General features: G+C 42.8%; 2 protein-coding genes and 1 long non-coding RNA gene across 3 annotated transcripts; 2 read left to right on the top strand and 1 right to left on the bottom strand.

Annotated features, from left to right (window-relative positions):
• The first annotated feature begins 9,809 nt into the window (after window positions 1-9,809).
• LOC311016709 (uncharacterized protein) lies at window positions 9,810-16,304 on the top strand. Its single transcript, XM_084014606.1, has 4 exons — window positions 9,810-9,946; window positions 13,438-13,585; window positions 15,166-15,635; window positions 15,832-16,304. Exons 1-4 carry the CDS (start codon window positions 9,825-9,827, stop codon window positions 15,902-15,904), a joined length of 813 nt encoding a protein of 270 aa, XP_083870732.1. The 5' UTR covers window positions 9,810-9,824; the 3' UTR covers window positions 15,905-16,304.
• Window positions 16,305-41,344: 25,040 nt separating this feature from the next.
• LOC311017221 lies at window positions 41,345-54,728 on the bottom strand. Its single transcript, XR_014597604.1, has 4 exons — window positions 54,316-54,728; window positions 45,827-45,971; window positions 42,112-42,197; window positions 41,345-41,476 (listed from the first exon to the last, which is right to left on the bottom strand). It is a non-coding gene; the product is annotated as an uncharacterized lncRNA (long non-coding RNA).
• LOC311017748 (uncharacterized protein) lies at window positions 50,286-53,113 on the top strand (the record flags this gene model as incomplete). Its single annotated transcript, XM_084016326.1, has 6 exons — window positions 50,286-50,748; window positions 50,845-51,058; window positions 51,357-51,741; window positions 51,831-52,123; window positions 52,200-52,417; window positions 52,914-53,113. The coding sequence occupies 6 exons, from the start codon at window positions 50,286-50,288 to the stop codon at window positions 53,111-53,113; spliced, it is 1,773 nt and encodes a 590-aa protein (XP_083872452.1).
• Window positions 54,729-72,089: the final 17,361 nt, after the last annotated feature.

A 72,089-nucleotide genomic window follows, 5' to 3' on the forward strand; every position in this document is an offset into this window, starting at 1 on the left:
CAAACCACACGTGAATCTCTCCAACCTCCGTCCTCTCCCTCAGTCCTCCCAACCAACCCAAAAACAACGACACCTGAAAATGGCTCTGCTCAACACACGTTCACTCAGCAATAAAACTCTCATTCTGAATGAATTCATCACTGACAATAAACTGGACTTCTTCTGCATCACTGAAACCTGGCAAAAACCCCTGGACTATTTTTCACTTAACCAGACCACACCCACAGGATTCACATACACGGACAAACCCCGCCTTGAAGGACGGGGTGGCAGTATTGCTGCCATCCACAGAAAAGACATCAAAATCACCACCATCTCCACCCCAGCCGCCCCATCCTTTGAACATCTTGCCCTCAAACTCCCTGGTCCTACTCCACTTGTCATTGCCATCATTTACCGCCCTCCCAAACCAAATCCCACCTTTCTCTCAGACTTCACGGTTCTTCTCACCCAGCTCTGCGCCATCTCACCCTCTGTCCTCCTCCTCGGAGATTTTAATCTTCACATCAACGACGCCAACTGCAAACCTGCCACTGAATTCCTGGAACTGTTACACTGCTTCAACTTCGCACAGCATATCAACTTCCCCACCCACTCCCATGGTCACATCCTCGATCTGGTCTGCTCCACTGGACTCACACTAAACCATCTCTCCAGCATCAACCTCCACATCTCCGACCATCTCGCAATCATCATCGACCTCAACATCCCCATCCCTATCCCAAAAGAGAAACGCAAAATCTCATTCAGAAATATCAAGTCCATCAACCCCTCAGCCCTCTCAGCCTCTCTCACCGGTGCATTATCCATCTCTCCTCCCCCCCTGTCTGATGATCCCAACAACCTTGTGGACTACTACAACAACACTCTTTCCTCCTGTCTCAATCTACTGGCTCCCACTAAAACCAAAACAGTCACCTTCACCCACTCAGCTCCCTGGTACACCCCTGAACTCCATCAAATGAAATCCTGCAAACGACAACTGGAAAGACTCTACAATAAAACCGGCCTAACAGTTCACCTCCACGCTTACACAGACTTTCTCCATATATACAAAACTGCTCTCAACACAGCCCGGTCCACTTACCACTCACACCTCATACACTCTGGCTCCAACAACCCCAAGACTCTTTTTTCCACAATCAACAAACTTCTCAACCCCCCCGATAACATCTCTACAGCTTTCACAGTGGAAACATGTAACTCCTTTCTGTCATTTTTCCAAAATAAAATCAACAACATCTACACCAACCTGACCACCTCCCCGGCTCCATCAACCCCACCACTGGATCCCACCCCTTCACTCTCTCAGTGCCTGTCACAGTTCTCCCTGCTGTCTCCCATGGACCTACCTCAACTCACCAACGGCTTGAAAACCGCCACCTGCACCCTAGATCCCATTCCATCAGCTCTCATCAAAACCTGTCTTCCATCCGTCACCCCACTCCTTGTCAAAATCATAAATTCCTCCCTCATCTCTGGTTCTGTCCCCACTCCACTCAAACTTGCTGCTGTCACCCCCATCCTCAAGAAACCAGGTCTCAGCCCCGACATCATGTCCAACTTCCGGCCCATCTCCAATCTTCCCTTTCTGTCAAAAATCCTGGAATGTGTCGTCGCTGCTCAACTCAAAACCCACCTCTCCTCTAATCACCTGTATGAACCATTTCAATCTGGATTCCGCCCACAACACAGCACCGAAACAGCCCTCCTAAAAGTCACCAACGACCTCCTCCTCTCCTCTGACTCCGGCCGCCTCACCATCCTCATCATGCTTGACCTCACTGCAGCCTTCGACACCATCAACCACTCCATTCTCCTGTCCCGTCTGGAAAACTACTACAACATCACTGGCACTGCACTCTCCTGGCTCCGCTCCTACCTCACCAACAGACAGCAATTCATCAGCATTAATAACTGCACTTCCTCCACTGTTCCCCTGTCCCAAGGCGTCCCCCAAGGTTCGGTGCTTGGTCCTCTTCTCTTCATCCTCTACATCCTCCCCCTTGGCAACATTATTCGAAAACATGGTCTCCACTTTCACTGCTACGCTGACGACGTCCAGATCTACATCTCCACCAAATCCATCACCACAGCCACCTGCTCCACTCTGACCACCTGCCTCACTGAATTAAAAACCTGGATGCAAAACAACTTCCTTCAACTCAACTGTGACAAAACAGACATGATGATCATCGGCCCCAAATCCCTCATCAAAAACACCCACAACTTCACTCTCTCCGTCGACAACTCCACTCTGTCCCCGTCCCTACACATGCGCAACCTTGGAGTCATTTTCGACAGCAACCTCACATTTCAACAACACATCAATCACACCACCAGGACTGCCTTTTTTCACCTCAAGAACATTGCCCGTCTCCGCCCATCACTCACCTTCTCTGCTGCCGAAACTTTGATTCATGCATTCATCACATCCAGAATAGACTACTGCAATAGCATCCTCTACGGTTCACCTGCCAAAATCCTCGACAAACTGCAATACATACAAAACTCTGCTGCCCGCCTCCTCACCCACACCCGCTCCCGTGACCACATCACCCGTGTTCTGCAAAATCTCCACTGGCTCCCTGTTCCCCAACGCATTGAATACAAAGTACTCCTCCTCACCCACAAAGCCCTCCACAACCAGGCCCCTTCCTACCTCACCGACCTGCTCCACCACCACTCTCCCCCCCGTAACCTTCGCTCCTCCGACACAAACCTCCTCTCCCCACCTGTCAGGACCAAACACCGTACCTGGGGCGACAGAGCCTTCTCAATTGCTGCCCCCTCCCTCTGGAACTCACTACCCCCACACATCCGAGCCTGCACGGACCAGACCACCTTCAAATCACTCATCAAAACCCACCTCTTCAGAATCGCCTTCAACCCCCAATAATCCACTACCTCATCTGTACTGCACCACTAAGTTGTTCTTAAATGTGCCTGCTCTTCAACCGTTTTATAACTTTATATTACTTGTTTTTAACCGTTTTACAACTTCACAGCACATCTTTTTAACTTATCTACTTAAGAATAACCTGCTTGTTTTAATGCACTCACTTGTAGCCTCCCTGTGTTTAATAGTACTTGTTTAAATTTATTGATTTTTAACTGTATATGTAAAGTGTCTTTGAGATCCCTTGAAAAGCGCTATACAAATAAAATGTATTATTATTATTATTATTATTCTATCGGGTTGAGGTCAGGACTGTGCAGGCCAGTCAAGTTCATCCACACCAAACTCTCTCATCCATGTCTTTATGGACCTTGCTTTGTGCACTGGTGCACAGTCATGTTGGAACAGGAAGGGGTCATCCCCAAACTGTTCCACAACGTTGGGAGCATGGAATTGTTCAACATCTCTTGGTATGCTGAAGCATTCAGAGTTCCTTCCACTGGAACACTGGAGATCCTGAAGAACACCCCCACACCATAATCCCCCTCCACCAAACTTTACACGTGGCACAATGTACCGTTGTCCTGGCAACCGCCAAACCTAGACTCCAGTCCATCAAAACCCATTCCATGAAGCTCTGTACACTGTTCTTGAGCTAATCTGAAGGCCACATGAAGTTTGGAGGTCTGTAGCGATTGACTCTGCAGAAAGTTGGCGACCTCTGTGCACTGTGCCTCAGCATCCGCTGACCTCTAGAGGTGTAACGATTCATTCGATTAATCGATTAATCGATTGTCAGTCCTATAGATTCTACTAAATCGATCTGCTACAATAAATAAATAGAATGAATCGTTTTGGCTTCACCAATAATCAATATAAATGCATTTAATCGGATTAATCGTGATTCTTACTTATGATTAATGTTTTAATACGTTTAAGACACTCTCTCACCTGCCAGCATGTAGTCTACTGAAAATGTTAAAAATAACCGAGCATATTTTAATTACATTTTTGTATTCAGCATAAAATTTTATGCAGGTTTACTTTTTTCTAGAATAAATATGTTATTTTTTCACCTTTCAGAAGAATACAAATAGTCTCACTCGCATTATCGCATGTTTATTTAATGGATAAAGAATTGTGGTTACAAGTTACTGAATCGAATCGTGGTTTACAGAATCAAATCGAATCGAATCATTACAAAAAAGAAAAATCGTCCTTGAATCGAATCGCCAGCTACTGTATCGTTAATCGAATCGAATCGCTGTGAAGCCAAAGATTCACACCCCTACTGACCTCACTTCCACATTGTTATAATCCCACTGACAGTTGACTGTGGAATATTTAGGAGCAAGGAAATTTCACAACTGGACTTGGTCCGAGCACAGAGCTTTGAGAAACTTCAATGCGAATGGTGGATTTTTTGTTAACGAGAGATCTATTGGATAAATAGGACTTCAACCAGATGAATGCAGTTCATTTCATGCCAATTCATTAAATCATCGATTTCATTATCAGTATAACTTACCACTGTTCTCGTTTTATTTTCTGTCATGGGCATTCGCTATTGTGTGTGTTAGGGTCTTGTGGGGTGTCCAAGGCACCTTTTTTTCCAGTTGTTGGATTGAGGGTTACATACCTACTTCATCTTTATGGGATACACTTGGCGTAGGTTTTCTTGATGTTGACCCTTCGTAATTTGTGGTGGTTTCATAGTGCATACTGTGTAGCTGGTGCTTAAGTTTCCATCCATCCATTTTCTACCGCTTATCCTGTATTTAGGGTCACGGGGGGGCTGGAGCCGATCCCAGCTGTCATTGGGCGAAGGCAGGGTACACCCTGGACAGGACGCCAGTCTATCACAGGGCCAACATATAGAGACAAACAAGCAGTCACGCTCACATTCACACCTACGGTCAATTTAGAGTCACCAATTAACCTATCCCCATCCTGCATGTCTTTGGACTGTGGGAGGAAGCCGGAGAACCCGGAGAGAACCCACGCTTACACGGGGAGAACATGCAAACTCCACACAGAAGGAACCCGGGCCGACCCGGGAATCGAACCCAGGACCCTCTTGCTGTGAGGCGAGAGTGCTACCCACTACACCACCGTGCAGCCCGTGCTTAAGTTTGATAAATATTTTATATATATATATATATATATATATATATATATATATATATATTTAGTTTCTGTCAAACATTTGTAACATGATTTAAATAAAAACACACAAAGGATGGAGGCGATTTTTTTAATGTTTTTGTTCTAATATATGCTACTTTGTAAGCGAACTGCTGTCTCATTCATATATATATATATATATATATATATATATATATATATATATATATATATATATATAGTGCATATTATAAAGAGGATAAGGATTTTTGGTTTAGTTTTGGAAAGTCAATTTCTTTTAGGCATGTCAGCGGGCAGTGTCTAAATTCAAATTTTAGCATTAGTAATTATTACCTTTATAATCCTAGATAATAGGCAATTGTTACAATTTTTGTTTTTGGCTTTCATCATCTTGGGTTTTTGTAGTTTTATGTCGAGATATTTCCGTTTCAATGCCAACTTTGCCTGGTCATGAAGGAGATTTTCACGGAACTAACGTTGCATATTAACTCTAACCTGGTGCATTGCTAAAAAAATATTAATGTTTACAATCTAAATTCACCCCAAAGCAGTTATATGACAGCTTCTTTGCCCGCTTTGAGTCCCAGGCACAGCACTCAGTCACACCAACCCAACCCCCCACGTGGGTCCTCACCTCTCCTCCACCCGCACCCTCAGCATCGGCTCACCCCAGGGCTGTGTGCTGAGCCCGCTTCTCTACTCGCTCTACACATCTGACTGCAGTCCCGCCTACCCGGACAACATCATTGTCAAATTTGCTGATGACACAACAGTGGTGGGGCTGATATCCAGGGGTAACGAGGTGGCCTACAGAGATGAGGTCCTGAAACTTGGTGAGTGGTGTGCATCAAACAACCTGGCACTAAACATCACCAAGACCAAGGAACTCATCCTGGACTTCCGGTGGCTCCTGCCCCCCTGTACATTAACGGCGAATGTGTAGAGCGAGTGGAGTCCTTCAAATTCCTTGGGGTCCACATCTCTGCAGACCTCTCCTGGTCAGCCAACACCTCAGCACTGGTCAAGAAGGCCCAGCAGTGGCTACACTTCCTGAGGGTGCTCAGGAAGGAACATCTTCACACCCGCCTGCTGGTGACCTTCTACCGGTCCACCATCGAGAGCCTGCTGTTGGCACCTCACCATTAGGACTACGCAATGCGGCCTACAAAAGCCTTCACATGCGGTCAGGACAAAGGAACAATGGAGATAAAAAACTACAACCGCCATTTTAGTTTCACCTCGCACCTAGGTGCGAAGTGCAACGTCACACAACTGGTGCCCTATTGGCTGACAACCACAGGTACCCAAGGGGGGTCCCCGGGAGCAGCCGTGAGCTATATAAACCGGCGCTGCCTTAAGGACTTCCTCTCTCTACCGTAACACGCGTTACAACAGGAGGTGAACGTTATGTCTGCAGCATTTTCCTTTGTCCTAGGCTGCAGTCTTTTCCCCAAGCTCGCTGGACAAGCAACAGAATGTTTTCCCTCTCTTTTTCTCTACTCGCTTTATTTTCTTTTTGTTTTTATCATTTTGGATCCTGAGGAGACCGCCGCGACCGCACGACTCTCCTGTTTACCCGCGGAAGGAAGAAAAACACTTTCTTCGTCCCAGCTGCCAGGGCCAAGTTAACGGATAACTTCTACGACCCGTTTTTGTCTGAAGTCAGCTGACTAAATTGCCGCGATTTTATTGTTGCCTGCAGAAGGGAGAAAACACTGTTTTTCTTCAACTAATTTGATCCGCGAGGAGGATAACTTCTACGCCCCGAACTCGCTTGGATTCAGCCGGCTCGTCTGCACCCTCCGTCGCCGAATGGGCGCTCACGAACCACCGTCCGTCGCCGGCGTCAAGAAACGCCATCACTGCACGGGACAAAAAACCTCACATCGACACACCTCACATCGACAAAAGTAAGAGGCTATTTGTCTGGGCAGAAGCAGAGATTCGATACTGTAGGACATGCTTGTAATTCTTGTTAACGTGTTTTAAGTTTTGTTCACGGACCGCCGAGTCCATGGCTTTCTGTATTTTTGTATTCGAAGGCTGATTGTGTACCCACGCCGCTGGGTTGATTTCTGTAAAGGTGTTTTGACTAACCTCAGCCATATTCGCGAGCTCAGTAAGCGTCTACTATCAGTTAAAAGACCGGGGTCCCGCTGAACGAACGGCAGTTCATTCACGAGCTCCCGTGTGATAGTAACACGCCTCCTGAGCCTTAGAATATTGTTTGTGTCCCGCTAACACACACACGCACACATACACCGCCCCACACGTATCCTCCGCCAGCTGTTTCTGTCTCCGGACGCTAAGGACATAGCTCCATCTGGTGGCTGTACCCGGCCACCTCTCGCTCTCTCTCTCTCTCGCGCGATTCTATCGGACGTCAGCGGCTCCGCCCCTGAACGCTGTGAGGAGTAGCTCCATCTGGTGGTCGCGCCCGGCCATATCTCTCTCTCTCTCTCTCTCTCTACACACACGCATGCACACACACGCACGCCCACACACGCACTCCACGTGTGTCTCTTTCTTTGTTTAGCTTAGCTTTGTGTGTTAGGTAGTTAGGTAATAAGGCTTTGTTAATTGCAGTGTTATTGATTGTGATCATTATTACTGATTTAATAAATCTTATTATATTATAACTAGCGGTCTCTTGTGCTTGTTGTGTATATGTCACTGGATAACAGCAGGTTGTGAAGGCTAGTGCTCGAATTTCACGCCTTTTTAATTGTTCGATTGTTTTATACTTCTATGCTAATGATCACGATGATTGGCATGTGAGTGTAAAACCTTTTTATATTGAGACTGAATACAGTTTTAGGGTAATCTTTTCCCTGATCCCAGGGTGGTGCCCCATATATTCATGATTATATCATAATAATCTATTAAATATAATTATTAATATCGATAATCATATTGACATTAATAATTAGCTGTTGATAACCAAATCTGCTCCTGCTACATCCCCAACACTGCTGACCTATGCTGTGTCAGTTTGGCACTCCAGCTGCAAAGAGGCTGACGGGAAAGGGCTGCAGAGGGTGGCCAACGCCGCACAGAGATCATTGGCTGCCCCCTGCCTTCCATATCCACCATCCACAACTCCCGCTGCCTCGCCAGGGCCAGAAACATTTTAAAAGACAATACTCACCCCGGCTTCCACCTCTTCAACCTATTGCCTTCTGGCAGGCGCTTCAGGTCCATACTATTCAGAACAAATAGACTAGCTAGAGATAGCTTTTTCCCCAAAGCTGTCACCATACTCAAATTTGCACTGACCATTGCACATCAGACATTATTATTAACTCTGCACTCAACTACTTCTGGACTCAAGCCTGTGCAATTGTGTCAAGTACACAATACAAGTGGGTTTTTACTTATGCTGATGTTTTATCTGTCTGTCTGTCTGTCTGTCTGTCTGTCTGTCTGTCTGTCTGTGTATTTTTATATTTTTATACTGTGACAAGTGCACTTTGAAGGAGCTGCTCTTTAAATCTAATTGTATTGAGTATAATGACAATAAAGGCTTTCTATTCTATTCTATTGTACAATCGGAGGGCAGAACAACCCCTCTTTCTGCTATTGGTTAGATGAACCCTCAATCCACCAAAGTGACCAATTAGAAGAAGTAGGTAGGTCTGGGTGAAAAGGGCTTCAAGAAGGCACACCCAGGCAGGGAAAAGTTTAGACTTCCTAAATCGAAGGCTCAGTAGGATTTCTCAGTAGAGCAGGTGATGAAGCTTTAGCAGGACTTTGACAGAAATTGGTAAAACCAGGTTTGGCCACACTGGTGCGGACGCAGGCTTGAATTATATTCCAACAAAGATTGCTCCACCAGTCTGACTGCCACTTCATCCTGACTTAGTTGCTCCTCTTCATCCTGGCTTAGTCACTCCTCTTCATCCTGGCTTAGTCGCTCTTTTTCATCCTGGCCTGACTTAGTCGCTCCTCTTCATCCTGGCCTAGTCGCTCGTCTTCATCCTGGCTTGACTTAGTGGCTCCTCTTCATTCTGGCCTAGTCGCTCCTCTTCATCCTGGCTTGACTTAGTCGCTCTACTTCATCCTGGCTTAGTCGCTCCTCTTCATCCTGATTTAGTCGCTCCTCTTCATCCTGGCTTAGTCACTCCTCTTCATCCTGATTTAGTCGCTCCCCTTCATCCTGACTTAGTCGCTCCTCTTCATTCTGACTTTGTCACTCCTCTTCTTTCTGGCTTGACGTATGGGCAACCTATAAAGCCAGGATACACTGAGGAGATTAGTTCAAGCCTAGCTTTCTCTGTTATTCTGGATTTCTAAACTGCTTTAGTTAAATAGCCCCAGGTCAGGTTCACAGAGTGGGTGACCATGGTAACTGACCTAAAGATTAAGTTCACTCTATTTCTGGAACAGAAAACTAGAAGGGTTAACACACTCAGAGTTTCAGCAAAACTTGCTTTCTGGATAACACCCCTGTGCTTTTGTGTACTAATATTTATATCCGTTCATAGTGGTCAAATGTTTATGTTTACCTTTGTCCGTGATGTTATCCTGTGTGTGTGTGTGTGTGTGTGTGTGTGTGTGTGTGTGTGTGTGTGTGTGTGTGTGTGTGTGTGTGTGTGCTCTCCTTGGCCATAAAGGCTTACGGTGATAAAGTTAAACAGCCCAACAGCCCGAGTGTAGAGTCTGTTGGTCCTCCCGTACAGCAGGTGGCGCTGTCCACCTTCAGGCTGCTCGCGTCCCGCTGTGGACCAGAGACGAACGAGAAGAACTTCCTGTTCCTCGTCTAGCGGCAAATGCGGGTGAAATGGCTGAAAACCCACCCAGGTCTAAGCTGAAACGAGTTAAAGCGCCTCAAAAAGATCAGCAGCAGGTCTTTTCCTGCGGGCTGAAGGGAGGCCAGGCACCGCTCTTCTCTTGGGGAGGAAGGTGGGTGTTCCCGGTCTTCACCGGTCCGTGTTCCCGGTCTTAGTTGTGTAAATGCACAGTCGCCCGTTTATAAGCTCTGTAACTTAAATGAAACGGAGAAGGAGCCTCCATGAAATCTCCTGAATGTTTTCTTGCGTATTATTAGCTGATCAACAGAACTGAAGTGAAATTGAAGTGAATTTCGACTGAGCCCATCTAAACACTTTGCTTTTACTTTAATATCAGATTTCTCTCTGATTGTATAGAGGTACAATGGTCCTCCTTCTCTCTTGATGTATTATCTCAGTAAACATTGTAAACATGAGGTTATGGTCTCAATCTCTAGTTTAAAGTCTTCTTCAATCCAGCATGATGTTCATTTAGTATAGTATGGTCCATTTAGAGTCCACCAGACCAGAAAGCAGGGGATGCTTTAGGGGGCGGGGCAACCTGCTGATTGACAGGTCGCTACCAATGCAGTTAGATAGATGTATTCATCTAGGGTCATTCCGTGTCATTTCATCAAATGCCTCCCACCTGACCATCTCAGAATGTCCTGAAAAAATTCAAGTACAAAGACACACTTGTTAATAGGACAAATCCAAAATATTAGGTCTCTACTTAAACATTCTACAAAATATGGTTTCTCTCAGATGATTAGTTTCACAGATATTAAGGCTCAAAAATGGAAGTAAACAGATCTTTGCCCAACTTCAGAGCCATATTCCAAAAAACTGACAAGTATCAGGTCCAAACTTACTTTTTTTGAAAGATGATATTCTTGATAAAATCATATTAAAAAACCGGGAGGGTCTTTTGCCTCAATTTGTCCCAGTGATTTTTTTTTAAATCCTGATATTGGTGGGGTTTTGTGGCCGGTTTTGGTACTGCATGTCCTAACAGCCTACTAGTAAACATCACAGGAGGGCAATTCAATTGTGTTTTTTACCATTTACCAAAGACTTACATGTGACTAAATGCTACTGATAAATTTAGCCTTACGAAAACATTAGAATGTAGCACAGTTGTAGTTACAGAGGCAATAAGTCCTTGAATGTAAGTTAAACATGGTGAAAGCAGCTTTTAATGTCTTAAACCATGAACAAACATAGCATAATATTGAAGACTGTACATTTTGTCATACTTTAAGTATATAAATTACACAACCAAATCAAATAATAATCTTAATTTGAGCATAAAGATTTTACATTACAGTAGAAAAGTCTCCAAAGTTTGATATTGAATAACAGTTTGTCTCTATGCTCACTATGAGGGATCACACATTTTTCATCTTTTAGATCCAATTCCTTCGTCACATTCATTAATTTGGCAGTCACTTTACAAATTGTCTAATGTACATCTCTGCTCTGTTGTGCTCATCTTTTTTGATGGCATACATGCACCCAGTTTCTGTAGAGGGAACGTCAATCCTTGCAATTCTAGCCTGCAGTGGGACATTGCACATGTCTTCTCTTCTTGGCCAGTAGAAACTCTTGGCAGGGCCATGTGGGTGCATGAACTGAACCAGTACATCTTCATCTGAAACATCTCTGATACTTCCTATCCACCATTTCTGATCATACACACAACTCACATATTGTCTCATAGTGAGCATAGAGACAAACCGTTATTCAATATCAAACTTTGGAGACTTTTGTACTTTAATGTAAAATCTTTATGCTCAAATTAAGATTATTATTTGATTTGGTTGTGTAATTTATATACTTAAAGTATGACAAAATGTACAGTCTTCAATATTATGCTATGTTTGTTCATGGTTTAAGACATTAAAAGCTGCTTTCACCATGTTTAACTCACATTCAAGGACTTATTGCCTCTGTAACTACAACTGTGCTACATTTTAATGTTTTTGTAAGGCTAAATTTATCAGTAGCATTTAGTCACATGTAAGTCTTTGGTAAATGGTAAAAAAAACACAATCGAATTGCCCTCCTGTGATGTTTACTAGTAGGCTGTTAGGACATGCAGTACCAAAAACGGCCACAAAACCCCACCAATATCAGGATTTTAAAAAATCACTGTGATAAATTGAGGCAAAACACCCTCCCAATTTTGGACCTGATACTTGTTGTCAGTTTTTTGGAAAATGACTCTGAAGTTGGGCAAAGATGTGTTTACTTCCATTTTTGAGCCTTAATATCTGTGAAACCAATAATCTAAGAGAGACCATACTTTGTAGAATGTTTAAGCTAACACCAGAGATAGAGGCAGAAAAATGGTAAATGGCCTCATTTATATAGCGCTTTTGTCCAAAGCGCTTTACAACAATGACTGACATTCACCCATTCATTCACACATTCACACACTGACGGCGGAGTCAACCACACAGGGCGACAACCAGCTCATCAGGAGCAATTAGGGTGAGGTGTCTTGCTCAGGGACACCAGGCACTCAGCTAGGAGGAGCCGGGGATCGAACTGGCAATCCTGCGGTTGCCAGCCAACCCTGCGGTTGCCAGCCAACCCGCTCTACCTCCTGAGCTAAACCCCCCTCAGAAGTCATAGAAGTCTTTTATCTGCAAAAATGGGGGCTCAGCCACTCTTCAAATGTACTACTTTATTTCAACAAGCCACATTTTAAGTACCTACCATACTAGGTTATCATTGAGCTACACCCCCGATATTCCATGTCTGGAGGCTATTAGTAACAGATATACACTGTAGAAATTTTGAAGGCCACAGGTGAGATAGTTTTCCAGATATTGCTGTTTAAAAATGGCTTTTCAGAGCATGATGCCAAAAACCGTCTAAACTACCCTTCATTCAATGATGTTTCATAAGAAAACTGTTTATAATATCCTAATATTTTGGATTTGTCCTATTAACAAGTGTGTCTTTGTACTTGAATTTTTTCAGGACATTTTGAGATGGTCAGGTGGGAAGATTTTCAGAAATTTGATGAAATGACATGGAATGACCCAATAATAAATACAATTAAATGTAAATTCAGCAGACTGTCAAACGAATTATTGAACATGAACAACATTCATAATCAACACAAATAAATCTTTAATATTCAAAAGGGTGTGAAATAGATCCAAACCCTTCTCCATAACTCAATACAAGTAATAACTTCTTTGATCATATAAACTCATGTGACTGGAAGCCTAGATTCCTTTTTTAATGTCAGTTCCAACCTTGAAAATGAAATATTAGTGAGCTGGCTGTCACATTGAAGATGAGATCATCCTTTAATACACATTCAAACAGTTGTATGAGAAAAATAAAGCAATTTTTTTTACTTTTCCTATTTAAACATTATGCAGTGTGAACCTACATTTCTCTCTCTCTCTTGCTTTGTGATTTACACAAGCAGACACGCTGCCACAGATCAAAGAGCAGTTTCCTCAAACATTTCACAGACAGATTAAAAATCCATGCATAATGATCTGAAAGATCTCTTTTCTACTAGACGTGCAGGTGAGCGTCTAGTAGAGAGGCGAGGCTTTCTTTGGAGCGGGAGAAGCCAGTGAGCTTGATATGTGTTTGCAGGTCAGCTGATCCAGCAGCAGGGTGGTGGAGCGACGAGCAACTGCCGGCTGTAGAGAGCCTGTGGGCGTCAACACTGAAGTCTTCTCTGCCCTACCTGGAGAACCAGCACTGGGACCTGGTTCCTGACCTCCCACAGCCAGCTCCAGTGGTATATTACACATATGTTGTAGTGAATATGATGAAACTCAGGACAAGACTCACATCAAGACACATTCCACAATGTTCCTGCTGTGTGCTTGCATAGACAGGCGAAATGTGTCATCATCATCATCATCATCAGGTGTAGACGAGGAGTTGTTCTGTGTCTGTGCACTGTTCTGCTTGTGTAATGAGTGATTAATCGTCCCTCTAAACTCGTCTACAAATGTTTATGGAAGGACCTTCTCACTGCTGGTGCCTCTACATGACCTACAGAAGTAAACCAGGCCATCAGTGACCAACACAATATTTATCAAAGGTTACTTTTAATGCTTTTCATTGGTGCCACCGGGAAATCCTGAGCTGCGTTTCAATAACGGTTTGAGTTGCCCTCGCTCACTTGCCCTAAGCACTTGCCCTCGGGGGAATCCCCGCCGCCATCTTAAGGGCTGTTCCATTTCCCTGAACAGCTGAAGTGAACTCCGTGAGATCGACCCTTGAGGGCTGAGTGATCGAGTGAACAACGATGGCCACTTCAGAGCTGTATATCACCCACAATGCATTGCTGTGGTGCACGAAAAATATGTCCATGCGGTGGCGATAATGAACCTCAAACACCATTGTCTGCTGTCTATTCACCACCAAGGAAGAAGAAGAAAGAAGGAAGAAGAAAATTAATTAAATTTAATTCATTTTCTTAAATTGTGCAATTAGACTGTCTGTTGCAGAGTTATGGCAGAGCCCACCGTTTACAAGTGTAAGTATATAAGCAGCCGTATTGCCATCAAGCGTAGAATACGTCTTCGTCTCAATGAAATGAGTCTCCGCATATTTAGTGTAATTTGGAATAGGCAGTATAGCGCTACTCCAACAACGTGTGGTTGATCCATGATTGTCTGGGCTGTTAGTGAACGAGGGCAGGTGTGTTCCATTTACCCCTTTCACTCTCCCTCCGCCCTCTTTCCCTCCGCCCTCCAAGGGGCCTCCGTGTGACGTCATAGCAAGGGCTGAGGGCAAGTGAGCGAGGGCGACTCAAACCGTTATTGAAACGCAGCTCTGCAGTTTCACCGAAACTTAACTTAACTGCCGCCTCCGGCCTACAGTCAGAGCTCCGTTACTGGCAGCAGGGGCTCCTCCTCTGGCCAGGAGCAGAGCTGCTCTTCGCTGCTCCTGGGGCCCCGGCTGGGGCCCGACACCACTCTGCCGGAGGCCTCCTGGAAGGAAGGGAGGCACGGGAGAACCAGGACACTGTGGGGCTGCAGTGAGAGTTTTTAAAGGAAAGCCAAAATACACACTGAATGAACGTTCCTCATAGTAACTTTAACTACTGTCTAATAGTGACTGTACAGAGGGCTAGCAGTGAGAGTAGAGTGACATTAGTGCTGCAGGTGGTGGTGCCGGCTGCCATAGAGCACATGGCAGTGATGTGGTGACAGGTTCGGATCCGTAACACCAGAATGAGTCGTACAATAAGCCTCCTATCTTGTTGACCGAACACAATAATCATGATTTCTGTGCAACTTCAACCATCTGTGCTAATTTGTTTAAAGGTGTCTCCCTGAGTCCGTCTGTTCTCCCATGTCACTTTAGAGACCCGCCGCACTACAGTCTGATGAACCACACTGGTTTGACCTCAGTGAAGAGGTCGCCCCTTTCCCTGAACCCTCTCCACATCCTCCGAGGACTTTGAGTCCAGATCCTCTCAGACTCTCAGAACAGACCAAACCTGGACCAGAGCAGCCTGCCGGACCGCTGCCGTCTCACAGCAGGCAACGACGTGACGGCAGCACGCCGTCCTTTCAAACCCGCGCCAACAGACCTCGGCCGTCCCTCCACGCCTGGGAGGGGCCGGCGTCATCAGCCGGACCCTCGGGTTTTAGGGAATACAAGGAGGAGAGCAAGAAGCAAGAAGAAGAGACGCTCAGCAGAGTGGTGACTGTTTCCCTGCAGGGGGAGGAGGAAGAGCAAGTGCAGAGGAATATGGGAGGAGACGGAGGAGCAGCAGGAGGAGGTGGAGGGCTGCAGAGCTGCCCCATGTGTCTGCTGGTGTTTCCTATTGGGTAAGAGATGCAGCACACGTTCTTTTCATTGTTAATAAAACAGAGCTCCTGTGGGGACTTAGACAAAACATCACACTCACACACACACAATATCTCTCTTTGCACCAAGTTACTTACCTGGCTTTAAGCAGCATGCTGCATGTGGAGTCTGGATTTGTGTGTTCAGTACAGAGAGCTGCTTGTCCCGCCTCTCCAGGTCCACCCAGCTGCAGTGTGACGGCCACCTGGCCCACTGTCTGTCGGAGGTCAACATCGACGTGACCTGGTGACCCATGTGGCCTGTGAGCAGCACGGCTCAGTTGAGACTCCAGAGAGACAGGAAGTGATGTGCTGAAGGCTGACGGCAGCAGCGCCCCCCCCCCGGCTGGACGTCACATGTAGCTGCCTCATCTGCGTTGCTTCTGTGAGCTGTTAATATGAGCGTTCACCAGGTGCATTGTGGGAGAAAACTTAAATTTTGTGTGTCTGTGTGTGTTGCATCTGCTTTACACTGTATTTATTCCTAATAAGTGTCTTAAATGAGATGTTCCAAATAATTACTTTTACAATTATTAAGCAGTTTACAACATAATTTAGCTGAGCAGGAAGTTCATACAGTATGCTCAAGGAATGTAATGACACTAATACAGGAGGTTATAAAAATGTAAATAAACAATCTCATTGTATCAATATGTCGTAGTATAATGTGCCATCAAACTGAGTCATAAAATATGTCTTGAGATAGTACACCATTTAAACCTCAGTATGTAACATGGCTCCGTTGTGGATTCATCCCGGATCCAGACCCGAGGACAACTGTGCATAGGATCCTTACTAAAAGTTTACGTACGCCAAAAAGCCAAAGTTTGCGTGCGCCAAAAAAAAATCTGATTTATAAAACTGTGCGCACGCAAGCTGTACGCAATGTTCCCTTTATAAATCACAGGATCACCTACAAGTGTGCGTACCTGAATCCCGCCCTGTACACGCCCACATTTTACTATGTTAATGAGCCGGCATGCAATCGTTTCCGTGTGGTGAATCACGGCGACAGGTCAGAAAAAAACCGAAGAAACGTTACTTTTCAGAACCGGAGAAAGAGACACTTGTTGGGGAGGTGGAGGCCCGGACAATAATTTAATTTAGTGGCCACAGCAGCGGGATCACGAATAAAAAGACGCAGTGCGAGTGGCAACACATTGCTGCTGCAGTCAACGGCGTCAGCTGGACGGAGCGGACGGTGATCTGAAGGTAAATGACATCTTTCCGCTCCTAACATGGATTTAATGTATTGCTAGAGTATTTGAGGAGGTTTGATTTTGATGTGACTTTGACGGGGATTGTGTCTGAAAAGGAGGGAGAAACAGACGCGACTGAGACCAGAGGTATAAGGGTGAACAGATTTTAAACTTTTATTGTATATAAAACAAAACGTTAAATCGTTTCTGTCCTTCCAGAGTCTGCAGCGTTGGGCGTAGAGGAGGGTGACGGTGAGGAGGGTGACGTGAGGAGGGTGATGTGAGGAGGGTGAAGGTGACGGGCCCTCGGCACAGCGTCCGGGTCCGGCACAAAGCAGCAGCGCACCCCGGACGCATGGCACATCAAGCGGTCGGGTGCTCACTGATGCCGTCCTGCAACTTCAGCGAGACACAATCACCGCCATCAACAACGTTGCAGATGAGCTACGGCAAACGCGCACTGTGATTAATAAAATAATACGTTTAAAATGAACATTGATTGTTGTCTTCCTTAGCTTACAAACGCAGCATGACATCCTCACGGATTCTTGCGCCCTGTTGTACCCCTCCAGTCGGGCAGGGGGCCGAGGCTCATCATGCTGGGGACTCTACCACCTTTGTCGGGTGGTGGAGTCTGCCTGAAGTTCGGTAAAGTTGCGCTCTCTACGCTCCACGACTGAGCGCGCACGAGCGTGGCACTCATTATAGCGCATTTCTCTGGTGGTTTAAAAACGAGGATAAGTGTAACAATTATACGATGGCTTAATGGCTATATGTATGTGCGTTGATGACATGCACATAAATAAGGACAATATTTAGTTATTCCCGCTGTGTTCTGCAGGGATCTAATGGAAGGTATTTATTGTATACTGCATTACATACGACGCTGAAGTTGGCTTCCGATTCGCCAGCCTCCGATTCGGCACTTAAGGGCAAATTAACCCATTGTGCAGTGCGACTGTTTGTCCACTGATTGACTGTTTTTTGTGACACTTCTTGATGTGAAAACTTTTTAGACATTTTAGGAAAGACATCAGCTTTGCCTGACACCTACTATTGTATCTGTGAAACTTTTATTTTGTTTGTGAAAATGCTAAAGGGGAGATTTTGCCGTTTTTGTTTTATACCAAGACCTCATTAGACCAGGTCCAGATCAAAAACCACTGTACCTAGACTTCTCAAATCTGGACTGGATTAATGTAGAGACCTTGAAGATTCATAAAAACACCGTTTCTGATTTGTAAAACCTTTATTCTATTTGTGAAAATGCAATAAAGGCACATTATACTGTTTTTCCAGCATGTAGACCACATTAGACCAGGTCCAGATCAAAAACCACTGTACCTAGACTTCTCAAATCTGGACTGGATTAATCTACAGACCTTGAAGATTCATAAAAACACCATTTCTGATTTGTGAAACCTTTATTCTATTTGTGAAAATGCAATAAAGGCACATTATACTGTTTTTCCAGCATGTAGACCAGATTAGACCAGGTCCAGATCAATAACCACTGTACCTAGACTTCTCAAATCTGGACTGGATTAATGTAGAGACCTTGAAGATTCATAAAAACACCGTTTCTGATTTGTGAAACCTTTATTCTATTTGTGAAAATGCAATAAAGGCACATTATACTGTTTTTCCAGCATGTAGACCACATTAGACCAGGTCCAGATCAAAAACCACTGTACCTAGACTTCTCAAATCTGGACTGGATTAATGTAGAGACCTTGAAGATTCATAAAAACACCGTTTCTGATCTGTGAAACCTTTATTCTATTTGTGAAAATGCAATAAAGGCACATTATACTGTTTTTCCAGCATGTAGACCACATTAGACCAGGTCCAGATCAAAAACCACTGTGCGTAGACTTCTCAAATCTGGACTGGATTAATCTACAGACCTTGAAGGTTCATAAAAACACAGTTTCTGATTTGTGAAACCTTTATTCTATTTGTGAAAATGCAATAAAGGCACATTATACTGTTTTTCCAGCATGTAGACCACATTAGACCAGGTCCAGATCAAAAACCACTGTGCGTAGACTTCTCAAATCTGGACTGGATTAATCTACAGACCTTGAAGATTCATAAAAACACAGTTTCTGATTTGTGAAACCTTTATTCTATTTGTGAAAATGCAATAAAGGCACATTATACTGTTTTTCCAGCATGTAGACCACATTAGACCAGGTCCAGATCAAAAACCACTGTACCTAGACTTCTCAAATCTGGACTGGATTAATGTCGAGACCTTGAAGATTCATAAAAACACCGTTTCTGATTTGTGAAACCTTTATTCTATTTGTGAAAATGCAATAAAGGCACATTATACTGTTTTTCCAGCATGTAGACCACATTAGACCAGGTCCAGATCAAAAACCACTGTACCTAGACTTCTCAAATCTGGACTGGATTAATCTACAGACCTTGAAGATTCATAAAAACACCGTTTCTGATTTGTAAAACCTTTATTCTATTTGTGAAAATGCAATAAAGGCACATTATACTGTTTTTCCAGCATGTAGACCACATTAGACCAGGTCCAGATCAAAAACCACTGTACCTACACTTCTCAAATCTGGACTGGATTAATCTACAGACCTTGAAGATTCATAAAAACACCATTTCTGATTTGTGAAACCTTTATTCTATTTGTGAAAATGCAATAAAGGCACATTATACTGTTTTTCCAGCATGTAGACCACATTAGACCAGGTCCAGATCAATAACCACTGTACCTAGACTTCTCAAATCTGGACTGGATTAATGTAGAGACCTTGAAGATTCATAAAAACACCGTTTCTGATTTGTGAAACCTTTATTCTATTTGTGAAAATGCAATAAAGGCACATTATACTGTTTTTCCAGCATGTAGACCACATTAGACCAGGTCCAGATCAAAAACCACTGTACCTAGACTTCTCAAATCTGGACTGGATTAATGTAGAGACCTTGAAGATTCATAAAAACACCGTTTCTGATTTGTGAAACCTTTATTCTATTTGTGAAAATGCAATAAAGGCACATTATACTGTTTTTCCAGCATGTAGACCACATTAGACCAGGTCCAGATCAAAAACCACTGTGCGTAGACTTCTCAAATCTGGACTGGATTAATCTACAGACCTTGAAGATTCATAAAAACACCGTTTCTGATTTGTGAAACCTTTATTCTATTTGTGAAAATGCAATAAAGGCACATTATACTGTTTTTCCAGCATGTAGTCCTCATTAGACCAGGTCCAGATCAAAAACCACTGTGCCTAGACCTCTCAAATCTGGACTGGATTAATGTAGAGACCTTGAAGATTCATAAAAACACCGTTTCTGATTTGTGAAACCTTTATTCTATTTGAGAAAATGCAATAAAGGCACATTATACTGTTTTTCCAGCATGTAGACCTCATTAGACCAGGTCCAGATCAAAAACCACTGTGCGTAGACTTCTCAAATCTGGACTGGATTAATCTACAGACCTTGAAGGTTCATAAAAACACAGTTTCTGATTTGTGAAACCTTTATTCTATTTGTGAAAATGCAATAAAGGCACATTATACTGTTTTTCCAGCATGTAGACCACATTAGACCAGGTCCAGATCAAAAACCACTGTGCGTAGACTTCTCAAATCTGGACTGGATTAATCTACAGACCTTGAAGATTCATAAAAACACAGTTTCTGATTTGTGAAACCTTTATTCTATTTGTGAAAATGCAATAAAGGCACATTATACTGTTTTTCCAGCATGTAGACCTCATTAGACCAGGTCCAGATCAAAAACCACTGTGCCTAGACCTCTCAAATCTGGACTGGATTAATGTAGAGACCTTGAAGATTCATAAAAACGCCGTTTCTGATTTGTGAAACCTTTATTCTATTTGTGAAAATGCAATAAAGGCACATTATACTGTTTTTCCAGCATGTAGACCACATTAGACCAGGTCCAGATCAAAAACCACTGTACCTAGACTTCTCAAATCTGGACTGGATTAATGTAGAGACCTTGAAGATTCATAAAAACACCGTTTCTGATTTGTGAAACCTTTATTCTATTTGTGAAAATGCAATAAAGGCACATTATACTGTTTTTCCAGGATGTAGACCACATTAGACCAGGTCCAGATCAAAAACCACTGTGCGTAGACTTCTCAAATCTGGACTGGATTAATCTACAGACCTTGACGATTCATAAAAACACAGTTTCTGATTTGTGAAACCTTTATTCTATTTGTGAAAATGCAATAAAGGCACATTATACTGTTTTTCCAGCATGTAGACCTCATTAGACCAGGTCCAGATCAAAAACCACTGTGCCTAGACTTCTCAAATCTGGACTGGATTAATCTACAGACCTTGAAGATTCATAAAAACACAGTTTCTGATTTGTGAAACCTTTATTCTATTTGTGAAAATGCAATAAAGGCACATTATACTGTTTTTCCAGCATGTAGACCTCATTAGACCAGGTCCAGATCAAAAACCACTGTGCCTAGACCTCTCAAATCTGGACTGGATTAATGTAGAGACCTTGAAGATTCATAAAAACGCCGTTTCTGATTTGTGAAACCTTTATTCTATTTGTGAAAATGCAATAAAGGCACATTATACTGTTTTTCCAGCATGTAGACCACATTAGACCAGGTCCAGATCAAAAACCACTGTACCTAGACTTCTCAAATCTGGACTGGATTAATGTAGAGACCTTGAAGATTCATAAAAACACCGTTTCTGATTTGTGAAACCTTTATTCTATTTGTGAAAATGCAATAAAGGCACATTATACTGTTTTTTCAGCATGTAGACCACATTAGACCAGGTCCAGATCAAAAACCACTGTGCGTAGACTTCTCAAATCTGGACTGGATTAATCTACAGACCTTGACGATTCATAAAAACACAGTTTCTGATTTGTGAAACCTTTATTCTATTTGTGAAAATGCAATAAAGGCACATTATACTGTTTTTCCAGCATGTAGACCTCATTAGACCAGGTCCAGATCAAAAACCACTGTGCCTAGACTTCTCAAATCTGGAATGGATTAATGTAGAGACCTTGAAGATTCATAAAAACACCGTTTCTGATTTGTGAAACCTTTATTCTATTTGTGAAAATGCAATAAAGGCACATTATACTGTTTTTCCAGCATGTAGACCACATTAGACCAGGTCCAGATCAAAAACCACTGTGCGTAGACTTCTCAAATCTGGACTGGATTAATCTACAGACCTTGACGATTCATAAAAACACAGTTTCTGATTTGTGAAACCTTTATTCTATTTGTGAAAATGCAATAAAGGCACATTATACTGTTTTTCCAGCATGTAGACCTCATTAGACCAGCTCCAGATCAAAAACCACTGTGCCTAGACTTCTCAAATCTGGAATGGATTAATGTAGAGACCTTGAAGATTCATAAAAACACAGTTTCTGATTTGTGAAACCTTTATTCTATTTGTGAAAATGCAATAAAGGCACATTATACTGTTTTTCCAGCATGTAGACCACTGAAAAGACTCCCTGGATCATCATTCTCATTCTCAGTTAATTCTCTTTCCCACTAAATATGGTGAATCTGCTAAAGTGGACCCAAAGTATACCTGCCACCTTACCACGCCTACCTTACCTGCTGGGTAAGGGGGCGGAGGCTATAAATTGTTTGTTCACCCCTCAGTTCGCCCTTTTTGCACTCCGTGCCAACACTCCTGTGCATCCACGCATCTTATGTGTGCGTCTTCATGTTAACGTGAGCGGTCAATTCATTTCATTTCTATTGTTTAATTTGTATGCCTTTTGAGCTTTGCTGACATCTGCTCCACTGCCCTAATTCCTTTGTTCCCAGACATGTGCCAAGAGCCATGTGAGATGATTGTTTGTTGTTTGACTGTTTAGTTATGGGTTGTATAGTCATACTTGTTTGTTGTGCATTATTTGATTGTCCACTCCGTTGAATTGTAATTGTATTGTTCTTTTCTTTATCTCCTTTTGATGCAGCACATACATAAATGCAAATGAACAGTGGAAATAAAGAACCACAGACAAAGACCTCAAAGGAAAAGCAAAGACAAATAAAGCTGCTGGTGTTGCATCAAACCTTGCCTTCTCCTTGCCTACTTCCAAAACCCACTCCTTACTATTGACGTCTTCTGACCGAGACTCTGCTTGCTCACCACACACTCGCGCTCACGAACCCCATCACCCTACAGTTCCTTCAACCACATTAGACCAGGTCCAGATCCAAAACCACTGTACCTAGACTTCTCAAATCTTTTTACACGGAGAAGTTGTTGAAAAGGCTGTCAAAAAGTCAGCAAGTTTTTATGGTCTCACCTCTGTTTTTGTAAGGTTGTGTCTAGGTGCCTCTTTGTTTCCATACTGCAGATCTCTCTCTTGCTCCTGCCGCTGCATCCACTGCTTTTGTTCTGTTTGATTTTTTTGTTTGACACACACACACGCATGCTTACATCACTGATAACGGACTTTTATATATATTTTCCTCTGTTAACACTCCTGGGTTGTGAATAAATGCTTAATAATTTCACTGTACAGTCTGGTTTCCCATCTTTGCCACAGTCTCAGAACGGGGTTGTGATAAATCTCATAATGAACACAGTGAGAACATACATTTACATTTAGGTCATTTAGCAGACGCTTTTGTCCAAAGCGACTTACAATAAGTACATTTGTCAAAAGAAGGAAGCAAAGAAACCACAACGTATCATTGCCATAAAGTAAGAACTAAAAATAGAACAAGTGTTAGGTCCTCATCTGAGTAAAGTAGTACTTCAAGAGCAACAGTGCTACGATCAGAGTGCTATAGGTAAGGTTTTTTTTTTTTTTTTTGGGGGGTGGGGTGTTAGTGGGTCATGCTATGTAGAGTGGAGGTGAAGTCTGAACAGGTGAGTCTTGAGCCTTTTTCAGAAGATGGCAGTGACTCTGCTGTCCTTTTTTTTTTTTAAAGATTATTTTTTATGGCTGGAGTGCCATGCAAGCCTTTTTTATTTTATGATGCAGAGAGAGACAGTGTGGAAAGGGGAGATAGAGGGGGAAGACATGCGCGAAAGAGATTGCCGGGCCGGGAGTCGAACCACTGGTCTCCGCGCCGAGGCTGAGCCTCCGTACAGCTGCCTTATCCACTGCGCCACCGACCGCCAGTGACTCTGCTGTCCTGACATTGGTCGGCAGTTCGTTCCACCACTGAGGACCAGAACAGAGAAGAGTCTGGACTTTGCTGAGCGACATGTTTGATTTCAGCGATGGTGGTACCAGCCGGCCAGCTGAAGTAGAGGAGCGAAGTGCTCGCTTCGGGGCATGAGGTTTGACCAGTGTTTGAAGGTAGACAGGTGCCGTTCCATTGATGGCCCTGAAGGCCAGTGTCATCGTCTTGAATTGGATGCGTGCTGCAACAGGGAGCCAGTGGAGGTCACGGAGGAGGGGGGTCACATGGGAGAATTTGGGTAGATTGAAGATAAGGCGTGCTGCAGCGTTCTGGATACGCTGCAATGGTTTAATCGCAGAGGCCGGGAGTCCGGCCAGGAGAGAGTTGCAGTAGTCAAGGCGGGAGATGACCAGTGCTTGGCAACATGGCATTTCAAAGCATTTCATTAAAAAAAATATTTTTAATATGAGTAAATGAACATAATTTGGTGTTTAAATTATAATGTTGACATTCTATATGGAAAAGGTTGGTTTTAATTTGTTGACTAGGCAATATTTTTATTCTGTCTATTCGATATATTATTCTATCTATAATAAACATGGTTAAGCACATTTAAAGAAAATGTCTCTTTTCATGTAGTGACTGCAGTTATTAGTATCACATATTTATTATTTAATATCACATATTCCAGTTATGCATTGCTGAAAATGCATCCCAGAGCAAGCCAGTTCTATTTAAAAAATAATTTCAAATATATGTTACTTAATAGCCATTGGCCGCACTCAGAGGGGCATGTAATTGGTTGGATTTTTGGATTTGCCTGGCACAGGTTGTCTAAAGAGCTACACCGGAGTGCCTCGATCCAATCAAGTAAGTTTGATGTAGCCTAAAGTTTTCCTGCAACTTTATAATGACATTATATTTGACATAACAGCAAGAAATATGCTCAGCTGTTCGATATTCCATTAAAATGGGAAACGTTCTAAACTAATGAAATCTGTTTGGTAGGCTATGCACAAACTCCCTAATTTTTCTATGCTAATGCTATTCGCATTAATGTAGCGTATAGCCATGAGACATGACTATAGACATGATGCTGGAGGAAGCCCTGTGAGTCCGGTGGGGTTGTTTAGAGAGCTCTCCATGGTGCTTATCCGGCCCCCGGCGGGCGCATTTCCTCCACGACGATGCGGGACCCATGCAGGACATTAGGTTACGTAATTTTAAACTTATCACAGCAAAACGTTCGTTGACGACGGAGTATTAGGGCCATGTTGAGAAAAAAAATCTGACTTCAAGAATAAAGTCATACATTTACGAGAATAAAGTCATAATATTCTAACATATTGTTTTAGAGGAGGAGAGTTTTAAAATGAGGGCCGTGGAGCATTTCGTGGAATTGTACTTCAGTATAGGTTTCACAAACAAGGAGATAGCCTACTTAATGTTTTGGCACATCAGCATCACATTGTCATAAGTATCAGGACGCCGGCAGTACACCTGCAGATGCTCCAACGCCTGATGGCATATGGATTCATATGATAAACTAAAGCCCTATGGCATTGCTATTAACGGCTGCACAGATTTAGTCGACACATAATGTGGATGGAGGCATACAGGCTACAACTAACAGACATCGCCTTTTCTCGTTTCGCTCTTCCATTTTAAGTAGAAATGCCTACTAATTACGACTTTTATTCCCGTAAATTTACGACTTTATTCTTGAAGTCTGTGAATTTTTTTTTCTCAATGTGGTCCTAATAGCCTACTCCGTCGTAGTTGACAGCGATCAGTCATCATCTATCCGTCGTGGAGGCGACCAATCATAGTTATTATGGAAAATAATAACTTGGAAATCAAGGAAATAATAATAAGGAAAAGTGGGGTATTTACGAGAATTTATCGTTTAGAGATAAAGTATTAGGGCTCTTAAGTGCAAAAAATGTCTGAATTTTCTACTTCAAGTATTTATCCTAAATAATTGTGTGTTTTTCATTTCTTAGGCTTTAAAATGGAGAAATTAAGAAGAGGTCAGAGACGTGGCTATCCAGATTTATGGACAGAGTCAGGAGGAGACGACAGGATAGTGAGAGAACTGTCAACTTTTGAAAATCTTAATCAAAAAATAAGTTGGAATAGGCCCATGTGGGAAACGTTGGCAGCTAAAATATTCAAGGAGAAGAATGTAAAAAAAAAAAGTGGCTGTACACTGTATGGCACCGTGACAGGAAGTCAATCAGAACAAGAGTTTTGTTGAGGCAGAAGCAAAAGATTGAGTGTACCTCTCAAAATGAAAAAAATGAAGATGAGGAAAAAAGAGATACAGGATCTGAGACTAAGGACAAACTTAGTGCTATTGTAGAAGACATTTCTCCGACATGTGGGCAAGAGCAAACTCCAGAAGTCTGTGAGGATGATACTTTGTGTGGAGACAGACTGGATTGTGGGAAGGAGGTTCAGCATGATACTGAGGATTTAGTTAGTAAAGATGAGGAGAAAACATTGGAAATTGAGAAAAAGTTAGAAAAAACACATGAAGACACAACAGTTAATGCTGAAGTCAGTGGAGACAAGCCAGTGGCTGAGTGCATTCAGACTGACAGCATTGTGTGTCCTGATGATACCTTTTGTACTTGTAAACAACCAAACAATCCCAACGAGCCATATGCCCAGTGCAACCACTGCCATGACTGGTTTCATCCTGTTTGTGTGGGATTCCAAAGTATTAAAGACATTGCTGCCATATCCCCATGGCACTGTCCTTCATGTACCACAGATACCCAAAAAATACAGTCTGGACATGAGGACCAGGTGAAGAGGAGGTTATCCTTTGGACAAGAAATTCCATCCTGCCCCCAGGAGTTTACAGTAAGCCTAACAAGGACTGAATGGGCTGCATTCAGCCAGCTAAAAGAAAAGGATACAGAGTCTTGAAGAAAGGCTGGACAGATCTTCTGAGCCGCAAAATAGGATGTATAAACACATTTTGCGTTCTTTCCTTTAAGTCTAACAAAATAAAATGCAGTAAAAGTCGAAAAAATAAAAGTGCATTTTGGAGGGGTAAGGCTGTATGCACATTTTCTGGTTGCACAACTTACTTCCTATCTTTGGAGGAAGATCCAAATGATACTGAAGATGATATACCTGTTAATGTTAAAACCCAGGGAAAAATTCATCACAGTTGCCACGAACAGCATAGCCAACACTGCCGCCAACCTGAGCGCCACACACTCAGAGGACAACTTGGCGAATGTTCTCCCATGTTAGTCCACACAAAACAACTGGCATCCACGGATGAAGAGAAAATTCTCGCAGGAAATCTTAATGATGTTAAGTCTGTCCCAGTCTTGCAAAAGATATCAAGTGAAAAAAATCTTGATAATCGTTCGGATAGTGATGCTTTCATGGAGTGTTTTAAAATTCAGCAAAAGCAGGATGTGGAAAAACCAAGCGCCAAGTTAAAACACAGTGTCATTCAATATGTTGCAATGTCTCCCTTTGTAGTTCACAGTTATTCAGAATCACAGTTGCATATTCTCCATGAACAACAGAAGAAGAATGATTGTCTGTTATATATGGATGCAACTGGCAGTGTAGTTGCAAAACCTCACCCCTCCAGCCAGTCAGTTCTATATTATGCTCTTTGCACACCATGCCAGTCCACAACCCAAACTGTGGTTCCAGTCGCAGAAATGCTGACATCAGACCAAACCACTGCAACAATTCTACACTGGTTGACTTGCCTGCGTCGGGATTACCACAAACTGTTCCTGAAAGACTTGAGGCCACAAAAAATCGAAACAGATTTCAGTTGGGCCATGATCCACGCAGTTGTTCAGGCATTCAACAATGTCAGCATTCAGCAGTACTTACGACTTTGTTTTCAGGTGTGCCAAGAGCAGCAGACAGTGCAAATGACTGTGATACACCTTTGTGCTGCTCACATGCTTAAGCTGATAAGCATGAAACTGAGCAAGGTGCAGTGCAAAAAAGAAACAAAAAATATTTTCCTGTATAGCTTTGCCCTTCTCCAAAATGCCACAGATTTTTGTGTGATCTTGTCAATTATAAAGTCCCTCGTGTTTGTGTTCTCATCAAGGACTGAGACAAAAACGTGTCAGGAACATCTGTCAACACTGCAGGAAGCCATTCAGACGCAGAAGACAGACAAGATAAACATCAAAAATGCAGATGATGATGAACCAAGTCTTTCTGAAGACCTGCATAAATCAATCAGAAAGTCATCACCTTTCTTTGCTCCCATCGAAGCGGTGGTAAAGGAAACAAATGATAAAGCAAGAAAGGAAGATGAAGCAGAGGGTGCAGCACAAAAAAATAATACCCATTTCTGTGAGTCTGTGTTGGGCATTCTTTTAGACTATGCAGGTGCAGTTCCCCTTTGGTCAGGTGTTATGCTAAAACATCTTGGCAAAACTAGAGACAATAATGCCATAGTAGAAAATTGGTTCCGCACAACAAAACATGTGGTTCTGACATCAAAGCTGCACAGAAGAGCAGGAGATTTTCTGCAGCTCCAGCAAGAGTTTGTTGTGGGAAGAATCAAAGGAATGTTACTGAAAAGGCAGGTACCACAGACGAAACAGCCTTTATCAGACAATGATGATGGAGAGGACATTGATGGTCCAGACTCTCTTCCCCTATCGCAAGAAGAGAAATGGAAAAAGCGAAGTACTCGAAAGAGAAAATCAAAGTATTTCAACTCTCCTCCTCCAACAAAAAAGTGTCTTGTGGCAAAATCTTCAATATCTGCCAGCCAAAAACATCCAAAGACAAAGAGTCACATCAAAGGTGCACCACCCCCACAACCACAAAAAACACAGGGATCCTGTCCATATTGGGGAGGACAAGGGTTAATTGAGAAGCAAACAGTGTCGATGACAAATACATGTACAGTGGACAACCTCCTGTACATGCTTCACATGGCTATCAAGAGGAGACCAGGGATTAGCACTGAGCTTAATGCAAGCCCCAATAATTGGATTTCCACCCTACTGCAAGTCCACAAACTTTTTGAAAAGAAGGAGTGGTGCCAGGGAAAATTATTGTGGCTAAACGCCATTGGCCGATTTAAAGGGACTTCATGGGATGCTTATGGGACAGAGGAAGACATGATTGCATGTCGTCTCGAGTATCTCATGACAACAGAAATCATGCAAAAGTGCAAGAATACAGCTTGTCCTGTTGTGAGAAGACAAGTCAACAGTATTGATATCTTGTAAGGATTATTTAATTCTGTAAAATGAAAATCAATACATGTTTTTCATTAATCAAATGACTGTACTTGCAAGAAATAGTATAATTTATTTTAAAACGACAAGCATTGTTCATATAAGTTAACAAAGATAGAGACTGGTCATATTTATGTTAATCTACATGTTTTACATGTGTTTATTTTCAGGTGTGAAGACTTTAGTACTCTCCAGAAAGATATTGACAGGTGGATGAATACGTCCCTTACAGCTCCATGCAAAAGGTGAGTATACAGTATGCAAACATACAGACCATTCTCTTGAATGCAGTTACACAGCTCTCCTGCCTAGTTTGTTGATTGAGTCTGACATTTTCATAGTTTTACAATATTTAATGTTTTCTAACTTTTATCTTAACAGAGGTCCTGCCCCATGCACTGACAGTGAGCAGACACTGCAGCGTGTCTTCGTGAATGGACAGCCATGTGTGTTACTGGTCTCAGTGATACACCAAGCCAAGCTCAGTGACAAGCTCCATCCTACAGCCTTGCCACACCTGGTGACAATTCTTGGTGGAAAGTAAGAAAACACTTAACACACTGTCTGTTAACACTGTGTCACACTTGTACATGTTTTTGTCACTGATTTTATTTGTTTACATTGCTATTCTAATACAGTTTGAATTAATTTTTGAGTGGTCATCACATTTTTCTGCTATACTGTCAACACCCACAAAGGTATGAGCCAGCTGGAGTGACATACCACCTGGGCACAAAGAATCACTTTGTGGCATTCCACAAACTGGGCGCTGACAATGGCATTTTTATGATGGCCTTGAGGAAATGCTCATATGGCAAGCCGTTTTAACATTTAATAGCTAGACTGAATATGTATTGCAGATATCTGTAATTCAATTCTTCCTAGTCATAAAGAACATTTCAGATATCCACAATGACATTCTTCCTATCCACAATTGTCATTTCAGATATCCACAATGGCATTCTTCCTAGGACAAATGACGTCACTTTTGCCATTCATGTGTATTGGGCTTTCAATTTCAGATATCCACAATTACATTCTGGATATCTAGAATGAACATTCTGGATATCTGCAATTGAATTCTTACTAGGAGAAACTCCCATTTCAGATATCTTCAATCCAATTGTTACTAGTCATAATTTTCATTTCAGATATCCAAAATGAAAAACTATTCCAGATATCCAGAATGTAATTTTGAATATCCAAAAATACATTATGACTAGTAGAAATGTCGTTATGGATATCCACAATTCATATTATGACTAGTAGAAATGTAATTTCAGATATCTACAATCAGAATTATGACTAGGAACAATACAATTGCAGATATCCACAAAATGTATTGTTGATATCTGTTGACAGGTAGACAGGACGCCATTAAAAAAAAAAATGTAATTATGACTAGTAACAATTGGATTGAAAATATCTGAAATGGGAGTTTTTCCTAGTAAGAATTCAATTGCAGATATCCAGAATGTTCATTCTAGATATCCAGAATGTAATTGTGGATATCTGAAATTGAAAGCCCAATACACATGAATGGCAAAAGTGACGTCATTTGTCCTAGGAAGAATGCCATTGTGGATATCTGAAATGACAATTGTGGATAGGAAGAATGTCATTGTGGATATCTGAAATGTTCTTTTTGACTAGGAAGAATTGAATTACAGATATCTGCAATACATATCCAGTTTAGCTATTAAATGATAAAACGGCCACTTATACTTTTTAAGGATTTTTAGATATCTTAAATTTAGTTTTGACTAGTACAATCAAAGTTGTAGATATCTTAAAACATCATTTTTACTAGTAAGAATGTATTGTGGATATCTTTAATTACCATTTCTCCTAGTCAAATTTACATTTTGACTAGGAGAAATGCTATTATGGATAAAATATAATTACAGATAGCAGTGTGGTTCGATTAAATGTTAAAACGGCTTGCCATATGCTCAACCCTGGCAAGGGTGATGTTGTCATCACTGACACATTAAGGAAAAAGAAACTTAAGGCTAAGAGTAAAGTTGGCCACATTGTCATGGTCAGGGTAAGTATGGACATTAATTATGACATAATACTGTCTTGACTTCTAAAACTAGTTTTCCTTTGTATATGACATTTCAACAGATAACAACAATAGTCATGTCTTTTGGTTCACAAACAAGAAATTGAAATTAATCACAGTAATAACTAAATGTGTTGATCAGACTTACTTATCTTGTCTTTCACATTCAGGTGACAATCATTTATGGAGAAAATTGGTGATAGTCCTCTTACATAATCTCATCATAAAAAATGATTTGTTTTCCTCTTGCTTTAGGACAAAGCAGCAGAAGCTGTTGAAGCTAGGCGGCAGGACAATGAACAGCTTGTTACATTCATTGTGGACCACAATGGAGCTGATGGAAAGCTGAGGGTAAGTCTAACATGTCATTACTTTTCCATATGGAGCAATTTTACTAAAAACAACTATGAAATTACAGAGCAACACCTAACCTGATCCATTTATAACGTATCACCCTGTGATAAAATGTGATATATTAAACACCCATTAACCAATTACTAACCTCATGGCGAATGTGCAATTAGTTCAGTGAGGAAACAACTGTAACTGCTTGTGGCTTGTTCACTTCTGCCAAGAACACCATTCTCCTTACATGGACTGCACTAGACCTCAACAAAATTGTGGAATTGTGGGGCTTTGCAAATATGTTTGGAATAACGCTGTATCAGATAAAGCGTATTATCATTATTACCAAAGTAAACACTTTATACCAGCACATTCAGATACCATAGTAGTTAAGTCAGTTAGTTTTACAGTCAAGCAAGTTTCATTGCATAGATTTAAAGGCACATATGTCCACTGTGGAAAGAAAGCCACTATTTGGCGTATTCTGTCCTCTTGCTGTCAATGGAACTGATGAAATAGGATGAGACATGGCTATGCCTAACAGCACCGCTGTGTGTGAGCAGATAAAAATGGAATGAACATTTTTAAATATTCATGTTTAATTACTTTCATACTTAATGCAAAATTAATATTTTTCAGGCCATTCTGTCCAGTGAGGAGGAGTGCCACTTTTCTTTTAAAGATAGGTGGGTCCCAATCATTTTCGATGATGATGTGCAGCTGGACAAGATCGTTAAGTACTTGTCAGACTTCCTTGACAGCTGTGACACCGTCTCTCCAGAAGTCTGCACCATGGTGTCTTCTGACAGGATCAAATACATACTTAATGTGATGCTGTCAGAGGTAGGTCGACAGCTGTTTGACTTCAATTTATGAAGTTCTATACATGAATGACAGTATTCCTATTACTTGTGCATAGTACAATTAAGAGAAGCATTGGTAGTAAAGATTTGACCGCAGAAGATGTGTGCTTTTCTGTTCTATGAAGATCAAATATTTCTAATGTCAATCTTTAACCTTCTGCTTAACCGTATAGTGCAGTACATTTTCAGATAAGTTACACAAAGTGAGTTATTATTATTGTAAACACATTTTTCTATAAGAAATAATATCTCTAAGTGTGCCTTAATAATAATTTAACAAAAGGAAAGATGAAATAGAAGGGGAATAGTAAAATGAGCAAACAGAAAAAGGACAAGTGAGAGAACCACTTAAATATGTGATGTGACAGTAAGATATAGGAAAACTTGAAATGTTGCCTTTAACAGAAAAGATGAATCAGAAACTCAGGAAAATGGAGGATTTAGGAACATAGGTTTAATTTGTTAGCAGTTATTGTACAAGACACCAACAAACTGAAAAACTAAAGGGTCGAGCAGGAAAGAGCTTTAAAAAAAAAGTAGGTAAGACTCATTGCAGGAAAGCAGTTCATGCAACATAGGGTGGCTACAGCCTTACAAAAATAAATGTATTCTGCATTCTATTTTTTCTTCTATCTTTATTTGTATTCTATGCAATGGATGTACTTATAGCACACCTCAATAATTAATAGTAAACAAATATAACACCTGAATTAGCTTCATTTTTGTAAAGTATGTCTGTAGGAGACACAATATACTGTGTGGCAAATGATAAGCAGGACAAACTTAATATTTTTAAACTCTGGACAATCGGGTAGGGTCAGGATCATGTCTGTAAGTAGGTAGTTGGTCAGGTGATGAGGAAAGGGAGGAACACAAAGACGACAACTGGTGGCCGGGAGAACAAGAACAGGGTCTGAAATGATGGCAGATGTTAGTAAAACCAACAAACTATTTTAATCAATCAGGTATTCATAATTGTGATAATTACTGTAATTGTATTGTTCAAATGATAAATAATAGCACTAATAGCAAAAGTGGTTCTAACACAGGCAACAATAAAGGCTATGGAAGAGGTCTGCAAACTGACAGTGACGGAAGCTGTGGCAAAAGTGGACCATGGCCAGATGGAGGAAAGGTAAGTGCAAATCATGACTTTTATAGGATGTTTCCCAATTGAACAATCGAGGAAGATGTGTTTAATGTTTCTCAAAAGATAATCATAATCTTTTTACCTTTTTACTGTTTTGTAGTGAGAAAGAAGACATTTTCATGTCCATTCGAAATGAGGTTGAGAGACGGGGGTTTGACATGAAAGAAAAGAAGTTCAAAAAATAGAAATGTCCCGTTTTTGTCCTTTATTTTCAATAAAGGTTTCACAAATCAGAAACTGTGTTTTTATGAATCTTCAAGGTCTCTACATTAATCCAGTCCAGATTTGAGAGGTCTAGGCACAGTGGTTTTTGATCTGGACCTGGTCTAATGAGGTCTACATGCTGGAAAAACAGTATAATGTGCCTTTATTGCATTTTCACAAATAGAATAAAGGTTTCACAAATCAGAAACGGTGTTTTTATGAATCTTCAAGGTCTCTACATTAATCCAGTCCAGATTTGAGAAGTCTAGGTACAGTGGTTTTTGATCTGGACCTGGTCTAATGTGGTCTACATGCTGGAAAAACAGTATAATGTGCCTTTATTGCATTTTCACAAATAGAATAAAGGTTTCACAAATCAGAAACTGTGTTTTTATGAATCTTCAAGGTCTCTACATTAATCCAGTCCAGATTTGAGAAGTCTAGGTACAGTGGTTTTTGATCTGGACCTGGTCTAATGTGGTCTACATGCTGGAAAAACAGTATAATGTGCCTTTATTGCATTTTCACAAATAGAATAAAGGTTTCACAAATCAGAAACTGTGTTTTTATGAATCTTCAAGGTCTCTACATTAATCCAGTCCAGATTTGAGAGGTCTAGGCACAGTGGTTTTTGATCTGGACCTGGTCTAATGAGGTCTACATGCTGGAAAAACAGTATAATGTGCCTTTATTGCATTTTCACAAATAGAATAAAGGTTTCACAAATCAGAAACGGTGTTTTTATGAATCTTCAGGGTCTCTACATTAATCCAGTCCAGATTTGAGAAGTCTAGGTACAGTGGTTTCTGATCTGGACCTGGTCTAATGTGGTCTACATGCTGGAAAAACAGTATAATGTGCCTTTATTGCATTTTCACAAATAGAATAAAGGTTTCACAAATCAGAAATGGTGTTTTTATGAATCTTCAAGGTCTGTAGATTAATCCAGTCCAGATTTGAGAAGTCTAGGCACAGTGGTTTTTGATCTGGACCTGGTCTAATGTGGTCTACATGCTGGAAAAACAGTATAATGTGCCTTTATTGCATTTTCACGAATAGAATAAAGGTTTCACAAATCAGAAACTGTGTTTTTATGAATCTTCAAGGTCTGTAGATTAATCCAGTCCAGATTTGAGAAGTCTAGGTACAGTGGTTTTTGATCTGGACCTGGTCTAATGTGGTCTACATGCTGGAAAAACAGTATAATGTGCCTTTATTGCATTTTCACAAATAGAATAAAGGTTTCACAAATCAGAAATGGTGTTTTTATGAATCTTCAAGGTCTGTAGATTAATCCAGTCCAGATTTGAGAAGTCTAGGCACAGTGGTTTTTGATCTGGACCTGGTCTAATGTGGTCTACATGCTGGAAAAACAGTATAATGTGCCTTTATTGCATTTTCACAAATAGAATAAAGGTTTCACAAATCAGAAACAGTGTTTTTATGAATCTTCAAGGTCTGTAGATTAATCCAGTCCAGATTTGAGAAGTCTAGGCATAGTGGTTTTTGATCTGGACCTGGTCTAATGTGGTCTACATGCTGGAAAAACAGTATAATGTGCCTTTATTGCATTTTCACAAATAGAATAAAGGTTTCACAAATCAGAAACGGTGTTTTTATGAATCTTCAAGGTCTCTACATTAATCCAGTCCAGATTTGAGAAGCCTAGGTACAGTGGTTTTTGATCTGGACCTGGTCTAATGTGGTCTACATGCTGGAAAAACAGTATTATGTGCCTTTATTGCATTTTCACAAATAGAATAAAGGTTTCACAAATCAGAAACTGTGTTTTTATGAATCTTCAAGGTCTCTACATTAATCCAGTCCAGATTTGAGAAGTCTAGGTACAGTGGTTTTTGATCTGGACCTGGTCTAATGTGGTCTACATGCTGGAAAAACAGTATAATGTGCCTTTATTGCATTTTCACAAATAGAATAAAGGTTTCACAAATCAGAAACGGTGTTTTTATGAATCTTCAAGGTCTGTAGATTAATCCAGTCCAGATTTGAGGAGTCTAGGCACAGTGGTTTTTGATCTGGACCTGGTCTAATGTGGTCTACATGCTGGAAAAACAGTATAATGTGCCTTTATTGCATTTTCACAAATAGAATAAAGGTTTCACAAATCAGAAACGGTGTTTTTATGAATCTTCAAGGTCTGTAGATTAATCCAGTCCAGATTTGAGAAGTCTAGGTACAGTGGTTTTTGATCTGGACCTGGTCTAATGAGGTCTTGGTATAAAACAAAAACGGCAAAATCTCCCCTTTAGCATTTTCACAAATAAAATAAAAGTTTCACAGATACAATAGTAGGTGTCAGGCAAAGCTGATGTCTTTCCTAAAATGTCTAAAAAGATTTCACATCAAGAAGTGTCACAAAAAACAGTCAATCAGTGGACAAACAGTCGCACTGCACAATGGGTTAATTTGCCCTTAACTTTCCCCTTAAGTGCCGAATCGGAGGCTGGCGAATCGGAAGCCAACTTCAGCGTCGTGCATTACATGCATTTGGGCCGTCTCCTCCTCCTGCGGTGACAGCGCTGATTCAATATTTCAAAATTATTTTGATTTAAGATACAAGTCAGATTTTAAAAGAAGGTGTTAATATGAAAAAAACTATCACTCATTAAAAGCGTCAAAAACATTGCTGGAGTTCATCATGATAACGCAGATCTAACGTATGCTATGGAGTGTAATTAAATGTGTGCGAGTCATCAAAAATATATAGTTCTTCTCACGTTTACTGCTGATTCCCTTCCAGTCTCCAGAATGTGCGTACCGGTACGCATGCCTCAGAGTTTGCTTACGGGTACGCACACTTTCCCGTCAAGTTTGTTTTTTATAGATCACAACATTTGCTTGGAAAGTGGCGTACGCACGTTTCCAGCCCCGTTTTGTGCGTACGCAAGCTTTATAAATGAGGGCCCAGGACAGGTGAGCAGCTGGACTCCCTGATGCTGAATGTTTGATGTCATGACGTCTGCCATGTTTTCTCAGCACAGAACGGTTCAGTTTGAATATCCTTGAAGTCAAACATGTGGGTATGTCATCATGGAGAATTTAATGATCAGTATGAATGATAGAAAAAGTTACAGTATATTATTTTTAGTAATAGTATATTGTTATATAAAGAGTCATTAAATATGTCCTGCTATAACAATACCACAAAAAAGAACAATGCAGAAAATAAGTCATAAAAGTCAAACAAATGTTATTGTATGGAAATCTATTGAATGTAATACAATTTGTGTGTGTGTATATATATATATATATATATACACACACACACACACACACACACACACTACTCCCAAAAAGTTATATAATTATTAGGGCCGGGACTCGATTAAAAACATTAATTAATTAGAGGCTTTGTAATTAATTCATGGAAATTAATCGCATTTTAATCGCATATAAATATTTGACCTGAGAACAATAAGAAGTTTTTTTTTTCACATGGATTTTTAGTATACCATTGAATAATGACTTTATACATAAGCTTAAGCAACAAAATATTGTTTATTTTTGTTCAACCAAGTCCAACAGACCAGTGCAATTTTTGCCATTAAGTGTAGCCAATGGCGGTCCTAGGTTTCATGACACCCTGGGCGAACCTCAACTTCAGTGCCGCCCCGCCCCCCTCTGACTCTCTAAGCTCATTGGCCACTTCCCTCTGACAACATCCTGTTAGCATGGCGAGGTGCTCTTGATCACTTGTTAGGTGTCGTCTTGGTCTCATGATGTCAACATGTGAACAGCATGATGAAGACGATGTTTTGAATACCAACTCTAATTGAACCAGGACATTGATTGGTCGATTCAAGGATCAGACAGCTGTGACAGGGCGGTCGGCACAGACCGGAAGTGAACCCAAATGCAAGACGCAAACAAAGTTATAAAAATAAAGGTATTTATTTTATAAACAGAAAACAGAAAAACTCAGGCACTAGGCTAACTACAAACAAAAGATCACTGGCAAAAATCCGGGCAGAAGGGAAGAAGATACTAACAAAACAAGGAAGTATAAACACGAACACAAAATCACTCTGGCAGAAGGCACAGAGGAGAGCTGGCGAGAGAACGAATAAACCTAATCTAAATCTACTAACAAGCAAGAAGAACTAAACCTAATCTAACAAGAAAAGTATGAACCAAAATACAAAGTAGCAAAACAAAGCATCAGCTCAACACTTACAGGCAAGACACATGAAAGACAAGATCGCTGGTGAGTCATGACGGAACAAGACAAACTGGCAAAGGACAGGGGAAAGACACAGACACTAAATACACTGGGTAATGGGGAACAGGTGGAAACAATCAGGGCGGAGCAGACAATCACAAGACGCGGGAAACACAGGGGGCAGGAAGTAAACACACCTGAAACGAGAGGGAGACAGGGTTACTACAAAATAAGACACCGGAAATGACAAGACAAAAACGTAACTTGACAGACAGATATCATGACAAGCTGTTGTGAATTTTACCGTTCAGCTCTGTGTTAGAGAACAGCAAGTTGTGCAAAAACCACTGAAACATTGAACAGTTGGACATTCAAAAGTTTAGAGAAGGTCAAATTAAGTTAATCTGTAAAGGTTAAAGTGCATTTTAGGTTCATCCTGAAATTTCACCTGAAAGCCGAATATCCATAACTTTTTGTGAGTAGTGTGTATATGTGCAAGCACCTAGGCATGCAGACTGTTTCTACAAACATCAGTGAAAGAATGGGTCGCTCTCAGGAGCTCAGGGAATTCCAGCGTGGTACTGTGATAGGATGCCACCTTTGCAACAAGTCGTGAAATGTCCTCACTCCTAAATATTCCTCAGTCACCTGTCAGTGGGATTATAACAAAGTGGAAGTGAGGTCAGTGGGTCAGCGGATGCTGAGGCACAGTGCACAGACGTCACCAACTTTCTGCAGAGTCAATCACTACAGACCTCCAAACTTCATGTGGCCTTCAGATTAGCTCAAGAACAGTGTAGAGAGCTTCATGGAATTGGTTTCCATGGCGATCAGCTGCATCCAAGCCATACATCAGCAAGTGCAATGCAAAGCGTCAGATGCAGTGGTGTAAAGCACACCGCCACTGGACTCTAGAGCAGTGGAGACATTCACTGGAGTGACGAATCACGCTTCTCCATCTGGCAATCTGATGGACGAGTCTGGGTTTGGCGGTTGCCAGGACAACGGTACTTGTCTGACTGCATTGTGCCACATTTAAATCCGTGAAGAGCACAGGGTGCCACAGTGCACATTGATTTGCCGTCCTTGATAAGTTGCACTAAGTGGGCAACTTCTGTGGGTTGGAGAAACTGTCTTATGTTACCTCTAGTGGTGCAAACACTGCCAAAATTCCAAAAAGAAAAATATCTGCCAGAAAGGCCGCGAACAGAGAAATGGTCTGTGGTCACCACCTGCAGAACCATTCCTTTATAGGGATGTCTCGCTAATTGCCACTCGTTCACCTGTGGTCTGTTCCATTTGCACAACAGCAGGTGAAATTGATTCCCAATCAGTGCTGCTTCCCAATTGGACAGGCTGATATCTCAGAAATATGATTGACTTGCAGTTATATTATGTTGTTTTAGTGTTCCCTTTATTTTTTGAACAGTGTATATATACATACATACATACACAATCAGTGTTTGAAAAACTGTTAGGGGTCCTGGTGGAGGACTGGGTCTTACCCAGGACTTTCACCCAGGAGGCCACAGCTTGACATTCTGAGCAGCAGAGCAGCCCAGAGCTTACCGGACACCCAGCAACCTCACCGGGCCCAGTATTTGGGCCCGTGCCGGCAAGTCTCGCCTTCTACCACCTTCTAAACAGTCTGCTAAATGTGCCTCTTCAACGCCGTGGACTCCAACTGGAGTCCTCGTGTGTTGTGTTCGAAATGCCATACTAACGTACTGCCTACTACGTACTCAACGTGTATGTACTGCATCTGCATACTGCCTACTAAATGAACGTTTGAGTATGCTGTTACCCTCAGACTGTTCACACCGAAGTATACACATCTCATACTACATTTTTTTGTTTTTTTTTAACTTTATTGACATCTCGTCCTCATCTTCTCTCACGTAACCGAATCGATTACGTTAGCGGTTCTCTAGCTCCCGTTTAATGGAAATTACTTATCAAAATATAAAGCATGATTATTATTACAGTTAATTAAATATTTCTAAATATTTTTTAAGTCAAATTACAACTGTCAAATGTTTTCTACAGTTTATTATATATGCGCGCTCTCATGCTTTCCCTCTTTCTTCCTCTTACCTGAGTAGCTGCTTTCACTCGCCATCGATCGCGACTATTAAGCAGCTTTTATCGATCATTAATCGTCCATTAGAGGTGTAACGATTCATTCGATTAATCGATGAATCGATTGTCAGTCCTATAGATTCTACTAAATCGATCTGCTAAAATAAATAAATAGAATGAATCATTTTGGCTTCACCAATAATCGATATAAATGCATTTAATCGGATGAATCGTGAATCTTACTTATGATTAATACGTTTAAGACACTCTCTCCCCTGCCAGCATGTAGTCTATTGAATAATGTTCAAAATAACTGAGCAATGTTTAATTACATTTTGTATTCAGCATAAAATATTATGCAGGACTACTTTTTTCTAGAATAAATATGTTATTTTTCACCTTTCAGAAAAATACAGATAGTCTCACTTGCATTGTTGCATGTTTATTTCATGGATATAGAATTTTGGTTACAAGTTACTGAATTTAATCGTGGTTTACAGAATCGAATCGAACCGTTACAACAAAAAAATCGTCCTTGAATCGAATCGCCAACTACTGTATCGTTAATCGAATCGCTGTGAAGCCAAAGATTCACACCCCTATCGTTCATAGATCGTATTATACCTCTGACCACGGAACACCAGCACCTTCACCACGGAGACGACGCAGGCAATCGGCCCGTCGGAGGAGCTACATTATTCACATGTACATGGAATTTGGATTTCCCTCTGAAGTAAGTGATATGACTTATCTTGTTTAAATACGTTCCTTTGTTATTTGATTATCAATAGATGTGCATATGCATGCATAAACAAATGTAGGCTACATGTAGGCTAATATAAGTGGTTTTAATAATATCATGTATGAGTTTGGTGTGATTAAAAATAAACAAAGTACAAGCAAGTGGGATATTAGTGAATAATTTATTAGACAAATAATCCATGTTATATATACAGGTTGCAATACGTGTATGATAAGAAGAAATAAGTAGTTTAACAACAAATTTATATGAAACCATTCAGAATAAATGTAATATCTGATGTTTTCTGTTACAGGTTGGTGCCAGACGGCCGTACTGCAGGTCAATCCTCCTATTCCCCCGATGGGCCTCTACTTCGGGAAGGGGATTTAAGGAAGGACTTCTGTCTTTCAAGGCGTTCCACGGAGAACCTCGTCCACTGCTTACTAACAGAACAGATGGGTTCCATGTCCATAGTTCCACGGTGGTGATGGGGATGACAGCGACGAAGCCAACGAGCCACTCCAGCAGTCCTGGGACATCCTCAGAGGCTCGTAGCTGCAGTGTCTGCTCCAATTGTCCAGATCCCTGTGTTGCAGGAATATGATTATTGTTGAGGTTTTATTTGTGTTTATCAGTAGTACAGTTTATAAGTAATACCACACAGTAGAAGTTCTTACAGGCAAATGTTTCCTGTTTAATGTTTTACGATTATTAGGTTGTGTACAAATCTAAATAATAAATATCTGAATATATATATATATATATGATTGTTGACTCATGTTTTAGGCCTTCAGGTCTATTTCCCTCCTGCTCTGGAGAAGAGACCCTGCTGCAGTGGTTGGCATCATGGCTGAGGAGATGGGGTGTAGTGGGGTAATAGCAGGTCTTTGCTCCATCACCTCATCCATGACAACAAACACTTCCAGTGTGCAGCAGTGACCTCTCCTCCCTCAGTGCTGACACCGTCAGTTCATACAAACAACACTTCTCATAATCATTGTTTAGATCAACTATTCACCACTAGACATATATTATAATATGTACTGTAATACTGTTCCACATGGGACCAACTTAATGGACTCTGATGTTTGAACACATTGTAGATATTACCCAGCACTGACTTTACCAGATTATTAATAAGAAAGACAACTTCATCTGGTTTATTTTATGCTTCACATCAAGCATGTAGAGTTCAATACTTTAAACTGCTTCCAACTCACCTTGTATTTCTGCTTCATGTTCTCCCACTTCTTCTTTGTCCATCCGGGTCCACCTTCCCTCCATCTAATGTTCTTCAATAAACATCCTATATGAAGAACAGCACGTAGAAAAGTGTTACAGTTCATTGATGATTTTTTGCTGTTCAACAGAAACGTTTCAGGTAGACATCTCAGGAGAGCAGGCCATCTCCCATCTATATACGCAGGTGTTCAACCTGATGGTACAGACACACCAACTCCGGCAACAGACGTCAAGTCAACGGATCCCATTCATTGTCTATGTAGAGCAGGAGCTCCGCATGATGGATACGGCACGTCGAATTGGCGGCCCTGTCGCCGTACGTGAATTTGCATAAAGTTCGATGGATTGAACTTTATGCAAATGCCGTCCGTCCAACGCAATGCCGCCGGCTCCAGAAACTTCGTTCAAACTATCAAACTAGGCAGTGTTGATCAAATATGAATCCAGATTCTGTTACTGCACTACACATTTCCCGCCTCAAATGTTTTCAGAAACATGATTTAGCTTGTAGTTTAACTGTAAAATGAGATCGTTTGTGGCCCGGCCGCCATGTTGGAAACGGCAGAGCAAAACTCAAGTCCCGCCCACTTCACAGGACGTCTATCCAATTGATCCAACTTGAACACAGAACTGCCCACTCGCGGGTGCGTTCGACGGTCCGTTGCGTCGCTGCCGGAGTTCTGTACCATGACACGAATGGCGCGTCTAGGTGCGTGTCCACAGGCAGCGGTGTTTCCCCGCGTCCCATTCATTGTCTATGTGAAAAGCTGTGCAATGCATTCTGGGCGAACCATCCCTTGCAACGCCCCCCCCACCTCGTTGCCAAAAAAAAAAAAAAAAAAAAAAACTTACCCCCAAACCCTGACACCAACACAACAATATATTATATTATTTGTATTATTTTAATATATATCATCTTAAATACAAAAAGGTAACAAGAACAGAGAAAAAACAAGATAAATAAATACAGTATATAAACACCAATGTAAATTGCACAAGGATTCCACAGGATCTAATAACCATGCTTGAAAAATCCCTGAAGAAAGCTAAAAAAAACAACAACAAATAAAACTACTCTGTGGAGCATTAAAAAAAGATTAGTGCAGTAAACGATATTGTATTTTACATACGAGTTTTGTTTTGCATCATCCTAATACCATCTCTGAATAGTTCCAGTTATGATAACACACCAGTTTTGTTCATAGAGAAACAGCAGATAATTAACATAATCTGAATTCAGTGCTCAGACTGTAGCAGGTTTTTCACCCTGTTTACAACTGGCATTAACATTACCAACAGGTGTGAAGTGCAATCTAAAACTTGACTTTTCTAGCCTTCTTTGCTGCAAAATTATCAATTACATCATCATACGAAATCTGTTGTGCAACTGTATGATTGATATTGTTTTCCACAGTCAGGAGGACGTCTGTGTGAATATGCACTTGTGTTGCAAACACAAACTAGACTAGGTTGCCTATGGGTGAAATAAGTTGCATGAGATGATGCCTCAATTCTAATAGTTAGCAAAACTAAAAACCAAATTCAGCGACAAAGTTGTCTTCTGTGGCTAATAGCAACATATTAGCAAGAGGCTAATAAATAGCCTATAGCCTGTCCCTCACGTCACACTAGAAATCTGCATACCTTTATCTTTTGCCCGTTTCTCCTCTTCTTCTTTTCTTCTTTTTCTGAACTGGGCACCTGATGGCTTCTTTGGTCTTTTACCTTTATCCATGATGAAGATGAAGACTCGACATCATTAACTTTTGCATGACCTTTTGCCAACACCGTCCGTTCGCCTGTCAATCAACCGGAGTCACGTGACATCACGTAAATAAATTCACGGAGATTGACACAGATTTATTTATTTTTTTTTTTACATTTTTCACATAACCCAATTAATTACATGTAGGTATATGGGTCTATGTTAATTTTAGGAATGAAATACAATTTTATTTGGGAGCAGTTTGTGTTGTGTGGTGGCCTAGGATCAGTCTATCCCCCGCCCCCCTCCCTCTTGCCGACCTCTGCAGTCGCAAGTTGATCCCCCGCCGCCCCCCTCCCTCTTGCCTCTTCTGACACACACACATAACCTGTATGACTCTGACTCTCAGCAGCAAGTTGACGTGAGGGCGCCCAAGCGCCCACTCCACCAACTTTGACATGGAAATGAGCGGCGGTAGTATAGAGATACGGCGACAGTTTTTTTATTTATTTTTTATTTTTGTATTTTTTTTGTATTTTTTGTATTTTTTTTTTTGGAGGGCACTCGCTCGTGCGCCCTCACATAGATTGCGCCCTGGGCGGTCGCCCACATTGCCCATAGCAAAAACCGGCCCTGCGTCGCGGCGAATGTCGAGAGACGGCGCGCGAGTTGGCCGCTCCTCATTTGCCTAAAGTTGAAGTCGAATCTACTTTATGCTAATCAGAGGCGCCGGGCTCGACTCGCCGCCTCGGGAACGCTCGCGAACGCTCGCAAAAATTTGTTGTTTAAAGGAGAGCACCTTATTTCTCGCTTAAAATGTTTTCAGAAACACCTTCCGGTGAACTATTTTCGTAAAATAAGAGAAAGTTTCCAAACGAGCGCCATGTTGGTCTGCGAACTCTGGAGCAGACAGGACAGCTGTGAAAGCGATCGTCCAATCAGGTGCAGCCATGAACTGTACGTGTTCCCAGTATTGCACCAAGCGTGCAATACTGGGAAGCGGCGCGTCCACCCGCGTTTAAAATCGCCCCTGTGGACACGTACCTTCACGCGAATGAAGCGAATGGCGCGTCTGACGCGAATGAAGCGAATGGCGCGTCTGAAGCGACGCAAATAAAGTTGAAAATAGAACTTTTCAGGCGGCATCGCGCCGCGACATCCAATCAGCGACGAGTTCAAGCCGACGACGTCACTTCCCTCACGTACCCGTTGTTTACACTCAGACCAACATGGAGGAGAATATAATTGTTGCTGTGTGTGGGCACCCGTTGCTCTACGACACCACAGCGGTGTTCTACCGGGACAAAATAAAAAAAGAGGAGGCGTGGGTGAAGGTCGGTGAGGAGGTGGGACCCGGTAACTTCATGAACCCAGACACGACGGTGGGTGGTTTTCCGGCGTTTCTGGGACTTTTACAGCAGGTGCAGTGCAGCAACGGTGGAGATATCAGCCATGGTCGACGTGGAAAGAGAGCGGGAGAAAGGGGCGCCCACAGTTCAAAAATGAGCGTCATGCGCGAATGACGCGAATAGTCCAAAATGATCAAGCGGCGCGATACACGCGTCTATCGCGTCCGGTGAACGCGCGATTATATCATTGAGTAGCTAAATATGCACCAGTAGTAGTTAAGCCCTGCATATGAGAATTGTCACATTTAACACCACATGTTTTAAGTGAAGCCTCTCAGAGCAGCATCCCTCCTGCCGGTGAATGTCTCCTCATCGTTCCCTCCACTGAATGAGGCGCTCGGTGTCTGCATCCGTCCCTTTAACAGACAACGGTGCACGGCGTTATTAATCACCGTTAGTAAATATATAACCACGGTTTAACATTAACTTTATTCTTAGTTAACGTCGGTAAAAATGGCACACACTCCGATTCGTAACGTTAACGTACAATTCCAACAACAATAAAGTAACGTTCATTATCAATACGATTTAAAAGTCAGCTGGAAACTATATATAAAAATCGTGTTACAGTATACTTACATGTGTACGCGGTTTGTGTCGGGCTGTCGCCAAAATCACCGTAATCGTCCGCCATTATCCAAAACTTTTCAGAAGTCAGACGAGCCGCAATGCATTTTGGGGAAGTTGAGTAGATTTAGCAAGGTCCGCTGTATACTCAGAAATTCTTGCCAATGCAGTATACATCCGGGCATTTCTCGCGTACACAAATCCACATACTAGTGATGGTGAGATGAAGCCTCATGAGGCATCGAACCACTTGAGCCAATTGGTTCGAGAAAGGGTTAATTTCTCGAAGCTTCATGTGCACACGAAACCACCTACTGGCCAAGTGTATAATCACAGGCAGCTGTATCTGAACCACATAATGTGTGATGCATTGAATTTTTGTGTCTGTTATGTCTGTTGGGAATGACTATGAATTACAAAAAATGGATCACCAAATAATTACTTAAAGATCATTCAAGCCGTTTTATTATTCTATACAGACAGTGTGGTAACAGGGAGAAGACATTGGGGGAAACCAGGCCGGGAGTCGAACCCGGGATCGCCGCGCCGAGGACGTTGAGCCTCTGTACATGAGGCGGCTGGCGCTACCTAAATCCGATCCGTCTGCTTTCTAGATTTTGGATCGTCCAAACAAATCATCGGATTTCCAATATCTTTTGACCAATCACACGTTCCACTGTCCATTTCTCTCCCTGCGCTAAGCCAATCACGGACAGGAAGCGGGGGGGAATCATCGGATTTCCTCAATCTTTCCTCCTCATTTCACCAATCACTTCGCTGCTTTCTCCGTACGAATGACCAATCACGGAGAGGACAGCGCCGTTCCGAAATCGGAATCGGTAACGCAAACACGTTATTACGCATTACTGAAAACGACTCTGCAGTGCACGGTAAGGATTTGAATGACACATTTAACACATTTAACATATTTAACACATTCAATCGTGGAAATTATCCACCTTATAAATTCGGACAGGTCATGCTTTGGAAAGGGTTAGGGTTAGGTAGCGGTATTAACGTTAGTAAGCACGTAGTACGCTCTTCTAACTGTTTGCAATTTACATTACAACAAATGCTTTAGATTTAAGAAACAATACATCGCGGACATGATCGATATTATAAATTCTTTAGTTCGTTAGCTACTGAATATTCGTATTGTTTAATCCAAAAGTCTGACCGTGCGAATTGTCTGAAGTTGTCCGGACATGATACTTTTCCTTGTCATTTCACAGACTTTGGTTAATTTACTAGCATGTAAGCATCGGTTTAACTTTACTAACTTGGGTTAACTTAATGCATGTTAGCCTCAGTAGTACCTAGTAGTATGAATACGGTGAACGACCATTTTAATTCACCTACGGTAAACGACCCTTTTAAATTACATGTGGATATACTAGGGATTATTTTGTATCATGTGATTCATGAAGTGTAAAGCTAGGTAAAGGTTAACAGTCCCATACCAAATATGATGAGTCTTAGTTTGTACACACACACACACACACACACACACACACACACACACACACACACACACACACACACACATGTATAGCATATGTCTTTGACAATGTGTGGTAACTTGGCCATTCTTCCCCTTGTCTTCAGATGTCTACTACTAAGAAGCATAGAGCCATGGGGTCTGAGGAGTGGGTGAGCCGCCTGAAGGCATTTGCCTCTTCTGGCACTTGGCCCTCCAGTGCAGGGAACAGGCCATCTCCGAGACAGGCCAAGTGGCACAACCTGTACCAGAAGGTAAACTTTGCCCCAACAGTAAACCAAAACTCCAAAGTGAACCGATTGTGTCTGTAAGTAAATCGTGCATTTCAATTAATTACAGATTGAGAAGTGTCCCATGATGCTGCGTGGGCAGACCTCAATTTTAAGGGTAGCGCAGGCATGTACCTGTGGCTTTCACCCCCAGCAGGTAATATTGAGAGCCTGGTGAAATAAATGGATTTTGTAGGCTTACAATTTGTGATGTGGACAAAATCCATTATTGATTAGTATTAATGCTTGTTTAATTGTTTTATTGTTTCTGTCAGTCTGTGAGAAGTCCTGCAGCTAGCTCAGCCTCCACCTCAGCTACCTCAGCCTCCACCTCAGCTGCGCCTGCACGGAGCCCTGTGAGGCCTGCATTGACGCTGGCATCGGTGAATATTTCCATCACATTAAATACCATTCACCTGGTTAGCCATGATCAACTCATCTCAGATCTGTGTGTTTACATAACTTTCATGCGTATCACTGTATGGTATTGGTGTGTATAATGTCATTTTTAACACCATTTTATTAAGACTATTCTTGTTTGATTTTCAGTTTGAGAAAGCGCGGTTCGGTGGGACTTTGTCTGCTGCAGCCAAGCCGAATGTCAATGTGACCAGGAGGCCTGTTGAGGTAATGGATGTACCTATAGCTGTGCCTGATGCCTAAAAACACAGCCATACAGCCAAACACTATCCTTGTTTTGTAATTGTACTTCATCAGCTCCGTTTCCCCCTCTCTCCCAGCGTCCCTCCAGCCCTGCCACTGTCCCGGCTGGGAGAAGCACTCCATCCGCTACCCCACCTCGAGTGACTCCCCCTTCCAGTCCCAGATTCTTCAGGCCTGTCTCCCCTTTCTCTCTGCCTCCGTCCAGCCCTGTCATGTCGGCTGTGAGGACCAGCTCTTCCCCTCTGGTTAGTGCAACTGTAATAACCTCTATACAGGTCTTACATACTGTAGCGTGTAGCAGATAGATGATTTATGATCTTTTTCATTTTCTTTATGTAGGTTGTATCAGATACGAGTCCTGCTCCTCCAGGTCTCCTCCCTGCTCCTCCAGGTCTCCTCCCTGCTCCTCCAGGGCCCCTCCCTGCTCCTCCAGGTCCCCTCCCTGCTCCTCCTCTTGCTGCTCCAGATCAGTTCTGGCTGCCGGTGGAAATGAGGAAGACCATTCCCCAGCAGGACCAGCGCTGGATTGCGTCCACGCTGTGGAGGAACCAGCGGCTGCTCGGACGTCCAGCTCTGGTATGAGCCACCGGTTCCTGCCCTCATCTACAACCAGGTCCCGTCACCAGATCGCTTTTTCCTGCACCGGCTCCTGGTGTGGATGCCCTACCACCTGTGGAAGGTGAGGCTGTCCTGCCCCAAGTGCAAGGGGCAGCTCACCGGGGCCGGCATCCACAAGAGGGCACGGAAGGTCCTGGACGTGGACAGGTACTACCTGATGGTGACGGAGACCCTCAGGTGCAACGCTTCCGGTTGCGTTACGAACTACCTGTCCACGAGCCAGACCGTCCTGGACCAGCTGAGCTTGGCTCTCCGCGGGGAGTTCCGCCTCATCCTGACCCGCAAGTGAGTTCAGATCATGAAAGCAAATATCTTTTTTCAGTAATCAGTAATCCAGGAAATAGCAATATTTGATCACACTAAACCCCATAGAATATCAATATTAGATCAAAAATATTGATAACATTTTGCCAATAGAAAACTCTTTGTCCAACAAAACCTAATAATTTGATACCCTTATACCTGTCCACAAAGGTATGCGTGTGACATCCGAGTCATCCGGTTGCTACGGGAGAGGACCCTCGGCAACAGCTCCACACGCCTGGCCAAACAGCTGCTAGAGAACCACAGCGAGGAGTGGCTGCAGCGGTTGGCCCGCTACATGGAGCTGGCCAATGACTTTGCCAGCAGGCCCAGTCTCTTCCCTGTGGTCTGTCAGAGGCCCCCCGAGCCTATCGCAGTCCCGACCAACAGGTGGCTCCTGACCGTTTACGGGAAGGACTTGATGAGCCGTATGGGCCACATCAAGGCCAGCATCACCTCCACGTTTGGCTCCATTTTGAAAATGGATTCTACAAAGAAGGTAAAAAGGACATCAACAACAATGCTTCAACAATATATGAAATGTGTTGTTTTCTCATAACACCATATCCCAGCTTGTGAGCCATTTCAATTATAGTCACAAATGTGTCAATGTTTATTTAATGTGCATTTTTGCGTGTGTAAATGCCTATTTTATATGTTTATTCCTAGATGTACTTTCGTGTACCGTATATATTTTGCTTCCGTTTTGTTCTTATTCTAATTTCTATTATTGTTTTGAAAGCACTCTGAATAAGTTGATTCTGTTTAATTCCAGATTACCAAAAAGCTGGCTGGAGCCGCCAAAGGGACGGCACTCTGGATGTCCTCCGTCAGCAATGAGAAGGGGCAGGTCCTGATCAGCGTCCTGACAGCCCAGGAGGGACCTGGACTGGACCGGATGGTTTCAGGCCTCATCAGGCGCTACAGCGAGGCAGGCGTGGCTCCCCCTATACTGCTCTACGTGGACTGTGGCTGCTGCAAGGAGACGGGAGGGGAGAGCAAACTGAAGGCCAGGTTCGGCGGCTAGCCAGACCTCGTCATCCGGCTGGACATCTGGCATTTCCTTCGGCGGCTTGCGGCCGGATGCACGACTGACGCCCACGCCCTGTAACCCATCTTCATGGCCAAGGTCTCCGTCTGCCTCTTTGAGTGGGACCCTGAAGATGTGGCCCTTCTGCGCCACGCCAAGAGGGAGGAGCTTCGGAGGGAGGGTGTGCCCGGCATCTCTGAGGCTATGGTGGACAGCCGATTAAACAAGGCTCACTTGGCGCTGTACTGCAGGCGAAGGACCCGCGGAGAGGAGGCCACCATCCGCCAGGTGGAGGCCCTGCTGCAGGAGCTGATGGGGGACAAAGGGAGGGACCTGCTGGGTGTTCCCCTCCTGGACCGGGTCAGGATGGAGCACATCTGGCGGGTTCAGAAGAGGCACGTCAAGTGCATCCAGGACCTGCCAGGTGTGCCTCTTTACACGAAGACCGGCACCACCACCACCAAGGAGGGCGTCGTCCTGACCAAGTACAGGTGTGCGCGAGGCTCAACATCCCTGGAGTCCTTCCACTGCCACCTGAACCGCTTTATTCCAGGTGAGTTTTACTGGCATCACCAGCGTCTAACACACTGACGACCATTTACTATTATTGTTAATACATGTTTTATAATACAATATTCTCTACTTTCAGGGACCCAGGCCAATGACCTGAACTTCCAGCTCTACCTGCTGGACGGGCTGAATCGGTGGAACCAGGACCGGGCTGCTGCTGCTGTGGCTGAGAAGATGTCCGCTCTCCTCAGCTACTCGGGGGACCTCGTACATTGTGTGAACACATTTGGCACCAATGTGTTTGGACAGATGTTTGTCCCCTCCTTCCGCCCCCCCACCAAGTACACTGGTAAGTTGCACTGAATACTGAATGCTTCACACTGGGACATGAAATGACGACCAGGCTTGTATACGTTTGAAATAAAATGTTTTTAATTCTGCAAAACAGATTAGATTCACATATTTGCATATTCTGTCGTCCAATCTGTCATCATAAATATGTTAAAAAGTCATAACAAGAAGGTGCTATAATCAAATAATTAATGGGGGCTTCACACTTTCTATCTATATTCAGACCAACATTAATATGGGTTCCACGCATGTTGATGTACTTATTCTGCTAATTCCAATATTGTTTTCATTCCCAGGTAGGTTGATAGGCATTGACTACCTGTACACGCAGACGGGGAAGTGCATTCAGGACATGGATCCTAAGGGGGAGGAGACGGAGCAGCTGCTGGAGGACCATGCCGACGAGGCAGAGGATGAGGGCTTCACGGACGACACCGAGGCTAGTCTGGAGGCCTTCTCCACCCTCATTTCTTTGCCACCTGCTCAGCCCTCCACCAGTGGTTCCTGGTCCGCTGCTCCACCTCCTCCTCCTTCTCCACCACCACCTCCACCTGCTCAGCCCTCCACCAGTGGTTCCTGGTCCGCTGCTCCACCTCCTCCTCCTTCTCCACCACCACCACCACCACCTGCGTCAGCTGCTGTCACCGCTCCGGGTGCCACCCCACAGGTTCCTGTTGAGCAGTTGGTAAGTACCTTTGAGAAATAGCGAAACATAACATTTTTATTTGTTTCCTATTTGTCCAGCATCAATGTTATAATGGTTTTATTTTTCAGGCAGTGGATGAAAACAACATCCCAGGCCTGGACAGGGTGGACCGCCTAGCCGAGTACCTGGTGGGGCTGAGGAGCCAGACCAGCTTGGCCCTCAGCAACCGGGACGTAGGCATCATCGTCGGCCTGTGGGAGGACCTGCTGCCCTACGACCAGCAGAAGGCAGTGTACCATGCACGGCACCAGGACAGGCTGCTGACTGGGCGCTTCAGGTCGCCAAAGAAGAAGGGGGAGTTCACGTCAGGCGTGGACAGTTTGCGGAGATGCACTATTACAGCGAGTGCATCTCCTGCACAGTGGCCCTCATGCTGCTGCCTGGTAGACGCCATCTGCGTCAGGCTCTGCACCCTCCACCCTTCCCCTACCAAGAAGGTGGAGTCTGATGCTAAGAGACTACCGGAAGATCAGGCAGCTCATCCTGGCCAACGGGGCCGTGATGTCCACCACCAGCCTGCAGCTGGTTGAGGTGAACCAGACCACCCTCATCCAGTGGCACAACAGGAGGGTGGCCAGGCAGGGTGTCTCGATGTTGTGCCAGGGTGTGGACCTGCCTGCCCCTGTGCCTGTGGCCACTGTAGTCTTACCTCCGGGTATGGACCGCCCCGCTGAGGCTCCTCAAACCCCGGGCCTGGCGAACTATTTATACCACCTCCCGGTGAGCACAGCGGGGCGGGCCAAAATGAACAAGAGGGCCACTGCCACCGCAGCACCAGCAGCAGCACCACCAGCAGCAGCACCAGCACCAGCAGCAGCAGCAGCACCAGCACCAGCAGCAGCACCCGCAGCAGCAGCAGCACCACCAGCAGCAGCACCCGCAGCAGCAGCAGCAGCAGCACCCGCACCGAGGCCCAGTTTTAAGACAGCACAGAGGCGGCTGTTTCCCCGTCCTCCCGCCCCTGCCAATGTCTTCAGCAGCACCGCTGCTCCATTTGTTTTTGCCAACCCTGCCCCCCCCCCCCCGGGCCCCTGCTTTCTCCGGCACTCCTGCCCTCACCCAATCCCTCCCTAGCACACCATTCCTCCCGGTCAACCCCCTGTTGCCCTACCCTCACGCCCAGCCCCTCATTATGTTTGCCGTCCCTTCAGCAGTGCCTCCCCAAGCCCCACAAAAGAAAAGGCCTTACAAAAGAACTGTGGAGGCCAATAAATGTAGGAGGTGTGGGGAGCCCCGGACTGCAGCGACTGGCCACAGCCAGTACAAGGGGACGATCTTCTGCCCCTCCTTCGAGTCCCTGACCAAGGAGCAGTGGTTGGCGGAGAGGAGGAACAGAGATCAACCATGTTAATATATTATATATGTTATAACTTATTTGTTCAAATAAACATGTTTATATACATACAAATGTTTTAAGATTTATTTGCTGGTCATCTTATTCGAATCATTAGCCTGATTCACTCCACAAGAGGAAGCAACATACTACTATTGCAGTATAATATGCACACAAAATGATTAATAGTTGAAAAACTTGTAGGTTGAAGATGGAGGCTAAATTGAGCCTACAGGTCACAATACAAATAATAACTAAACAATTAGCTTGCTAAAGAATGCACAGGTGTGCTGTGAATAGCTGTATGGCTATAACAATAGTGGAATAGAAAGTAACATAGTAATAAGGACAATCCCATTAAAATAAGTGCATATGTGTGTAAATAGAGGACAAGGGTAATTATATTTGCGCAAGAGATCTTGAATATATCCATGAAAAAAAAAGGTTATGTTTGTCACCGGTGAGACTTGAACCGCCAACCTTCTGTTCCATTCCAAGTCTGAACAATTGCACAAAAAACTCCACAGCCTCCGGTTTTTATTTGTTTTTTAACAATGGAATAGGTGGAAAATGTAATGGAGGCCTACATTTCTCTCTTTCCCTTCCCTTTCCCCTTTTTCTCCCCTTTTCTCCCTTTTTCCTCTCTTTTTCCTCTCTTTTTCCTTCCTTTTCTTCTTCCCCCCCTCTCCCCCCTTTCCTTCCTTCTTCCCCCCCCCTAAAAGACTAATGTTCCCCAGCTTCTGCCCTAACCACTGCGCCACCGGCCGCTCCGTGATGAATTAATTTCTGTACATAAATGATCACATATGTGTATGATTCATTGTTTGAATTTATTCTGCGTGTGTAAATTTTCCCCAAATGGTTATATCATCACTCTCCTAAATCTCTCTCTCTCTCAACCCTAAACTCTCCAAACTATCTCCAAACTATATAAACGCTATCCAAACTCTACTATCCAAACTCTCAACTGGCCGCAACTCTGCTTCAAAACCCACATTTTGAATGGAGCCTGAGGGGTCTATAGCTGTAAAACCTCGCGGCAAACTCTGAACCACTTCCCGAAGCAGTCACGTGGTACAGCCGGGCAGCGAGGCTTCAGACGTCATCATTTTTGGCCCCTCCCCTAAATGAAGCAAGCCTCGATACGCGCTTCGCGGAAACGCCCCCTCCATTACTCGACACACGCTTCGAAGCCTCGGCCCATCTCGTAACATCACTACCACATACTATTGTATGTGAACGCACTACGTACTCAAATTTACGTGACAATTTAGTACGAGTAGGACGTTAGTATGGCATTTCGAACACAGCACTGCCTCTCTTTCTGAAGCTACACTAACGACCTAGCTAGCTGCTAGCAAACCTACTATACGCAAACACCTTTTCTGCCGGAGCTGTTTTGCTCCTTTCCACAGCCACCATCTGCTCCAAACATGGCACCCTGCACCTCACCACCCACCACCAGCCCCTGCGATGATTGCTGAAAAGCAGAGAAACACATCACTCACCTCAAGGATAACATCAGACGACTCTCAGACGAACTCTGGAAAAAAGACTCTCTCCTCACCGACTGACACCGCAGCCAAACAGTCCAAAATCATCTCCTCCATGAACCCCGCCATCGCCGACACCATCCTCTGGGACCCATCTTCATCACCCTGTTACCGGCCCTCCTCGTGCTCAACCCCCAGCTCGCAGCCCCCCTGGTCTTGTGGTGGTGGGCAAAGTTAGGACCGGGCCTCCGACCCTCAACCTCACCAACCGCTTTGCCTCGCTACCACCTGATGTCCCCGTTCACCCTGCCGACGTCACCTGGGCCGCTTTTGTTCCAGCGATTGCTGCTACTCCTTTTTATTTTTTATTTAACCTTTATTTAACCAGATAAAAACCCATTGAGATCAGGATCTCTTTCACAAGGGTGACCTGGCCAAGAAGGCAGCAACACACGTCATAGCAGCATTACATGATAAAGTGACAGTTTACAAACACTAAGTTAAAAGAGAACAACGATTTACAATGTGCAAATTGATTTACAGATAAAGTGCAGAATCTTAACCATGGAGTACAAATCAGAAACACAGGCACTGACCAATTGTCTCGCGTATTTTGACTTTTAGCATTGAGCCAAAGGCTTCAAGTGAAATGAGATCCGTCATTATCAATTCATTTTGGAGAAAGTTCCATGCGGTGGGAGCAGCAAAACTAAACGCTCTTTTCCTGAGCTCAGTGCGGACATGATGCACGACAATTTATAGATATCACAGGAACGCAAGGCATAGTGGCTTCTAGTTCTTTGAAGGTATGAACATAAGTAAGAAGGCACCAAACCAAGAAGAGCTTTATAAATAAGCTTCAGCCAGTGTATATGCCTGCGCACCTTCAAAGATGGCCAATCAGAGTTAGTGTACAGGTCACAATGATGAGTTAAGCGTCTACAACCAGTCAAAAATCTCAACGCACAGTGATACACGGTGTCCAGTGACTGTAAACATTTGGCCGAGGCGCCCATATACAATACATCTCCATAATCCAACAGAGGAAGAAAGGTTGATGAAACAACAAGTTTCCTTGCTCTGAGAGAAAAACAGGTTAAGTTAAAATCAATGGGACATTTGTTGTTTCTCCACTTAAATGAGAAAACAACATGAGCTTTGTTTTATCAGTGTTTATGACCAACCTTAGTTCCCTCAAACGAGACTGGACAACATTGAAAGATGACTGCAGAAACTCAAAAGCTTGTGTAACAGATGCTGAGCAACAACAGATGATAGTGTCATCAGCATAAAAGTGATACATGGCATTTGACAAATTTTCACACAAGTTATTGATATAAATGGAAAATAAAATAGGTCCAAGTATCGAACCTTGGGGCACCCCTTTGGAAACTTCTAAAAAGGAAGAGGTGGAGCCGGCCATTTGCACGCATTGTGTTCTGTTTGACAGATAGTAGCCAAACCAGGACGCTGCTTGCTTTGATAAGCCAACTTGATGGACTTTCTAGACCTTTGGGATTTCATTGCTGATCAGACTCAAGTTAAAAATATATGCAAGAGGCTCAGCAATAAAGTCAGCAGCCAGAGAAGAACAGCTCAAGTTTATCAGGACCTGCTGATATCCTGGAGTTCAATTTCTGTAATGCTCTCCGCACCTCAGTGGTTGACACTGGCATAAATTGAAAAGGATGAACAGTAAGCTGACTGTCAACCTCAGATGCCTTTGACACAATATCCTAATTTGTGTTAGATTTTACCAAATCAGGGTGCAAGGAGTCAAATAAAAAGCCAGCTGAATTAAAATGTTCATTAAAATAATTTAGCATGGCTGATTTGTCAGTCAGGATGCAAGACTGTTTGACTAAGTGGGATGGCACATCACTTGGTATCACATGGCCAGAAGAAGATTTTATGACTTTCCAAAATGTCTTTGGGTCACTATGGTTTTTTGTGGTTTCAGAGATGAAATAATCTGATTTGGCCCTCTTAATTAGGGTGGTACATTTATTTCCAAGCTGGCGAAAGAGGAGCCAATCCACTGGGGTTTTGGATTTCCTTGCCCTGGCCCAGGCAACATATCTTTAAGTAGATTTCCAATCTCTGGTGAAAACCAGGGGTTGTTTCGCCCTTTAACCCTGAATTTGCGAAACGGGGCATGCTTGTCTATTAAAAACATAAATCCATCATAAAAATACCTCCAGGCTAGCTCTACATTGTCAAAGAGAGAAACTCTGGTCCAATCAAAACAAACCAGATCATGTATAAAAGCTTGTTCATAAAAGTGTTTAAAATCTCTTTTAAGAAGAAGCCGAGGCTTGGTTTTAGGAAGTTTGGCCTTTCGAACTGTTGCAATGGCACAATGATCACTTACATTGTTTGCAAAAACCCCCACATCACTATATTTATGAGGGGCATTTGTCAAAATTAAGTCCAATAGGGTTGATCTTGTGGATTGTTTAACATTAGGACGAGTTGGACTATCAATCAGTTGAGACAAGTTTAGAGAGTCACATACAGATCTGAGGCTGTCTGAGGCTGTGGACAGCCAATCACAATTAAGATCCCCAACCAAAAGTAGCTCACTGGAATTTAGTCCAGCAACATAGCTGGATAAGGATGACAAGGCTTCCAAACAGGCTGAAGGAGGTCCATAACAACCCAAAACTGAGATAGACTGGCCCTGAGAGAATTCAAGTTTCAGGGCAAGAAGTTCAAATTGCTTGCTGATGGTCACAGCTGTAAGGATGGTAGCATGGAACTTATTTTTAACATAAATAGCAACACCACCACCTTTTCTGGGCCGATCACAACGAAAGACATTGTAACCTTTAATAAAAATATCTTTGTCTGAGACTGACTTACTCAGCCAGGATTCAGACAATACAAGAATATCAGTATCAGTTGACTGTGTCCAAATTTTAATTAGGTCCAATTTTGGGACAAGGCTCCGAACATTAATATGAATGATACCAAGGCCAGTTCTGACAGTGTGAAATAATTTTTCAAGACAGAGATACACATCTCACACAAAGGTAGTTTGCAACTTTCAAAACAGGCACATACAGGGACAACGACATTGCTTCACGAAAGGACCAGGTGAGGGTCACCACATTAGGCAGACCCATAGGCAATGGCCTGTGTCCAGGTGCATCTGCATGTATTCGGAATATATTTGGAACCAATACCGCAGACAAAGTGAACAAGGCAAGAAGTAGCTTCATTGTAACAGCCCAAAAGTCAGAGCGGCCAGCAGTTCAAAAGTACGAAATGTTCGGGTGTTGACAGAGAAAGACGAGTGATAGAGTCACCTGCGGTAGCACCCCGGATAGTGTGTCAGAGGATCCAGCGGTTAGCAGCTAATCAGCTAACCCTCCGCTAGCTCTGTAAACAGTGGACAGCAAACTTGCGTAGCCTGGAGACCGCAGCAGAGAGGACCGCAGCAGATACCAGCTTGGGAACCCGGACATCCAGCGAGGCAGCTGAGAGACCACCAGAGGCCAACCAACTGCCCGCAGCCCGGCAGCCGGGACAGAAGACCCACGTAGCCTGGAGGGCCGATCGGCAAGCAGTCAGCAGCTCACCAGCCAACCAACCTCCAGCAGCTCAGCTATCCCATGGACAGCCAACCCACGTAGCCGGGAGAACCAGGAGTCCCGACGCCCGGTCAGTAGACGCACTGAGAACAGGAGACCCAGCGGACCCCAGCCCGCAACCAGCTGACAGCTGATGGCTCCCCTCAGGCGGACCGAGCCAAAGCACTCCCGCAGAGGATCCACGGTGGAATATAGCCAGCAACCAGGTTGTCCACTCACCAACCGGCAGACTAAGGCAGGCTATCCAGCTGAATAGCAGATATAGTAGGCCTACACAGTCCACACGGCTCAGCCAGTGTTCGTGAACTGGTGGAGGTGAGATGCCAGCAGTGTAACGATTCATTCGATTAATCGATTAATCGATTGTCAGTCCTATAGATTCTACTAAATCGATCTGCTAAAATAAATAAATAAATAAAATGAATCGTTTTGGCTTCACCAATAATCAATATAAATGCATTTAATCGGATGAATCGTGATTCTTACTTATGATTAATGTTTTAATACGTTTAAGACACACTCTCCCCTGCCAGCATGTAGTCTATTGTTCAAAATAACTGAGCAATGTTTAATTACATATTTGTATTCAGCATAAAATATTATGCAGGACTATATGAAAATATGTTATTTTTCACCTTTCAGAAGAATACAGATAGTCTCACTTGCATTATTGCATGTTTATTTCATGGATATATAATTTTGGTTACAAGTTACTGAATCAAATCGTGGTTTTCAGAATCGAATCGAATCGTTACAACAACAAAAAATCGTCCTTGAATCGAATCGCCAACTACTGTATCGTTAATCGAATCGAAGTGAAGCCAAAGATTCACACCCCTACAGTAGACACAAACAACTTGAAGATCAGAATGGTAATTTTGCTACTGCCGCAGCCCAGCTGCGGCAGTAGCAGCTGTGGAGGTTTCTCCACCAGTCAGTTCGAAGGAGACCAGACAGCCAGGGAAATCCTCTTCTTTCCGCCGCAGGCTGCTGCGGGAGGCTGTTAACAGGCGCTCCAGTGGTCTTCCCCGCCCTTGGCTACCGGTAGAGCTGTCTCCAAAACAAGATCACACATCCTCCTCCTCCGCTGCTATCCCTTCTCACACTTCTGTGAACCCACCCACTCCTCTCTTTCCTCCCACTGCCCTGATTGTCTGCGACTCCATCGTTCGACACATACGTTTTGTGAACTCGGTCACTCATTGTTTCCCCGGTGCCACCGCCGCCAATATCCTGGAAAAACGTCCTCGTATCCTTGAGTCAGCGCCCTCAACAATTACGAAAGTAATCATTCACTGCGGCACAAATGACACCACCCACACGCCATCGGAGCTGACAAAAGTTCATTTCATTCAACTTTTTAATCTTCTTAACAGCTCCGGAAAGTCTCCTTTTATCTCTGGCCCTCTCCCAACACTGGGCCGTAGCGATGTTCGTTTTAGCAGGCTTCTCTATCTCCATACCTGGCTCCAATCTGTTTGCGCAGCACCTAACATCCACTTTATCCACAACTTCGCCATGTTCTGGGGGCGTCTCTCCTTCTTTGGGCGAGACGGTCTTCACCTAAGCATGTTGGGATGCTGCATGCTTGCTGCCAAATTCCAGCACGCTGTGACTATGCGCGTGATTGACTGTCAACCATGCACACCTGTCCACCCGCTCCCTCCCTCTCTCTCTCCCACCCTGATAATAAATCAACATTCAATCACTCCTCGTTCCGGGGATGACAACACCTGCGTCATTCACTCCTTTTGGTCGCTGAGATCACGTGAGCCAAACCGAGTTAAGAGGTCGGTTGACCACTCTGTGTTAACTCTCTCTCTTCAATACCAGGTCTCTCACGAACAAAGCTTTCCTCTCCGATTTTATTACAGACTCTAACTTGGACATTGTCTGTCTTACTGAAAGTACCCTCCCTACTTCAACTACCCTCCCTACTTCAAGTATAACAACATGCAGGAGGATACCCCGGAGGTCATTCCAAATAGATTCAATACATTTTTTGTAAACATCGGGCCAGAGCTAGCCAAGGACATTCCTGACTCACTCCCATTACACTGGGACCACTTTGATAAGGATGGAGACAGAAATCCCAGCTCAATGTTTCTCACACCAGTGAAGGACACAGAGATTAGACACCTGGTCAACAAATGCGTAGCCAAAACTTCTACTGATGCTGACGACCTGGACATGAGGCTAATTAAGAAAGTATTAGATGGAATCATTTCACCCCTGACATACATTTTCAATCTGTCATTTCAAACCGGGACGTTTCCCACCAAAATGAAAGTTGCCAAGGTTGTGCCACTGTTTAAGAATGGTGACACACACGAGTTTACCAATTACAGACCAATTTCAATACTGCCACAAGTGTCAAAAATCCTAGAGAAGCTATTCAACAATAGGCTAGACGACTTCATCAACAAACACAAATTGTTATATGACAGCCAATATGGCTTCAGAAGGAACCATTCGACTGCCCTAGCTTTAACTGAGTCTGTGGAAATCATTACTGACGCTATTGACCAAAAACAATATTCCATAAGAATTTTCATAGACCTGAAAAAAGCATTTGACACCGTTAACCATGATATTTTAATAGCTAAACTGGAGAGATATGGCATTAGAGGTGTAGCACTGCAGTGGGTCAAGAGCTATCTACACAATAGATCCCAATTTGTCAAAATAAATGATAACACATCGACTAGCTTGGACATAGTCTGTGGGGTCCCACAGGGGTCAGTTCTGGGTCCAAAGCTGTTTATACTATACATAAATGATATATGCAAAGTGTCAAATACTCTGAAATTATTATTATTCGCGGATGACACAAATATTTTCTGTTCGGGGAGTGACTTGAACCAACTTGTGGAAACAGTAAATCAGGAAATGGCCAAACTTCAAGTGTGGTTTAATATAAATAAATTATCACTAAATCTTGGAAAACTAAATACATGCTATATGGGAAAAGAGGCTGCAAGAACAGTCCTTACATTCAAGTAAACAGAGTTAATATTGAGAGGGTCCGTGAGAATAAAGTACTGGGAGTGATTATCGATGACATGTTAAGTTGGAAGCCACACATAAGACAATTAAAAAGGAAGTTGGCCAGGAGTGTGTTCATACTTTGGAAAGTACAAAAAATACTAAATCAAAAAGCACTTCATCTGTTATACTGCGCACTAGTCTCTCCGCACCTGCAATACTGTGCAGAGGTGTGGGGACACACATATAAAGTCTCCACACAGCCCTTGTTAATTCTCCAAAAAAGAGCCTTGAGAATCTTACACTATGCCAACTATAGGGCACACACAAATCAGTTATTAATCGAATCAAGAATACTCAAACTATATGACTTAATAAACTATCGCACAGTACAAATGATGTACCAAGCTTCTAACAGAACTCTCCCCCAGAACCTGCAAATACTTTTCCTAGACAGAGAGAGACACAATCTTAGAGGGAACATGATTTTCAGGCAAAGGAAGGTACGAACTACGTTAAAATCCTTTTCCTTATCGGTCACAGTTGTTAGACAATGGAATGTGTTAGAAGAAGAAGTCAAGAAATCAGCAACACTAAGTGGCTTTAAGAAAAAGTATGTAAATTCAACCGTTGAATGGTACAGATTATTGCATGAGAGTTGATAAAGGTCTGAGGCACGAATCAGCAGACACGGTGTTGTGACAGGATGGGCATAACAAATGACGGATGAATAAAATAAAAATGGCATAAAAAGGGCTCCCACACCATCCCAACAAATAATAACTACACTGGACTTTTTTGTTCTCTGTTGATTGGACCCCCTTCAGACTTTGTTACATGCTATAAGATGAGACTGTTGTTCACTCAAGACGAACAAATATGGACACGTGTGCAGACACACACGTAATCTGTATGCACTGGACTTCAGCTCTCTGTACCACCTACTGCTGTAACATGTTATGTCAAATGTCACAAGGAAAAGAAAATGTTATGTCAAATGAAAATGCAAAAGATAAGATAATATTATGATGACGATTTTATACTGTGGGTAATGGGGGTGGGACTAGATAAGCCTTGGCTTCTCCCGCTTTCCCTTTCGGCCATGTGTATTGTATTATTTGAACAAAGATGTGTGATGATGATGATTTAACTGACATGCCCGAAATAAATAAATAAATAAATAACAAAAATAACCTGGCAGCAGCCTAACGACTTTTCTCATTTAAATCAGTCTCTGCCACCTGGGTTTGTTTACACTGCTAAATCACGCACATCCGGTAAAGGCGGGGGCCTCGCCCTGTTGTATCGCGAGAGTTTGAAAATACTTCATAATACCATCATTTGAAGTACTGGCTGTGCAGTTAAAGGGACTTGTACCCACTATCATTGTGTCTGTCTATCGTCCAACTAAGGCCTCTACCACCTTCATCACTGAACTCTAGGGGTGTGAATCTTTGGCTTCACTTCGATTCGATTAACGATACAGTAGCTGGCGATTCGATTCAAGGACGATTTTTCTTTTTTGTAACGATTCGATTCGATTCTGTAAACCACGATTCGATTCAGTAACTTGTAACCAAAATTCTATATCCATTAAATAAACATGCAATAATGCAAATGAGACTATTTGTATTCTTCTGAAAGGTGAAAAAAATAACATATTTATTCTAGAAAAAAGTAAACCTGCATAATATTTTATGCTGAATACAAAAATGTAATTAAAATATGCTCGGTTATTTTTAACATTTTCAGTAGACTACATGCTGGCAGGGGAGAGTGTCTTAAACGTATTAAAACATTAATCATAAGTAAGAATCACGATTAATCCGATTAAATGCATTTATATCGATTATTGGTGAAGCCAAAACGATTCATTCTGTTTATTTATTGTAGCAGATCGATTTAGTAGAATCTATAGGACTGTCAATCGATTCATCGATTAATCGAATGAATCGTTACACCTCTACTGAACTCTCATCTATTTTAGCAGATCTATGTGTATGCCGCCCATTGATTGGAGACGGGACTCCGGTTCCTTTTACAGATTTTTATTAACACCGTAGAACTAAAGTTCAGGTAGACAAATAAAAACAACATGAATAATTACAATCTTTACAAAAATAGCATAGCTTAGCACTGTAGCTAAAACAGAATACATAGATTAATACTAACCACTTTAGCCTGCTTCTCAACCAACGGCAGAGTCATTCCCCAGAGGCAATCTTCATAGTCAAAAATAGTATTCTTCATTTTAAACTACTCCTAACCACAAAGTCGTAGCGCTCACACGAAGCGTGGAGTAATAAAAAAAAGAATAAATTAGCTGGTTAACATCACCGCTAGAGGCCAGGTCTCTGTGGATCTTACGGAGCTAACAGGCGCTACTTCCGTTTTTTCCCCGTTTCAAAATAAAAGCATGTATTTCAAAATAAAATTAAAAAACAGCTGCATTTAGACTCCCACCATCACAGAATGTGATTCACAATAAAAATAATATTGTTAACAGAACCTTGTAAGACATTGATGTAAGTACACACCTTCAAATATAAACAAACAATCTCATTGAAGAGCTAACCTGAGTATTCAGCCTCAAGCAATAGTACTGTTTTGTGTATGGACCTTCCATCCATCCATCCATTGTCTACCGCTTACCCTGTATTCAGGGTTGCGGGGGGGCTGGAGCCGATCCCAGCTTGTGTATGGACCTTTCTAAGTAAACTGGCTTAGTTATGCATGTGCCTTTACTGTCTAGTGCAGTGTCACTAAGTAACAGTTTAAGTAAGAGTTTTCTGACTCTTCCGTCAGCTCCTGGGAAGACTTCAACTACCTTCACCAACTTCCACTGATTTCTTGGTGTGCCATCATCTTGCAAGAGGACAATGTCTTTCACTTTAGCATTTCTCCTGTCCTTGTTCCATTTGCTCCTCTGCTGCAGATTCAGCAAATACTCCTTTCTCCACCTGGTCCAAAATTCATTGGACAAGAACTGAACTCTCTTCCATCTTTTCTGAAGATAGAGATCTTCCCTCACAAACTCTCCAGGTGGTGGTGCGATTATTGACGATTTCATTGTCAATATGTGGTTTGGAGTTAGGGGTTCTGGTCCTAATGGATCATTGAGATGTTCTGTGGTCAATGTCGACTATTCACTGTAGCCATCACTTCGTACAGGAACGTTCTTAATGAAGAACTGTCTAATCTTCCTGCAGACTGGTCTAGGATGGCTGTGAGGACACTTCTCACAGTCCGAATCTGTCTCTCCCAGACGCCGCCCATGTGACTGGAAGCAGGTGGGTTCATGACAAAGTTGCATCCTAGCTCTTTCACACGTTTTTGCTCTATTCCTTTCATTAATTCTTGGAATTCGTTGCGTTCCCCCACAAAGTTTGTACCTTGATCACTTTGTAGTTGACTTACATTGCCCCTTATGGCAATAAAACAGCGCAACACATTGAGGAATGCATCTGTGGAAAGGTCATCCAATACCTCAATGTGAATGGCACGTGAACACATGCAGGTGAATAAGAGCCCATATCTCTTCAGTTCTTTCCTCCCATCTTTAACATAAAATGGTCCGAAACAGTCCATACCACTATAGGTAAATGGAGGGGTAGCTTCCATCCTCTCTGGTGGAAGGTCAGCCATTTTTTGTTCTTGATTACACTTTCTTAGTTTTCTGCATTTAATACACTTGAAGATGAGTGATGACACTTCACTACTACATCCCAGAATCCAAATCCCACTGGAGCGTAGTTCATTGATGGTCATTCCACGACCCTGATGCTTCACCTTCTCATGGTAGTGCTTTATCAGCAATCGAGACACATGATGTCCTTTGGGGAGGATAGCTGGGTGTTTGAATTGGGGGTGGAGTGTTGCTTGTGTCAATCTACCTCCCACTCTCAGGATATCTTGGCTATCCATAAAAGGGTTCAACTTGTGCAGTTCGGTTGACTTGCTCTTTTGTACTTCTTTCATTTGTATAAGAGACTTGATTTCATCTCTGAACACTTCTTCTTGAATTATTAACTTATATTATTATTATGAATTGTTCAGCATCAATTCTTTCTTCCAGTGTCGTAGCTTCATTGGATCTTGTTTTAAGACCTTTCACCACTTTTGCGCAACGCTTAAGTCTTGCTATGGCTCTTACGGCTCTGTTCCAATCTGAAAACTTCTGAAGTCGGTCTGATAGAGACCTTTCCTCCTTTGCCTTTGTTGTGTGGACATGTGCTCTTTTAATTTCTGGGTCGTCTTCATTGAGTTCTCCCACCTTAATCTCTTCTAAACATACTGCCACTGACTTGGTTCCGTGTTTGATTTGATCTGCTGGATCCGGTTGGCTACGAACACATGAAATCGCTTTTCATCATTATTGATGTAACCAAGGACGACCTTCGAATCAGTCCAAAAGTATTCCTGTAGATCTTCAATCTCCATCTCTCTCTTTAGCAGATCACTTGTTCTCGCGGCGACGACCGCAGCTGAGAGTTCCAGCCTTGGGATTGATGTTACCTTCGTCGGTGCAACCCTTGCCTTTCCCATAACAAGAGCGCAATGGACTTCTCCAGACTTTGAAACAACCCTGAGGTAAGAACACATTCCATAGCCAGAAACACTAACATCGGAAAAATGGTGAAGTTCACACTGCTGAACGTCCTTGACTGTCAATGGTATGTAGCGCCGTGGTATTTCTACCGAAGAAAGATTGTGGAGGTCTTGAAGCCATGCTTCCCAACGCGGCCTGAGGTCGTCAGGAAGTGGCTCATCCCATCCTACCTTGTCTTGGCACATCCTTTGTAGAATCGGTTTACCTTTCAAAATGATAGGTGTCACGAGTCCAAGAGGATCAAAAATTGAGGCCACTGTTGACAGTACTCCTCTTCTGGTAAAAGGATTCTCTTTTACCCTCACTCTGAACTGGAACTTATCTGAGCTAATGCACCAATGGACCCCGAGAGCCCGTTCCATCTTGTGTTCACCCAAAGCCATGTCCAGGTCAGCTGCAACTTCAGCACGGTCTTGCTTTGGGATTGTGGCAAGAACCTTCTCATTACTGGTAATGAATTTGTGTAAGCGGAGCTTACCGGTGTTGCAGAGGTCTCTTGCCTCTCTAACAAGCTTGATAGCTTCTTCTTCACTGTCCAAACTTGTTAATCCATCATCAACATAAAAGTTGCGCTGTATAAACCTCACTGTAACTTCACTAAACTTGCCTGCTCCTTCTGCAGCCAGGTGTTTGAGCCCAAAGTTCACGCATCCAGGTGACGATGCAGCAGCGAACAAGTGAACCTTCATGCGGAACACTGGCGGTGGAGCTTCCATATTGCCTCTTTCCCACCACAGAAATCTGAGGTAGTCTTGGTCTCTTGGTGCAACATGAAATTGATGGAACATCCGCTCCGCATCACACATGATGGCTACTTGTCCTTTGCGGAAGCGACACAAGACCCCTACAAAAGGTATTTGTAAGGTCTGGTCCGGTGAGTAGATGCTCATTCAGTGATGTATTCTGAAATTTAGCTGAGCAATCAAATACGACGCAAATCTTTCCTGGCTTTTGGGGGTGGTAAACCCCATGGTGAGGGATATACCACATGGTCTGATTCATTAACTCTGGCTCTGGAACCTTTTCAGCATCACCTCTTGCTATTATGTCCTCCATAAAGGCCACATAATCCTTGTGATACTGATCATCTTTCTTAAGACGTTTTTCCAGACATCTGAGTCTATGTTCTGCACACACTTTGTTGTTTGGCAGACTTGGCCTCTCTTCTTTGAAAGACAATGGGCTTTCGTAATGCCCATTTGGCTTTTGCTTGATGCCTTCCTTCAGCTTTGCTAAGAACTTTATATCTTCTTGTGATATTAGAACTTCTTCACTGAGCTTCTCAGTAAAATCTGACTCCAAGACCTTGAGTATATCTACTGGAGTGATCATTTCCTTGACTTGAGTTCTATAAACAAATGGACCTCGGACTAGAGCTTAGAAGAGGGCTTGGTAGATGGCTGAACTTTCTTTGTGATGATACGGTGGCTCACACCGATTTCATCCTCATGATCATAATCAACTTCAGTGCCGCTGTAGCCGATAATGCTCCATCCCAACACAGACCTTTGTGCATATGGCTGGTTTTCATTGCCAGTGATGACATCTCTGGGAAGTAAGGCTTGGGAACAGTTATAGCCGATTAACAATCCTACTTCACAGTTGAGCTCAGGAGACATTTCATCTGCCAAATGTTCTAAGTGAGGCCATGATTTTGCAGTTGTGCTTGTGGGTATATGGGATCTGTTTGCTGGTATGTAATCTCTGGTGTAGGTTGTTGGGAGTTTGATTTTAGTGTCAGAGCTGATGTCTCTTACCTGTAGTCCCTGCACCCTTTGGCTATTCACTACTTTTGTTTTTGATGTTATCGTGGACACTTTAAGTTTTACTGGCTCTTTCTTGGCACCCAATGTTTCAGCTGCATCCTTCAGGATGAAGGTTGTGTCACTCTGACTATCAAGTAAAGCATACACTAGAACTTCCTTGTCTGGTTCCGTTGTCGTAGAGACATAGACTGGAACAATAGATGAAGTATGAGTGCTGCTCTTCTCTTGAACAACTCGGTTAGAGGTAACTTGCTGTATTTCAATAGATTCAGACTGTTGGTTCTTGTCTCCTCTATTTTCATATGACCTTTCCTGTTTTATTCTTACTCCTTGTTCTTGGTCTTTCTTCTCACAAACTTGATGTAGGCAAGTAGGGTGGTGTTTTCCACATAAGTCTCACACTCCTGGATGTACAAGCTCTGGAGTTATGGCCGATCCTAAGGCAGCCAAAACATAATTTCTCCAGTTGTACAAACTTAACTCTTTCTTCAACTGGTTTTTCCATAATCTTGCGACACCTATGGAGAGTATGACCTTTCTTCTTGCAAAACATGCATGTGATGCTTGTCTTCTCACTTGTATTAGTAGTGAAAGTCTTAGCACTAAAGTTTTGATTTTGTTGATACTTAAACTGTTCTCGTTCTGTTGGCTTTGATCTTTCTTGATCAGATGGCTTCACTGCATATAATGATGTGATGGGGTTGCATGCAATTCGAACCTCCAAGTTGAGAAATCTCACAAAGTGTCTGAAGTCAGGGAACATTTTGTGTTCATCTTTTGTGCTCAACCAATCCGGGAGCTTGACAGTAATCTTTTGGTTTTCCACACAGTCGTTGAGCATTTGTAGACCTTGAACATATGGCATAGCTGATTCCACACTGCTCAGGAAATCAACAAACTCACGCAGATTTTCGCTGTCCTTGGGGCCAATTTTATGCCATGTATGTTGTCACGGTATGCCTTGGCAACTATGAATGGATTACCAAATCTGATTACCAAATCTGTCTTCAAGTATGTTGAAGACAGATTTGTTCCTTGTTGGAACAGAAACAGCTTATCGTGCTGCACGATAAGCTGTTTCTGTTCCAACAAGGAAATGCCCTTCAATAGCTCTCTTGGCTGAGCCACCAACATACTTCCGTAGAAAGAAGAGCTTTTCTTGAGTTGGCAGGTTCTTACGATCAATCAGAGTACAGAAGGAAAGCTTCCAATCATTGTACTTGAGAGGATCTCCTTTGAAAACTTCAGGTTCTGGGATTGGAACTCGATTGCTTCAGCAAGAGTTCTCACAAGGTCATTGGAAGCTTCATGAGGGGTTAAAAAAGCTTGAGTGGCTGGGGCTTGTTGAGCAGGAAGAGCTTGAGAGACTGGTGACTTATGGGAGGGAAAAAATGGATCCACTAAAGGGTTAAGGTGGTGGATGGAGAGAGTCTGAATAAACCTGCAGTCTTGCTTGAGCTGCAACATGCCCTTTAAGTTCTTCTAGCCGTTCCACTTCTCTTCTTTTCCCTTCCAGTTTCATTTTTCTATCAGCACTTTCTGCTATGAACTGAGCTCTTTTTTTTTAGCACTCTCTGCTTCAATTTCCCTTTCTTTAGCTTCTCTTTCAGCCTTCAAGATTTGATCTTCTACCTCAAGTCTTTCAATTTCTTCCTTCTGCTGATGTTGTGCATTTGTTATCTTTATCACCTCTTGCGTAGCCACAACTTCAGCTGCTGCTTGTTTTGCATTCAGGGACAGGATGGAAAAGTGTCTGGATACTTTGGAAAAAGCCTTTGACTTAGCAATTTGAGCTGAGGAGACACTAGACACTGTGCTGTCAAACACTGACTTAGCATCAGGCCAAGATATGTTTTCACCACTGCAGAAATGTTGAGCATTTATATTTGCAATCCTAGTAATTGCCTGGCATGTGTCATTCATTCTCCGAATGTCAGGTTCAGGACTTGAAACAGCTCTTATTTCGAGGTAAGTATTATCAATGTCAACTTGAATGCTATTGATTGCATTCACAATCTCATCAATCAGATCATCAGCATCATTATTCTTAATGGACCGTTTTAAGCCATTGATGTGTAGGGCTGTAGCGATACACTAATCTCACGATACGATATACGATATTCAGCTCACGATACGATATAAATCACGATATTCAGTCAACGATATGATTCGATACGATTCGATATAATTCGATACACTTACATCATTTTCTGAAAGATTTAAAAGGTACAGTGTGATTTTGGTGACATCTTGTGAGTGTTCCATTTACTTGGATTGAATTAATATCAACTGAAAGAATCAATTACACAATATATGGCTCTGACTGGACAGAGAGTCTCCAGCTTGCAAATGCTGGACAAAATAAATCAAATATGTGGTGAGAAAATAAGTTACATTTATTGAAGTGCAAATTGTAACTTACAAAGCACACACACACACACAGTGGCGCCGCCAGCCGGAATCCTGTACGCACTGTGCGTACTTTTTTTGAAGGTGGGCTAGATATTTAAATTTCAGCGGGTGACACCAAACAACGTCTGCCCAAGCAAGTCAGAGCTTTTCTTTCGCTCACACAGTGACCTGGACAGACGCAGCCGCATTTGAGAGGACGGTCGCGCGTGTGTGCGTAATTGCGCATAGCGTGTGCTGGCCCCTCTCCACTACACAATACAGCTCGGCTCTAGTCTCGTCACCTCTCTGCTGCTGAGCACTGTGGGCCGAGCCGATGCATGTCTCTCTCTCCCCGGGCCGGAGAGTTATCATACCGTACTGTGCGTGTGTGTCCAAGCGTGTGTGTGAAGGCAATTTAAAGAAATTACACTTGTTTATTTAATGGTTCGAATTTATTTGGAGCTATGTGTGTCTTCCCCACCAGGGGGTGATGTCAGGGTCAGGCCAGACTCCTAAATGCAGGTAGGGTAGGCTGGAGAAATAGGGCTGAAGTAATAAGTAGGCTCAGAAACAGGTGCGTCATTCCTTTGTCACACAGACAGTGTTTGGTGGTGTCACCGCATGGAGACCTCAGAGACGCCAGTGGTGAGAAACTTTAATTTAATCACATTGACAAATAAAATAACTTTAAGTTAGTAAGTGAAAGATTAAAATGGGTGGTGTTTATTTATTATTTAAATGCACACGGCTTAAATGTTTGTGTTTAATATTAATATGCTGACACCGGTGATTTGAGGTCTGACGCACCTTAGCTTATCTTTTATTTCCTTTCATTGATTAAACTCACATAGACCATTTTATTTAGAAGATGATGATTTAATTTGAATAAGAGACCATGAACATAAATGTAGAGTCTGGAACATATTTTCAGTCATTAGAGGAGTTAAAGGTGGTTAAGACGCATTCATTTGAGGTAAAGCATGATTTAAAACGAGTTGGTTTAATAATTTAATACAGTTTAAACCTGTTGACTGATTTAGATCATTTAATTATTTGTGAACAAGTTTGGTTAGTTAATTCTTTAAACTAAGTTAATTCGATAATTTATTCATGTTCAGGTATTAATAAAGCGATTGATTTTGTACTTATTTAATGACTGCCTGTTTCTTTGTTTATTTTCCTTGAGGTTATCAACCTGCCGCTGCTACTACTGCTACTGTTGCTGAGTCCCAATCGGGACAAATAAAACCAGTAAAAAGCAAGCTGAGTTGTCCAAGCGTTCTCTGTTGGCCTCCATGCCCTAAGCGAGTTGGGGCAGGCACTGATGCCAGGCAAATGGGGAGATTAACTCGACAGTTGATAACCATCGCCGCAGCCTGGACCTGAGGATAAACGGCTTCAAACATCCAGAGATTAAGTTGCAGACGCTAAGGTGGACACCTGTCAAACATGGCTGAAGACCTCCTGGGGAAGACGGTCAAACGTCTCAAGATTGAGAGGACCACGGCAAAAGCCGGTTTCACGAGACATGCCAACTTTCTCAGCAGAGAGGCAGAAAGTATGGTCGAAGCAGACCTAAAAGAGGAGTTCAACAAACTGTCCATTCATTTAAAGGAAGTGTATGAAGCCAATGATGACTATAGAGCAGGATTATTGGCTGAAACAACAAAGGAAGAAGAAGAGGAGGAGCCCCTTCTCGGAGAGCAGCAAGAGGCTGATTTAGAAAAGACAGCAAGCGACGTGGAGTCAAGATTTAAAAAAGTAAGAGACATTGTGCAATCCAACTTGTGGTTAAGATATGGTCAAGAGGAGGTTACGGCTGCAGTACTCGAGGCAGAGAAAAATGGTGAAGTAGCCGGTGACTTTCCCGTTCAAAGCACCCACCTTGAGGGTTTTGAAGTCCACCTAAATCTCATGGAGAAGAGGATAAAAGATGCCTGCAGTATCTTGTCAGCATGGGAGAGATGGATCCCTGGAGAGTAAAAAAGGGACCTAGATGGCAGAATCAAGATCCTTAAAGCGACCAGGAACAGGCTTGAGCTCAGGAAGGTTGAATACGCCACGACACGCAGGATTGCAGAGGAGTCACAGGCTTCTGGTGGAAGACAGAGTGTACCACTACCAGCTACGCCAATTGTCAGAATCAAGCCCACAGCT

The sequence above is a fragment of the Eutrigla gurnardus genome (genome assembly GCF_963514095.1).
Source record: "Eutrigla gurnardus genome assembly, chromosome: 8".
NCBI lineage: Eukaryota > Metazoa > Chordata > Actinopteri > Perciformes > Triglidae > Eutrigla > Eutrigla gurnardus.

Excerpts from the sequence above, each read along its gene's own strand:
- LOC311016709 (XM_084014606.1), top strand. The coding sequence starts at position 9,825 with ATGGCTGAAAACCCACCCAGGTCTAAGCTGAAACGAGTTAAAGCGCCT. Across the intron at positions 9,947-13,437 it reads CTCTTCTCTTGGGGAGGAAG|GTCAGCTGATCCAGCAGCAG; the intron begins GTGGGTGTTCCC and ends ATGTGTTTGCAG. Across the intron at positions 13,586-15,165 it reads TCCCACAGCCAGCTCCAGTG|AGACCCGCCGCACTACAGTC; the intron begins GTATATTACACA and ends ATGTCACTTTAG.